The 72,089-nt window shown below is 40.8% G+C and overlaps 2 protein-coding genes across 5 annotated transcripts in view; one reads left to right on the top strand and one right to left on the bottom strand.

The window, feature by feature from the left end:
* The window catches only part of LOC137635975 (lysosomal dipeptide transporter MFSD1-like), a 52,946-nt gene extending 33,885 nt beyond the window's left edge, over positions 1–19,061 (bottom strand). For 2 of the 4 annotated variants that reach the window (XM_068368432.1, XM_068368433.1), the window contains exons 1-3: positions 11,378–11,478; positions 10,981–11,122; positions 8,222–8,327 (exon numbers count right to left, since the gene is read on the bottom strand). In XM_068368432.1, coding sequence (XP_068224533.1) covers positions 8,222–8,327; positions 10,981–11,122; positions 11,378–11,463 — 334 coding nt within the window. In that variant the 5' untranslated portion in view covers positions 11,464–11,478. Of the gene's footprint in view, positions 1–8,221; positions 8,328–10,980; positions 11,123–11,226; positions 11,246–11,377; positions 11,479–18,953 lie in introns of those variants that run through there. The other 2 variants (XM_068368434.1, XM_068368435.1) reach the window with 2 other exon arrangements.
* Positions 19,062–31,665: 12,604 nt separating this feature from the next.
* Positions 31,666–52,858, top strand: LOC137635973 (chromatin complexes subunit BAP18-like). Its single transcript, XM_068368430.1, has 4 exons — positions 31,666–31,785; positions 47,331–47,425; positions 51,861–51,962; positions 52,535–52,858. The coding sequence occupies exons 1-4, from the start codon at positions 31,768–31,770 to the stop codon at positions 52,785–52,787; spliced, it is 468 nt and encodes a 155-aa protein (XP_068224531.1). The 5' UTR covers positions 31,666–31,767; the 3' UTR covers positions 52,788–52,858.
* Positions 52,859–72,089: the final 19,231 nt, after the last annotated feature.

Here is a 72,089-nt window from a genome sequence, read left to right as displayed (position 1 = left end):
ACAGCAAAGAATAAACTTCATGCTTCCCAGTGGTACACCTAGACCCTCAGCATCAATCTATATTTGTTCATCTCTACTCTTCAACTCATATCCTGGCCCAACTCAAAGATGCCTTGATGTAATTAGGAAGTATTCTTTCGGTGTACCGCCACTTTCTGGCTCATTTCATTCACCATCTCCTCCAATACATCACTAAGCTTCATATTCAAATGAATCCCGAAACGACCTGAACTCCCGAGTAAGTTTATGTCTTTGGCTTGGTTAGCAACATGGCATTCTGGTACAGTACCTTCTTACATTGTGACATCTATGCTTTCTTCCAGCTAACGTAGATTTTAGTCTGTACCCAATGGATATCCTTATAAGAGCAGTCTCTAGCTATAACATATTTTGCTTTATAAATTCAAACTATTTTTATACTCTAATCTCTTCGCTCAATTCCCTCCAAGGTGTTGAGAACTTAGGTGTTGTGATACTAATTAACACAAATAATCAAATTCTTTTACTCTCATTTAGCACAGATGCATTAACCCTTTAACCCCCAGGCTATTTGGAAATTTCCAACCCTTAACCCCAAGGGGGTTATTTTTTTCCCAGCACATTTTGCAGTATATTCTTTTTAAATTGCTCTAACAGCCTTAATTTTTGTCATAGAGAGGTCAGGTTGATCTCATTCTCTTGGAAAATGCCTGAGTTTTTCCAAAAAATTATCAAAAATATGAAAAAAATTAATTTTTATAGCATTTTTTTGCAAGGACGTACCGGTACATCCATGGGGGTAAAGGGATGGCTTTTGTGAAACGTACCAGTACGTCCTTTGGGGGTAAAAGGGTTAAGCCTAATGCAGAACTCAAGATGAATGAGGATGGTTGAGAAATTTATGATGATCAGCCGAATTTAGAAAAATCCCTCGAATTCATGGTGATTTCTATTTCATCTTAGATAAATGCTCATTGAGTATACAATTGCAAACTAAAAAAGAAAGGAGTTCATTAAGTTGATGGTACATAGGGTATTTGAAAAACAGACTTTTAAATTCTATAGTCAATTTTTTTTTAACGAGGCAGATTTGCACCAACTCGCAGAGGTGCGCTTTTCACTCAGAAGAGTTTCATGATCGCCGATTGGTCGAAAGTATTCGGACAAAAATACTTCCGACCAATCCGCTATCAGGGAACTTTTCCGAGCTAAAAGGGCACCCCTGCGAGTCGGTGCAAATCTGCCACGCTAAAAAAATTGACTATAGTTGCTTCATGGCCATCTTTAAACAGAGTAAACGAGTACTCGTTGGAACTCACGAGTTGGATTTTGAAATGACAAATAAGAAACAAAAGACTAGCATTGCTTTTACGAACACTTAGATAAAAACCAACGACTAAAGTTCCCCGCTGTGTATAAAGCCGAGGAATCGCAGAAATTGTCCGCCTAATCATTGACATTCCTATCGACCTTCCCTTTTTATCCTTGTCCCAGATTTCCAAACCATAGATACAGATAAGCCAAAATCTGAAGTGCTAGATGACATCTTTCTTTTTAGCTTCGTCATTTCCATTTGCTACAAATATGTGTAATATGGCAAACTTGTTTATCTGAAGTGAGATAAGCAACCAATATCATTTGAGAGATAACTGCAAAGCTAAATAAAATCTCTTGAGCCCTTAAAGAGTTGCTTATTCAATAGGAGATAAGATTGTGTAACAATATGATAAGAGCAAATTGGGAATAAATCACATTATTAATGCATAGTGACTTGAAATTTTCAAAAAACTTTCTAATAAACGGACTTTTGAGCGAAGCGAAAAATATATTTTTGGGTGAGATAGCCATGATAGCCATGTCGTCCTGATGGACCCACCGGCCTTCACAGAATCCCTCCCAAAACTACTATATCTGTAGCACCATGCTCAATGCTACAAGGAATGTCCGCCATCTTGGATATGGCGCCGTCTTGATACTCAATAGTAGTATGGGAAATAGGGTAACCTTGATAACGGCTCCCCTTCCAAAATTGTCACTCTTCTCCCTCGAAGCGAAAACGCTATTCGGGGTGAAGATCGCTATGCGTCAAAACTTTTTGGTTTCCTTGGAAAATAAGAATGTATAGTTGACAAGATAAAAGTGATAAAATTAATAAAAAGTTTAGTTGGTTTTTAGTTACAGTAAATCAAGTATAGATCATTAAATTTATTTTCTCCCAATGAATACTTAAGGTAATAAGACCAATGAAGTGTTTAGTCATTAGTTTTTTAGTATTAGCTTTCAGTCTAAAAAGCTATTTCTAAAATAATAAAAAAAGCAATGAATGGCACCGAAAAAGGGCACCTTCAAATGATGGGGCCTCAATCATCCCATTCTGGAGGACCATGTACATGAAAAGCGATGGATGGCACCTTACTGGAGCCTAAATCCCCGCTCGCCGTCAACTAGCCTACCCCTGATAGTACAATAAAAAGAGCATGGTTTACCCAAGGACAACAACAGGTCCACATAAGATCAAACATTATGATATTCATCGTCATCATCTCCTCCGACGCCTATTGACGCAAAGGGCCTCGGTTAGATTTCGCCAGTTGTCTCTATTAGCTTTTAAATCATTACGTCTCCATTCATCACCTCCTACTTCATGTTTTATAGTCATCAGCCACGTAGGCCTGGCCCTTCCAACTCTTCTAGTGTCTTGTGAAGCCCAGTTAAACGTTACGATATTAGAGAAAACAAAATGTAGAAAATTAATTTCAAATTGTAGAAAAGAAACTGCTGATTGAAACAGTCAGAAGGTTCCACATTTCCACCATGCATTTGTGGGATGGAGAGGTTGCATAAAAGTTAATATAGTAGAGACAGCCAATCTCGGTGGAACAATAGCAAGAGATGGGAATGTTACAAAATACATACAAGTGCAGGAACCTTGATTAAAGCAATTTATATCCACAAATCTCATCCTTGATATCGCTGCATCGTCACGCATTATCTCTCTATCAGATTTTCCTGATGTGATGAGTCAAATTATTACATCAGGTACTCATCTTCTGGATCTTCCCACTTCAATATCTGACGCTTTTCTAAAGAGCTACTGTAGTCCCCTTTTGATTGCACGATCTATTTTCCAGCCTACGAACATGGCCGTCAACTATTGCCTCACTTTTAAATAATTTATCTTATAAAATATGTATATCAAGAAAATAAATACAAGTTATTTCCTCACTTTTAAATGATCTACCCTATAAAATATGTGTATCAAGAAATAAATACAATAGTTATTTCTTCACTTTTAAATAATCTGTCTTATAAAATGTGTGTATCAAGAAAATAAATAAAATTATTTCCTCACTTTTAAATAATCTATCTTATAAAATATGTATATCAAGAAAATAAATACAGTAGTTATTTCCTCACTTGTAAATAATCTACCTTATAAAATGTGTGTATCAAGAAAATAAATACAATTATTTCCTCACTTTTAAATAATCTATCTTATAAAATATGTGTATCAAGAAAATAAATACAATTATTTCCTCACTTAAATAATCTGCCTTATAAAATGTGTGTATCAAGAAAATAAATACAATCATTATTTGCTCACTTTTAAATAATCTATCCTATAGAATATGTGTATCAAGAAAATAAATACAATAATTATTTCCTCACTTTTAAATAATCTATTCTATAAAATATGTGTATCAAGAAAATAAATACAATAATTATTTCCTCACTTTTAAATAATCTATCTTATAAAATATGTGTATCAAGAAAATAAATACAATAGTTATTTCCTCACTTTTAAATAAACTATTCTATAAAATATGTATATCAAGAAAATAAATACAATAGTTAAGTCCTCACTTTTAAATAATCTATTCTATAAAATACTGTATGTGTATCAAGAAAATAAATACAATTATTTCCTCACTTTTAAATAATCTATCTTATAAAATATGTGTATCAAGAAAATAAATACAATTATTTCCTCACTTTTAAATAATCTATCCTATAGAATATGTGTATCAAGAAAATAAATACAATCATTATTTGCTCACTTTTAAATAATTTATCTTATAAAAGCATGAGGAAGGGCAGTGAATGGTGGAATGAAGGAGTGAAGGTAAAAGTGGAAGAGAAAAAGAGGGCTTTTGAAGAATGGCTGCAGAATAATAGTATAGAGAAGTATGAAAAATATAGAGAGAAAAATGTGGAAGTAAAGCGCAAGGTACGTGAGGCAAAGAGTGCAGCTGACCTGAGGTGGGGTCAGGGATTGGGTCAGTCATATGAAGAGAATAAGAAGAAGTTTTGGAAAGAAGTGAAGAGAGTAAGGAAGGCTGGCGGAAGAATTGAAGAGACAGTGAAAAATGGAAATGGAAGGTTGTTAAAAGGCGAGGAGGCAAGGAAAAGGTGGGCGGAATATTTTGAAAGTTTGCTGAATGTTGAGGATAATAGGGAGGCGGATATAATTGCTGTTCCAGGTGTTGAGGTGCCAGTGATGGGAGATGAGAATGAGAGAGAGATTACAATAGAGGAAGTGAGGAGAGCACTAGATGAAACGAGAGTAGGAAAAGCATCTGGTATGGATGGTGTGAAAGCTGAGATGTTGAAGGAAGGGGGTGTGACTGTAATTGAATGGTTGGTGAGATTGTTTAATATGTGTTTTGTGTTGTCAATGGTACCAGTAGATTGGGTTTGTGCATGTATTGTACCACTATATAAGGGTAAGGGAGATGTGCATGAGTGTTGTAATTCAAGAGGTATTAGTTTGTTGAGTGTAGTTGGAAAAGTGTATGGTAGAGTAATGATTAATAGGATTATGGATAAAACAGAGAATGCAATCTTGGAAGTACAGGGTGGTTTTAGAAGAGGTAGGGGTTGTATGAATCAGATTTTTACAATTAGGCAGATATGCGAGAAATATTTAGCAAAAGGTAAGGAGGTGTATGTTGCGTTTATGGATCTGGAGAAAGCATATGATAGAGTTGATAGGGAAGCAATGTGGAATGTGATGAGGTTATATGGAGTTGGTGGAAGGTTGTTACAAGCAGTGAAAAGTTTCTACAAAGGTAGTAAAGCATGTGTTAGAATAGGAAATGAAGTGAGTGATTGGTTTCCGGTGAGAGTGGGGCTGAGACAGGGATGTGTGATGTCGCCGTGGTTGTTTAACTTGTATGTTGATGGAGTGGCGAGAGAGGTGAATGCTCGAGTGCTTGGACGAGGATTAAAACTGGTAGGCGAGAATGACCATGAATGGGAGGTAAATCAGTTGTTGTTTGCAGATGATACTGTACTGGTAGCAAACACAGAAGAGAAGCTTGACCGACTAGTGACAGAATTTGGAAGGGTGTGTGAGAGAAGGAAGTTGAGAGTTAATGTGGGTAAGAGTAAGGTTATGAGATGTACGAGAAGGGAAGGTGGTGCAAGGTTGAATGTCATGTTGAATGGAGAGTTACTTGAGGAGGTGGATCAGTTTAAGTACTTGGGGTCTGTTGTTGCAGCAAATGGTGGAGTGGAAGCAGATGTACGTCAGAGAGTGAATGAAGGTTGCAAAGTGTTGGGGGCAGTTAAGGGAGTAGTAAAAAATAGAGGGTTGGGCATGAATGTAAAGAGAGTTCTATATGAGAAAGTGATTGTACCAACTGTGATGTATGGATCGGAGTTGTGGGGAATGAAAGTGACGGAGAGACAGAAATTGAATGTGTTTGAGATGAAGTGTCTAAGGAGTATGGCTGGTGTATCTCGAGTAGATAGGGTTAGGAACGAAGTGGTGAGGGAGAGAACGGGTGTAAGAAATGAGTTAGCGGCTAGAGTGGATATGAATGTGTTGAGGTGGTTTGGCCATGTTGAGAGAATGGAAAATGGTTGTCTGCTAAAGAAGGTGATGAATGCAAGAGTTGATGGGAGAAGTACAAGAGGAAGGCCAAGGTTTGGGTGGATGGATGGTGTGAAGAAAGCTCTGGGTGATAGGAGGATAGATGTGAGAGAGGCAAGAGAGCGTGCTAGAAATAGGAATGAATGGAGAACGATTGTGACGCAGTTCCAGTAGGCCCTGCTGCTTCCTCCGGTGCCTTAGATGACCGCGGAGGTAGCAGCAGTAGGGGACTCAGCATCATGAAGCTTCATCTGTGGTGGAAATGTGGGAGGTTGGGCTGTGGCACCCTAGCAGTACCAGCTGAACTTGGTTGAGTCCCTGGTTAGGCTGAAGGAACGTAGAGAGTAGAGGTCCCCTTTTTTGTTTTGTTTCATTGTTGGTGTCGGCTACCCCCCAAAATTGGGGGAAGTGCCTGGGTATATGTATGTATGCATGTATAAAATATGTGTATCAAGAAAATAAATACAATTATTTCCTCACTTTAAATCTATCCTATAAAATACAAGAAAATAAATACATAAATAAATAACCTGACATAAAAAAAGGAGAATATCTTCAAAATCTCATCCAATTACGCAACTTGCTTACAAAAAACGCATAAAAGCTATGTCATTATCAGCTAGATTGGGATTTGTTCTCAAGCAAACCCCAAAACAAGAAAAATTCTATACTTAAGCAATCAACAGATAACTTTATCTGATAAACACCATGTCATTCAAAGCCTTCGTATTATGTAAAATTCCTTATTTCGTAACAATGAGAAGTAATAAAACAGTACTGTATGTAGTTCTAAATTGTAAACAGTGTCTTTGGCGATTAAAAACCTAAAGGGTTTTATGTAGCCTGAACTCACTCATGATAAAAGCACAGTTTATGAAAAACTCAAAAAATGTCAGGAAATGACGACAAATGAAAACCTAGTTGGTGGTGTGATAAATGACGTAAAGCATAACTCATGCAGATGTGGAAGTCTTCCCTTTGCTTTCGATGACAAACAAAGGGTCACAATTCATGTCGCGTAATAATGCAAGAGTATTTATATGAGAAGAATACATTTAACCGTCAATTCTCACTTCTTAAACCGTAAGCTCTTTATCCCATCACAATCTTTTAACAAGTTTAATCTCCATTGCTTCTTAACCCTTTTACCCCCAGGCTATTTGGAACTTTCCAACCCTTAACCCCCAGGAGTTTTCTTTTTTTTAAGCACATTTTGCGGTAAATATTTTTTAAATTGCTCTAACAGCCTTAATTTTTGTCATAGAGAGGTCAGGTTAGTCTCATTCTTTTGGAAAATGTCTGAAGTTTCTCATAAAGTTATCAAAAATATGTAAAAAAAAAAAAAAAAAATGTAAATAGCAGTTTTTTGCAAGGACGTACCGGTACGTCCATGGGGGTAAAGGGACGAGTTTTGTGAAACGTACCAGTACGTCCATTGGGGGTAAAAGGGTTAACTACTTCACGTCATTTCTAAATCATCTCTACAAAATTCATGGGAACTTCAAGTCACTTCGAGCATTGCTAAGAAAAACAGCCAATACAATAATCAATATGCATCATAGCAAAGGATTTTAGGAGCAGGATTATGATAAAAAATTTTGTTATAATCTATCAATGAGTTATTTATTAATTTTTTGTTATTATACTAAAGACTTCAGAACCTATGATAAAAGATAAATAATATTAATGAAAACGGAACAACATATGGTATGAGCGACGGCATCGACCAGCAAAGACGACCATAGCACGTGTAATGATGATTTGACAGAATTACGAGATCCAGTGGTATAACAAACCAGAATGAAAAAATCTTTAATGAATACAATTAAGAAAATGAGACAGAAGGTTCATATTTTGAGACAATATATAAAAGAAAAAAGAAAAAGCAGTTGGTAAAAGTATAAGAAAACAAATTAAAAACCACAAGCATCCATTGATCATGTCTAGCCACCGTTAAATTGAGCAAGTTCTCATACACAGCGATTAGAAAAGTGCAGGCATGAGGGGAACTCAAATTGAACTTTTAAAAATAATGGCTTCAAAGAGGCTATACACACTGAGTTGCCAAAGAAGTTGGCCGGAAAAGACATCAAGACATCAGAATAAATGTATTTGCAATATAAGCTTGCAGCCTGTTCCTGCCCACCGCTGAAAAAATAACTGCCTGTAAGCCGTAACCTAATGCTAGGAAATAGTGCAACACTAAAGTACATAAATGCTATCCAGAAACACCCTGACTATCAGGAACTAAGAATAGAAATGTAAATTCTTAATACGGCAAAGTTAAAAGCCCAAAAATTACTCTGAGAGAATTAAATTGTACAAAACAGTGAAGGTAGAAGTAGAGCAATGCAATATATTACTTACCGAAGCCAAGTAAACACATGAAAATCAAGGAGCTAAATCTGTAGGTTGGCCGACGTGGATCGCAGACGGCAGCGCATCCTTCAAGCTCAACATCTCCCTCTGATGCCTAAACAATGATAAATATTAAGATCAATAAAAAGTAAATTAGGAAATTGAATGAAAAGTAAAATAGTCATTGAAAGGAATTAAAATATTCAAATTGACAAAGAAAATATTATTATCTATATATTAATACGATAGCGTTTGTTATTTATTTTGTGTGTCACGCTTTAAAGAAAACAGAAATAATTTCATGGTATACTCTTACAAATTTAGGATTTAAAGAAAACAGAAATAATTTCATGGTATACTCTTACAAATTCACATTAGACTTTGATTACTTAACCAAAGCACATCTTATTTAGTTTTCCCAATTTTGTCTTTAGCACCTGACTTTTTTTTTAGATATTAGACAAAAAATTGAGCTCTATCAATTTCCATAACCTAGATTATAAAATTAATCTCAGGACATTTTATTCAAACATGTATAAGTTAGGAACAAGATAATTAGTATTGAAAATATTTTGTGTAATTTACACGGGTTCCACTTGTTATTATTATTATCATTATAAGGTACAACCCTAGTTGGAATAGCAGGATTATATAAGCTCAAGGGCTTCAAGAAGGAAAATAGCCCAGTAAGGAAATAAGGATAAAGATAGATTAGAGGGCTTGAGTGTACCATTTCACAAGAGAACTCTAACCCAAAACATTGGAAGACCATGGTACAGAGGCTATGGGACTACCTATGACTAAAGGACAATGCTTTGATTTTGGAATTACCACCTAAAAAGAGCTGCTTACCATTGATAAAGTCTCCTTCTATCCTTACCAAGTGGAAAGCAGCTGATAAACAATCACAGTGCAGTAGTTAACCCCTTGACTGAAGAGGACATTTTTTATTATCTCAATGTTGTCAGCTGTATGTGGATAGGAGAATGCAGAAAGAGGATATGTAAAGAATAAGCAAAACTATTCAGTGTATGCGTAGGCAAAGAAAAAAAGACGTAATCAGATAGGAATCCAACGTACAGTAGCACTTTTAGCAATAACTCAGTAACTCCATTTTCCTTTCACACAGCTTGATGGTACACTCGGGCACACTTTTCTATCTTAATTTTCTTCCTCTGTTTTATTTAAGTTTTTATAGTCTATACATGGAAGATCTATTTTAATGTTACTTTTATTAATATATTCTATATTATTCATTATTTCTCTCATAGCTTATTTACTTATTTCCTTCCCTCACTCAGCTATTTTTTCTGTTGGAGCCCTTGGGCTTATAGCATCCTGCTTTTCCAACTAAGTTTGTAGCTTAGCAAGTAATAATAATAATAATAATAATAATAATAATAATAATAATAATAATAATAATAATAATAATAATAATAACTCTTAAAATTTTAATCATGCTTTTTAAATATTTCAAAGGAAAATTTGTAGTGTAATGAAGATATTTAAACCTACAATAAATAATCAATAAAATTTAAATATTATTCAAACTCATTCACCAGATAAACTTAAAAGTCCATCCTGAAGACTTTGCCAAATTCTTGAAAGACTAAGAAATACAATTTTGATCTAAACATTACTCGCTTGAATCTATGACCAAGTTGTGGAATGATCTTCCTAATCGGGTGGTTGAATCAGTAGAACTTCAAAAGTTCAAAGTTGGAGCAAATGCTTTTTTGTTGACCAGGCGGACATGAGTCTTTTTATAGTTTATTTATGACATATTTGTTTTTTATGTTGTTAATAGTTTATATATGACATGTCTGTTTTGACGTTGTTACTTATTTTAGAATGATTTATTGTTAATTTGTTCTCTTCATTTATTTATTTCCTTATTTCCTTTCCTCACTGGGCTATTTTTCCCTGTTGGAGCCCCTGGGCTTATAGCATCTTGCTTTTCCAACTAGGGTTGTAGCTTGGATAGTAATAATAATAATAATAATAAGGTTTAAGCAAAACAGGAATCCACATAAAGGTAAATTGTCTGAGTAACGATTCAAAATCAAATATAATTTGTAACACTAAGAGAGAAAACAACAAGTAAGGTACTGTATACTGTAGAACTAGAGCATGAACTATACAATGTAAACTATATTTGTATTATACAGCAGAAGTACAGTAATATACTTCACAATACAGTATTGTATGTTCAAAACCATTTTCTCATGTCTAACTAACCTAGCCATAAAAATATATAAGCAGATGAGGTTTCCAGTAATATTATTAATTTTTAAAACGCTACAGTATTAAATAATAACTATATAGTATTATTATCATTATTATTATTATTATTATTATCATTATTATTACAAGCCAAGCTATAACCCTAGTTGGAAAAGCAAGATGCTATAAGCCCTAGGGCTCCAAAAGAGAAAAAGAGCCCAGTGAGGAAAGGAAATAAGGAAATAAATAAATGAAGAGAAAAAATTAACAATAAATCATTCTAAAATAAGTAACAACGTCAAAACAGACATGTCATATATAAACTATTAACAACATCAAAAACAAATAGGTCATAAATAAACTATAAAAAGACTCATGTCCGCCTGGTCAACAAAAAAGCATTTGCTCCAACTTTGAACTTTTGAAGTTCTACTGATTCAACCACCCGATTAGGAAGATCATTCCACAGTACCAAGAGGAAAGTAGCCTTACTGTTCTTAAAAAAGCAAAACCTCTTTCATACGTACATGAACAACATTACTTACATGATCAACTTCTTCGAGATCCTCATGCTGTGTCGCGATGGTACCTTCAGCCATCCCTTGAGGTAGGCCTTCGCTGCTCACGGAGTCCCCATCGTGTTGAGACGAACACTCGACCATAGTGTTGCTATACCGATGACAATTACTGTAATGAATTGGAAAAGGTTTTATTCTCTTATCATTGAAACTATTCAATAATCAATTCCATCTGATAAACAAAAGATATAATAACAATGGTAAATGCATTACACTATCTGCTTTATAAACCGCAATAGGAAGGGACTGACGTAATATAGAAAACTTCTCGGCCAAGTTTAATGCAAATAGATATCTAGGAAAAATTATATAACTATCAAAAGTTTTGCAAAAAAGTTAGAAAAACACGCTACACTTGCGCAACCTGCTTAGTGTAGCCTGAATGAAGATTTCCCTTGTCCCGGGCTCATAGTATAAGCAATGGAGAAGATAAGAAATGTTTTCAAACATAAGAGCCCTTAATCATGATCATAAGATAATGATCCGATTCAATTTTCAGGTCTCCGGACAAACTTGTATACCATCACACAACAGTACAATCACTTTGATAACGGAGTTAGATAAGGGTTTCCTTGAGAATTTGATTAAATAAAGATAGTGTCATAAACATAGTGAGTTGGCAGACCTTCAGTTGTAATATTCTAAATAAAATTCCATATGAAAATAATTAAAAAAGACTATTAAAGGTTGAAATTCATAATAAAAGAGGAAAACTTAAATTGTTACAGTTCAACCATAATCCACTATACAATACACCACATTTGAAGGGCCCAGAGATAGGAACCCCTCCCCTCTCCTCCTCCTACGGGGAGCGTAGTATCCACAACCATAAATCTCCCAGCTACTGGTGAAACCAGGTTTACATAACCTTCAATTGTCAAGTTACAAATTACCTAGAATTACGTGACCTTCCGTGCTGAAATTTATACCTTGTTTTCAAAGTATTTTAACATAAGAATTCTAAATTACACAAATAATTAATACCACTTACATGGAGGTCTGCTAGAATTACATGACCCTCTGTTCTGCAATCTATTCCTTGTTTTCAAAGTATTATGACATCATAAGAAGTCTTAAATACGCAAATTAATAATACCACTTACATAGAGGTCTGCCTAAACACTATATACTGTACTGCATTCGTGAATCAATATCACAGTTTAAACAGAATTGAAGGTACAGTTATATTATCCAACATCCAGCACTGTGACATAACAATTATGATGTATATGGGAAAAGATATTCCAACAGTAGTCCTAGAAATAAATACTTGTGCATAATAAACTAGAGGGGCACTCAGTAGAGCGCAGACCTCCGCCGCGGCACCTTATTTCTCAACCTTTTGCTCAACTCTTACCTTCACCTTAACATGTATTAATTGCCATGGATTTTCATATACTCAAATATAAACCAAGTTTGAAGTCTCTGTGAAAACAATGTCCAAACTTATTATTATGTGAATTGGACATTTTGCTTGACATTTGACCTTGACCTTCCAAAATTAAATCATTTCCAGCTTTTTACATAAGTTAATCCCTGCAAGTTTCATTACTCTACGATTAAAATTGTGGCCATGAAGCTGTTCACAGACACACAAACAAGGGTAAAACATAACCTCCTTCCAACTTAGTTGGGAAAGGTAAAGAAACCAAACAAGAGGAAAGAAATAAAATTAAATTTGGAAGCAGCAATCCCCTCTAGAAATCAACACTTTTGGACATCAATGAAAAGTACTATATAGTATAAACTGCCCTTAGTTCTAAATTTATGAAGTAAATAAAGTCTAAAAATATGGACATTCAACATATTTCCAAACCTTATAGTTCTGCCCAATATGCGGCCTACTTAAAAACACGATCAACTGGAAATGTACAAATGAAAAATGCTCTATTTGATGACAAAAATAATCAAAGCCATGACCTTTTCAGAGGCAGAAAAGGAATGACATGTAACGAAGGTAAAGTGGAACCAAAATAAAGTCAGTTTCATCCTAGCTGGCAAACAGTCAAACCACAGTTTGGTAAAAAAAACTATATAAAAAAAGTTGTATACAAGTTTTTTCAGGGCTCGTTAAACTTTAACTTGTGTTTTTTTTTGTATATTTTTTTAATATATGGATAATTTTTCAAGGTAATACTCATCATCTACCTTTAATCTGTGTGTGCCCAAAGAACTAGGTAGATATTACGCAAACTAAGCGAGGTGTAAAGCAAAAATTAACATCATGTACCGCGGACAAAGACAATGTTTTGCTTCGTCATCGGTCAGCGGGAGGGGAGAATGCCTGAACGAACTGCCAATCAGCGACGAGCTTTCAAACCGGGGTTCGGCTCCATTTGCCAGTCAAGATGAAACTGGCTACTGTATAGTTTCAATTATCCATAAAACAGAAACCATCAAATATGGCAATACTGAACAAAATAAATCAAAGCTAGAAGACTCCATATATAAATAAAATTGAAAGTAAAAATCATAGGCCATATAGAGCAGTAGCCTACATTAAATGAAAATGTCTACAATGAAAATACAATTGATAATTGTAAATGATCTTCACCCATAAAAGGGCATGGCACAAATTGACAGTACTGTATCAGTGAACATGAGAAAATATAATGTTCTACAACTAGAGGGGCACTCAGTAGATCGCAGACCTCCGCCATGGCAGCTTATTTCTTGACCTTTTGCTCGACCTTGACTTTTGACCTTAACATGTATTAACTGGTGTGGATTTTTATACACTCAAATATAAACCATGTTTGAAGACTCTGTGACAACGATGTCCAACTTACGGCTGATTACGATAATTAGACATTTTGCTCGACCTTGACCTTTGACCTTGGCCTTCCAAAATTTCATGATTTCCAGCTTTTTAAATCATAGTTAATCCCTGTAAGTTTCATTAGTCTACGGTTAAAATTGTGGCCAGGAAGCTTACCACCATCAAATAAACGTATACACAAAAAACAAACACACAAAGAGGGGCAAAAGCATAACCTCCTTCCAACTTCGTTGGCGGAGGTAACGGTAAATTTTTAGTTTCAGCCAAATTTGGAAAAATGCAATAAAAATATATTTGTTGCATCAGAAATAGTGTGGTTTCAATGAATTTAACGTTTATTTTGACTGCAAACCAACCGATTTAGAGATTTACTATGTATACCCTAGTTCATCCCACCAATTATGGGGGACACCCTTTGGGAACCGGGGTTTTGGGTGGGGGAAGGGGGGGGGAGGGTTTTGGGGCATTGAATGATATTTGCAATAAATGAATAATTATTGTTCCAGCACCCCTCCCCCATACCCCTAACTAGGCCTACCGGGGGGAGGGGGGTAGGGCCCCCCAGCGACTCCCCCCCCCTTAAAGCCACAGTAATTTTCAGGGCACCACAGAACCTAACAAACCCACCTAACCTAACCTAGGGGCCCTGTACCCCTACCGGGGGGGCTTCGCCCCCCCTGCGACCCCCCCTTATGGCCAAAGTAATTTTCAGGGCACCACAGAACCTAACAAACCCACCTAACCTAACCTAGGGGCCCTGTACCCCTACCGGGGGGGGCTTCGCCCCCCCTGCGACCCCCCCTTAAGGCCACAGTAATTTTCAGGGCACCACAGAACCTAACAAACCCACCTAACCTAACCTAGGGGCCCTGTACCCCTACCGGGGGGGGGCTTCGCCCCCCCTGCGACCCCCCCTTATGGCCACAGTAATTTTCAAGGCACCACAGAACCTAACAAACCCACCTAACCTAACCTAGGGGCCCTGTACCCCTACCGGGGGGGGGCTTCGCCCCCCCTGCGACCCCCCCTTATGGCCACAGTAATTTTCAAGGCACCACAGAACCTAACAAACCCACCTAACCTAACCTAGGGGCCCTGTACCCCTACCGGGGGGGGCTTCGCCCCCCCTGCGACCCCCCCTTAAGGCCACAGTAATTTTCAGGGCACCACAGAACCTAACAAACCCACCTAACCTAACCTAGGGGCCCTGTACCCCTACCGGGGGGGGCTTCGCCCCCCCTGCGACCCCCCCTTTAACCAGGGGTAAATTTGAATATATATATTTTGTTAAATCACTTCTTACCTTAAACGGAAGATGACGATGAAGATGTGGAAGGTTGTGGTTGACCCTCTTCTGAATCATCAAGTACTGGAATACATTCAGATTTGGTACAATACCACACATGTCTATCCTCAGGAAAATGTAAAGGCGAATCACATTTACCACACTGGACACTTAAAGGTAATACGGAATGCTCCCTTAGAAAACGATTCACTACTTCAGGAGTTCCATTATAATTCCCATGAAATCGGCCGATCACATCAAAATAGGAATAACGACATATTTCACACAACCGTACCGGAGGATCCATGACAGTAAAATGACGTGTGATGAAAATATAGAAACCGGAACTTTTGAGAACCGAAAACAAACGACAATCACGGGTTTCTCCCATAATGAAATAGGGAAAAAAACAAAATAGTATCGTTTACAATGTTATATTGCACGAAAAACAGATCCTTGAAACAAGACTGAGAGACCAATGAATCGTCCAATAATAACCCTTGATAAGAACCCAGTAGTATTTTGATTGGAGGAGCGACATTAGTGGGAGGAGCAAATGCGCATTCAAGTAAATATTGTCACATTACGCAATGGGGCGGAGCCAAGTAAGATGAAAACAGACATACAAACGAACAAGAGCTACCTTGCGTGGCCATGGAAAGATATACACTAAACTTAGAAAAAGTCAAGACCTTCAATTCCTGAAATATTTTTTTTCTCTGTAAGTATGCATTAGCGACAATAATGTATTGAGAAGAAGTGTTTTGTTATCACGTGCTTTACTAGGAAAATATATTAATATAATACATTTCCCAATTTGGTTGAATCCAAAACTTTACCGAGGTAACCACTATTAACCCTCCCCCCAAACGAAAAAGAACAGCAGCCTTATAACAAACAACAAATAACATTCATGTGAACATGAACGGGAGAGGAGATAAGAGTTTCCTGTTGTTACCATCTTACGGCAAGGTAATTATAAAAAAAAAAAAAAAAGATACAGTATCCCAATTGTATGAAACCGGATACATGTACGGTATACTTCTCACCTGATCCACTCAAGAGAAAACCACATACAGTATATTATACACAAATATGATACATAATTACATTAAAAGAAATTATTGAAATTATAGCACATGTACAATGTCTCCTAGCCAGTCTTCCATTCTCGACCAATCTTATTTCTCTCGGCCAAATCAAACATCAAATATTTTTCAGTTACGTTTTAGATTATTTTCAAACTCAACCCACTTTCTGAAATGCCTTCAGCTACAGAATGCCTAACCTACCAAGTCTTTACTGTAGTTCTCATGCGACTAAATTTTCACTCGCGCTAAGAACTATCAAATCATTATCTAGCATATACTTAATTTCCTTACCTACTGGGATCAAACAATATGGACTTAATAATTATGAAGTTGATTGGTAGGGATTCCTAGGAGCTATTTTTACTAAGGACTGCACTTAAAATGTTAAAAGGTCGCCTACGAACAGAGAAAAACTATAATTATTATATACATAATCAGTGCAATAACTGCCGATGATTCAACAGGTAAATCTATTTGCCTCGCCACTTCCTCTATAGTTCACGACAGTGTAAGATTATGTTTACTACTGAAAGCTAACGAGATGTTGGCACGGCTCAAACAATGGATCCAAATATTGCGAGTGCCCGACGTTTCCTTTTCTTATTATGGATGGAGATTATGTCGCAAATTCTCTTTGACAATCATAACTTAAAGGACGAAAATCAAATGAATCTCATATCCACCCACAAAAGGGAGAAGTACCTAGACTACTCTTTGCTTGAATGCGCCATATTGTACCTTTCGCACAATCTTCGTAGGCTATAGACCTCTAACTGCCAGTTCAGGACCTCCCAAGCATAAGCTTAGAACTTTTGTAAGAAAAGCTAAAAGGGAATCCAGATTGACCGAATCCTAAAGCCTCGCTAATCAAATAGGTTACTTCCACTCGTCCTATGTTAGGTTAGGTTGGGCATTACCTTAAACACACTTGTTCTAAACCAGTACTATAGTCCATTTCTTTTAGCGAGTCATATTTGCACCGACTCGCAGCGGTGCCCTTTTAGCTCGGAAAAGTTTCCTGGTCGCTGATTGGTTAGCATTATCTTGTCCAACCAATCAGCGATCAGGAAACTTTTCCGAGCTAAAAGGGCACCGCTGCGAGTCGGTGCAAATATGACTCGCTAAAAGAAATGGACTATAGTAAACACCATAAACCTTACAATCGTCTGTTACCCAATCAAGGACTCTGTGTTTTTTCTCTTTTTATAGTTTAATTATGAAATATATGTTTTGATGTTTTAATGTTATTTAAATATTTTATTTCAATTGTTCATTATCTTTCAGATTGTTTATGACACTGTTTTTTCTCTTTTTATGGTTTATTTATGAAATATATGTTTTGATGTTACTGGTTTTAAATATTTTATTTTTATGGTTCATTATTTCTCAGATCGTTTATCTATTTCCTTATTTCCTTTCCTCACTTGGCTCTTTTTCCCTGTTGGAGCCCTAGGGCTTGTAGCATCTTATTTTGCTAACTAGGGTTGTAGCTTAGCTAATAATAATAATAATAATAATAATAATAATAATAATATGTCCCACCATGCATTGGATGTTATTAACACACTATGGAACACAGTTTGTATTATTATTATCACTAGCCAAGCTACAACATTAGTTGGAAAAGCAAGATGCTCTAAGCACAAGGGATCCAACAGGGAAAATAACCCAGTGAGGAAAGTTAATAAGGAAATAAACGATATAAGAAATAATGAACAAACAAAACAAAATATTTAAAAACCTTAACAATATTAAAACAAATATTTCATATATAAACCATAAAAGGACTTATGTCAGTCTGTTCACTGAATGATAAACATGTAAAATTATACCTCACCTTAAGACAAAGTTCATGGGTGTATTACAGGAGGTTTCAACTTCCCTTTTAATTACCATAATTACATTTACACCATTTTCATTTAATCATTCAATTGAATTAAGGATAAAATAATTGGGGTGTATGTATGATAGCGGCCACCTGTATGTATTATTATGGCTAACTTAGAATACGGCAGTGTAAGGGGGGGTTGCAGAAAGGTGTTAGCCCCCCCCCCCCCCCCCATTAGGTATGTAGGTAAGGACATTTCTTGTAAGTTAGGTTAGGGGGGAAAATTTAGGTTAATCGACGTCCATTTTTGATGAGCGCGTGAGGAACTGGCCGCTGATATACAAAATCTCCAAACAATTTCTAAATGCTTTATATACTCCAAGCATATTTGAACACTACTAACGCGGCAATCAATCTTCTTTTGTATACCTCAATCAAAATTCAACCAACGGTAAACCCTAACAGAATAGGCATCGTTCAGAAATACGGCGATGTTTAACGAGTGGGATCGCGGCATCCTACACCTAGTTTAGGGCCAACTTACGTAGGTAGGCGATACATGGGCCAAACCTACACCATTAAGGTCACAGCATCTTGAATTCGGTGTAAGGGGAGCACGAGCTTTGATAATTACAAATGACGGTGGCAAGGTAAATATTTACAGACATAGCCTACTGATTTTAAAAATAGGGAGGTAGCTTATGGAAAATACAAAGTGGTTTGCTAAGCAAACAACTAAAAACCTAAACCCTAACATATACACAAAGAATATTTGATTTTTAAGTTAATTGGGACTAAAATAATGTAAATATTCATCTAAAAACACGAGATACAAGTGCATAAGGCTAGGCTTGGCAGACCTTATTTTGGGATAACGAAGGCCAGGTCAATTTTAGAAAATAGCCTGAAACACTCAAAAACATAGGAATATTATATATTGAGATTGTATCTACTTACAGAGAGGATAACTGACCAGGAAGACGAGAGACTTGATAATGACCACAGTGAAAATTGAAACTCGGCTCACGCGACACTTATTATCAGCTGTTGCTGGTTGCGTTCAACTCATTAAAACCAGAACTGAAATACGCTTTGAAATTGCCATATTTTATGTATCTACTTTGGCGTTCATGATTAGTTATTGCTTGCAGAAGAGTTAATTGATTTTAATAAACTTTAATAAATTATCTATATGGTAAATGCGTAAATTATCTATATGTAGACTTTCTATTTGCCGTAAAGAACGCTAAAACTCCTTAACCGTAGCTGTTTTACAATCGCAAAATATTATATTTGAACGAGACTCGGGAGTATTGTCAAAGTCACATGGGAAAATTACCAGACAAACTCAATACTTTGCGTTTTTATCCTGATCAAATTATGATTTTTGTCAATTAAATATGAATATTTAATGAAATTCCCTTAAATTAAATCTACTTCACACATGCAAAATCAAAAATCAACATATTACAACTGAACAAGCCTGTCCCATGTCTGCCATATATTAAAATGGGGTCAGATATTACTGCAGTTATAGATATCAACATTATTAATTTGAAATTCAGATGAATAATAATTATACTCTCTCTCTCTCTCTCTCTCTCTCTCTCTCTCTCTCTCTCTCTCTCTCTCTCTCTCTCTCTCTCTCTCTCTCCAATCTTGTAATCATGTCTCGTATATATATATATATATATATATATATATATATATATATATATATATATATATATATATATATATATATATATATATATATATATATATATATATATATATATATATATATATATATATATATATATATATATATATATATATATATATCGTGTATTCTTTACACAGACACATATATGAACAATTATAAACCATATCAAAAGTCAAACCTATATAATCACAACACTCAGGAAATTAAGAAAACCTTTTATTACTTATTGAAATACGATAAATTATAGGTCCTTACATCAAACGGGAGGTTATTGTATAGGCTTGGGTATATATATATATATATATATATATATATATATATATATATATATATATATATATATATATATATATATATATATATATATATATATATATATATATAACTTTAAAATATTCGTAACTTTTCATAAAGACAATGAATTAGTGGTATATCGCAAGCAAAATATCTTACACGTTTTAGAAACCTATATCTGGCAGCTTCAAGATAAGTCATAAATAATCTTAAAACTTTTAGCAATGTTTTTTATATTGGTATACATAAATGCAGGTTTTATTGATCTTACATGTCTCATTATATTATTTTGCAACTTGAAAAAATTTGTATTCTTTTTTTTTTTTTTTTTTTTGAGCACTTGAAGTCATATTTGAATCGAGTGACATTTCCTATTTTACGAAATATATAACTTATCTGGACAATTAAATTGTCATTAATATTCATTTGAACGTCAATAAGACTTTATTTAGTTTTCTACCCAAGTACCACCAATTAAGTTTTATTCTAACGTATTTTTAGTAATTTATACAACGTATATTTTAAATTCGATAAATAACTCTATGTAGAATTCGAAAATACTTTCACTTTTCTTCTTGGTGTTTTATTAAATAAGGGCTTGAGTACCGTACACAGTATATTCTCTCATGCAAATAGGTCTAATTTTTCATATACTTAAAGGTTTTATCACAATACCGTTGGATCTTAAGTTGTATCAGAAGCTATTATAAGATCAAGTAAAATCAGGATGTCAAATTTGGTCCTATTCATCATTTCCAAAGGTCGTTTACGCCAGACTACACAAAATTATCAATAGAATATAACAGAATATATACCAATTGATTATCTGACAAGGTCAGGAATCACTGCAGTATTCTGAGATGTTTTTCATATATATGACATAATTCCGTTGGTCAAAATTGTTTTAATATTACCACTCTCTCAAATTTTGGAAACTTACGACTAGAAATAGACCTACAAGTGTTCATAATTTTCATAATCAAATCATATATGAAAAACTTTCAACTTCTACAAGTTCATATGATGACATCGTGTCAGTTATATATATATTTTTTTTTTACTTTTTTTATAATAATCCTGATAACACTATCAATGTTTACATGCACTGTCAAATCTCTTTAATCTTAGCTGTGTTTGGCCCAGTTCAATTCCAAATTTTCGTTTCTGTAAATATTGTAAATGAACAATTATATATTCTACTTTGTTTATCATAAAATATGGAAAATTAATAGCAAATTTTTAGTGTTTATAACCAAGGGAAGTGATACATTCTATTATATTAACGGTGGATAACATAATGATTTTTTATTCATTCAATAATATGCTGTTATAAGATAGTCAAATTTTGGCCATAAGATTTTCTCTGAGAGTTTCTCTGTTTTTAATGTTTTATCCTTTTCCTAAGAAGCATATATTTTATAGATAAGACTTTAAATTCTATCTATCACAGATTTTTATCTTTTGATTTATTCTTTATCTCTTTTATCTATTATATGATTATTTTTTTATATATTATATTTAATATATACCATATTTTCCCTCATTGACTAATGATAATAATATCAATTCAGTCAATGCAGACAGAACATATTAATCCTAAATTATTCTGATTATATGGAATATCAATAAGGATTTCATATTCTGAGTCACTTCATTGTTGAATACACAGCAAATCTCTCTCTCTCTCTCTCTCTCTCTCTCTCTCTCTCTCTCTCTCTCTCTCTCTCTCTCTCTCTCTCTTCTAGATAGAAATATGATACATTATTGTTTATCTTATCACTAAAAATAAGATCTAAAGTAGTTGAAAAGTTATTATTATCTAAATGATATGTTTCAAACAATTCATGAAACGTAATTGCATTAAGATTTTCCTATTCTCTATCTATAAAATGAAGTCCTCAGAGATACAAACTTTGGTTCATATTATGTAAAAAAAATCTAAGATTATACAACACTCCTCAATGAAATAATAATTAATTATTGTTCCTGATGGTCTATGTTATATACTATGAAAAATATTCTATGACTTATGAACGTCACCTGTGTGTGACACTGTGAACGTTGTAGAGCACACCCCTCGCTTGTAGCTCGTTTGTACATTGTTTACATGCCAAATACAAATGGAAATCGTTCCTATTTATGTACAAACGATCCGAGGGAGAAGCCATTGTTAAAAGACATTGTTGTAAGTGATGCAACGAGCTGAGTGATGATGTGGTGACTAGTGCCAGCCAAGGGTAATCTAAACTTGGCCATAACAAAAGTGAATGGACTTGAATCTAATGCAATCGGGAATTGTCAAGAATAGTGTTACTGTGTATTAAAGTTAAGTCTGTTACTAGATCTACCTGATTGTGTGTCCCTACACCACGATATGAACAAACCCGCAAACCTGTGGAGAACGTGAATACAGCAAAAGGGACTCAAAAGGTCAGTAGTATCCAAATGGTTTACAGTGATTAAAGTGATTCACTCTATCAGTAATTCCCTAGTAGGTAATTCACAGTGATAAGCAGCAAAATGGCCGCACAAAGCATTGGTTGCCCAGTGCCTGGATGCACCTATCGAACCGAGGCATCCACAGAGCCCATCATTACCGCAGCGCTCCTGAACGCACACACAACGACTCATGCCCAGGGCCCAGTAGCTCAATACCACCCGCCAAGCACCAAGGTTGAAAAACTTAAGCGCCCAACGATATCAGCGGCCGGCACGAGTGGGGAGTGGGACTATTTCCTAACTCGTTGGGGCGAATACCGCAAGGGAACCGGGCTCCAAGGGGATGATGTTGTGGTACAGCTCCTTGAATGTTGTGAGGAGAGCCTACGCAAGGACATCACCAGCGCCGCGGGGAGGAGCCTGGTAGGCGAACCGGAGGATGCAGTGCTTAGTGCGATAAAAGCCCTCGCGGTGCGCGGGGAGAACGCGATGGTGGCGCGGGCGGCTCTCTCAAACATGCGACAGGGCCGCGAGGAACCGATACGGGCATTTCACGCCCGCGTGAAGGCCCAAGCAAACACGTGCAAATACGTCAAGAAGTGCATATGTGGACTAAACGTAAACTTTGCGGACGACGTGATCAAAGATGTGCTTGCACGAGGTATCGCTGACCAGGAAATCTAGCTGGATCTACTTAGCGACCAGCGGCAGGAGATGTCGCTGGAGGAAACGATCAGGTTCATCGAAGCGAAAGAGTCTGGTAAGCAGTCTGCGTCCCGATTACTGGACACCCACAGTCATGGCGCAGAGGCTGTCACCAGCTCCTATCGCCGCATCAAGCGCCAAAACGCGGTAAACAGGGGTGATGCACGTCAGACGGATGCAAGTGACGGTGGCAGACAAGCTGTTTGCGGGTACTGTGGTGAGAAGGGCCATGGCAAGAATGCGCCCTGGCGAATCAGGAAGACTGAGTGCCCGGCTTACAGTAGAAAGTGCCGCAAATGTAATCGCGATAACCACATAGAGCGAATGTGCCGGAGTAAATTGGCGGCTGAATCTGCCAACACAGACGCATGCGACGAACAGACGGCAGCATTCGTAGAGTTGTGTGCCATGTCAGATATCCGAACTATCGACGGTGAACAGTTGCTGGCACTAGATCACCACCTGTATGACAACATGTGCGACAGATGGCTCAGGCGGAACTCCCAACCGCAGCCGTTCATAAACCTCCGACTCAGCATCCATGCAGGGGATTACCTCGCCCTGGGATTCAGACCGGTCAAGCGCGCAAGACCCGCAACACTCCCTGCCATGGCCGACACCGGTTGCCAGAGTTGTCTAGTCGGGGTTAACGTTATCGAGCAGATGGGCCTGACGACCGCGGACCTGCTCCCGGTCTCGATGAGAATGAAGGCTGCGAATAAACAAGATATCCGTATCTTAGGGGCAGCCATCGTCCGATTCTGCGGAACACACGCCGGAGATCCGCAAACCGAATCTCGGCAAATAGTGTATGTCACGGATTCGACCGACAGAGTGTTCTTGTCACGCAGCGCCTGCGTCGATCTTGGCATAATCTCCAAAGATTTCCCCACACTGGGTGAGAAGTCGTGCAGTGCGGCAACCACAGACAATTGTACACCGCAAAATGATACATGTGACAATGGCGTGACATCTCAATGCAATTGTCCTCGGCGCACGGCGCCCCCACCTAAACCTACGTCTATCCCCATGCCGGCCACAGAAGGTAACAGGGAGGCCATTCAACAATACCTGAAGGAACTTTACGCCTCCAGCACATTCAACACGTGCGTCCACCAGCCCCTCCCCATGATGGCGGGCCCACCGATGCGCTTGATGGTTGACTCAGATGCTAAGCCCGTTGCCCATCACACACCCATTCCAGTAGCGTTACACTGGCAAGAAACCGTGAAAGCAGGTCTGGACCAAGACGTCAAAATGGGAGTTATCGAGCCAGTGCCTGTAGGAGAGCCGGTGACATGGTGCCACAGAATGGTAGTCTGCGCCAAGAAGACGGGGAAGCCTAGAAGGACGGTAGACCTTCAGGCTCTCAATGCTCATGCCACTCGTGAAACACACCACACCCAATCGCCCTTTCATCAGGCCCGTTGTGTCCCACCGGGGAAACTAAAAACAGTGTTCGATGCCTGGAATGGATACCACAGTGTACCACTGCACAAGGAGGACCGCCACATGACCACCTTTATCACACCCTGGGGCAGATATCGATACTGTGTCGCCCCACAAGGCTATGCCGCGTCAGGCGATGGCTACTCAAGGCGATATGATGAGATAGTATCCGACGTCCGTGACATGACGAAATGCGTTGATGACACATTACTGTGGGCCGACACTATTGAGGAAAGCTTCTACCAGGCAGTCACTTGGCTCGACGTCTGCGGGAGAAACGGCATCACCCTCAATCCCGACAAATTTTTGTTTGGCTGTCGCGAGGTAGAATTCGCCGGCTTCACCATCTCAATGGACAGCGTGCGCCCTTGTGCGAAATACCTGCAGGCAATATCAGACTTCCCACGCCCGAAGAACATTACCGACGCTCGATCTTGGTTTGGCCTAGTAAACCAAGTGTCTTATGCTTTCAGTATGGCTGAGCGCATGCTCCCATTCCGCGAGCTACTGAAACCCGACAAGGCATTTACATGGACCGACGATCTTGAAAGCGCATTCCAAGCATCTAAAGAGGCCATTGTAGATGAAATTACCAACGGGGTGCGCATCTTCGACAAAACCAAGCCGACATGCCTTGCGACCGATTGGTCTAAAGAAGGCATCGGGTTCTGGCTATTCCAAAAACATTGCCAATGCCCAACAGACAAGCCATTCTGCTGCCGCGAAGGTTGGAAGGTGACCCTAGTCGGGAGTCGTTTCACGCACCCAGCCGAATCCAGGTATGCCGCGATAGAGGGGGAAGCCCTGGCGGTAGCCGATGCCCTTGACAAATCACGCTACTTTGTCCTCGGCTGCTCAAACCTGGTCATTGCGGTAGATCACAAGCCACTATTAAAGGTGTTGGGGAACCGATCCCTGGATGACATCCCGAATCCCCGACTGCGCAACCTAAAGGAAAAGACACTGCGCTACCGCTTCCGCATCGTATACGTGCCAGGGATGCGCAACAAAGCAGCTGATGCCATTTCACGTCATCCGAGAGGCGACACCAACCCAGAAAAACTGTATCTCCCTGACGACAATGCATCAGTCTGCGACCACTCCATACCGTCGGTCCACCACGATATCCTTGCCGGCATACGCATGAGGGACTGTGACACATGCACGATTGAAGAGCCTGCATACCTCACAGCCCTAGATTCCCTTCCAGCGGTCACCTGGGACCGTGTACGGGAATCTACAGCAAGCGATCCCGCCCTTCACGCGCTCACAGAGCTCATCGAACATGGGTTCCCGACATCAAAAGATGACATGCCACAACACCTCCGTGCGTACTACCACCTACGGAACGAGCTCATCACCTTCGATGGTGTCGCATTGTTCAAAGATCGTGTTATCATCCCGACGTGCTTGCGCCAGGGTGTCCTTTCCGCATTACATTCGGCACATCAGGGTGTTTCCATGATGACTGCTCGTGCAGAGGCATCAGTGTACTGGCCAGGCATTACCGCAGACATACAGGCGACTAGAGATAACTGTGAGGATTGCCACCGCATGGCCCCCTCCCAACCATCCGCCCCCCCTACCCCACCCGTCTTGCCTGTTTACCCATTCCAGTCAATGTGTGCCGACTACTTCACTCACAAGGGCGCCCACTACCTGGTAATTGTGGACCGATACTCGAACTGGCCACTTATATCAAAGTCTACCAGTGGTGCCAAAGGACTAATTGACAACCTGCGCCGTACATTCGTCACGTACGGAATTCCTGAGGAACTTGCCAGCGATGGTGGGCCAGAATTCACGGCAACCGAAACACGGGGGTTCTTGAGAGACTGGGGTGTCCACCACCGACTGTCATCAGTAGCATTTCCTCACAGCAATTGCCGAGCGGAAATCGGAGTGAAAACGATGAAGCGCCTGATTACTAACAACACGGGGACAAATGGAGACCTAGACACAGATGCCGTTCAGAAAGCAGTCCTCCAGTACAGGAACACTCCAGACCCAGTCACAAGAATCTCCCCAGCCATGTGCGTCTTCGGTCACCCGATCCGCGATCTCATCCCTATCCTTCCTGGGAAGTACAACCCCCACACCACATGGCGCGAAACCCTGACATCCAGGGAAGAAGCCCTACGCAAGCGCCATGTCCGCATGATGGACACTTGGTCACAACACACTCGCCGTCTGCCACCCCTACGGGTTGGTGACCATGTTCGCATTCAGAATCAAACTGGCCCACATCCCACCAAATGGGACAGGACCGGGACAGTCGTCGAGGTAAGGCAGTACGACCAGTACGTGGTAAAGGTTGATGGCTCGGGCCGAGTATCGCTGCGCAATCGGAAATTCCTGAGAAAGTTCACACCGGTTACGACCCCGACAGAGCCGCAAAATATAACCTATGGTGGCATACCCCTTCAACCACCCGCAAGCGCGGCCCCGACCAAGCCGAAGGAGACTAACCGACACGTATCAACACCGCCGGACCCGCCTGCTGACCAACCACAACTGCTGGCTGACCGACATTACCCAACATCAGTCGATCAACCTCCCCCACTCACGCCTGTAAAGCCGGCCAACCACACTCGCCAGCTTATACACACAACGCTGAACGACCAAACTCCACTGCCCCCACCAGCAACACCAAGTCGTGTCAGACCTTCAACGCCAGCCGCTCCACCCCAACTAGCAAATCCCATCCCACCAATTGGTCTCGCCGTAGGCCGGCCATCCAGGTCTGTCAAAACGCCCAAATGGCATGAAGACTATGATTTTTCATCTCATGATTAACATGTCTATATCCAATGTCGTAGAATGCTCGATCGACCTGATATTATATCAGACATTGCATTACTTTCATCAGTGTAATTATTGCTTTGTGTAACTTGACTAGTTTGAAGAATGTTTGATGAACCTGTTATTAGACTAGATGTCATATTACCATCCTCATTACATTCATTTATCAGTATAATTTACAGAACTATCAGGCTGTTCAGTGAAGATTTTCCATTTTAAACTCAATGACCCAGTTAATTACTGTTCAAACTTAATCAGTCTCTTCCTAGCCGATCAAGACTTGGGAGGAGATAGAGAACCATGACTTATGAACGTCACCTGTGTGTGACACTGTGAACGTTGTAGAGCACACCCCTCGCTTGTAGCTCGTTTGTACATTGTTTACATGCCAAATACAAATGGAAATCGTTCCTATTTAGTTTTTAATGTTTTATCCTTTTCCTAAGAAGCATATATTTTATAGATAAGACTTTAAATTCTATCTATCACAGATTTTTATCTTTTGATTTATTCTTTATCTCTTTTATCTATTATATGATTATTTTCTTATATATTAGATTTAATATATACCATATTTTCCCTCATTGACTAATGATAATAATATCAATTCAGTCAATGCAGACAGAACATATTAATCCTAAATTATTCTGATTATATGGAATATCAATAAGGATTTCATATTCTGAGTCACTTCATTGTTGAATACACAGCAAATCTCTCTCTCTCTCTCTCTCTCTCTCTCTCTCTCTCTCTCTCTCTCTCTCTCTCTCTTCTAGATAGAAATATGATACATTATTGTTTATCTTATCACTAAAAATAAGATCTAAAGTAGTTGAAAAGTTATTATTATCTAAATGATATGTTTCAAACAATTCATGAAACGTAATTGCATTAAGATTTTCCTATTCTCTATCTATAAAATGAAGTCCTCAGAGATACAAACTTTGGTTCATATTATGTAAAAAAAATCTAAGATTATACAACACTCCTCAATGAAATAATAATTAATTATTGTTCCTGATGGTCTATGTTATATACTATGAAAAATATTCTCTGTTTTTCCGGTCCTATACAGCAGGGGAACCATTTTCTCTACAGAACTTCCACTGTCGTTTTATCTTTTTCGTTCAGAGTATTCAACATTTCATATCACGTATTACACATTTACTGTTAAATCGTCTCTGTCAAAGGACTCTCAGAATAAGAAAGTCTTTAGTATTGAAAGTCTTAATATCTTCAATCATTCGGATGTCTCGTGGGAGCTTATTGTATAGTCTCGGGGCCGCATCTTTAAGGGCTCTAGACTCCTAGAGCCAACAGTAGACATATATCTAGGTTCCAATAGTTTGAAACCATCTGTAACTATTCCCGTATCAACACAGTTTGCTTTAGAAATTTATTTCATTATATTTTAAAGTTATTATATTTTATCTTTTACTATTTTTGGTTGAGAGCAACTTTTCAGAACAAAAGGGTAAACTGTTCAACCTTTTTAACCTATTATTTTTTTTCGGTACATGGGTTCCTGATTCCTAATTGCTCACCCCGCAAAATAAGTTTGCGGGCACCTCTATCGCCTTATAGATAGGTACAAAGCTTCTAAGGTTATTCTTATTATTATAATTAAGCCTATTTTACCCGTACCATACATAAATTAATAATGAGATTCTCAATCTTTACTTTTTATCCCATTCTACCTTGAAATCAGATAGGATAACACCTTGGGAGATAGTGGGTGCACTCGAAGTCATTCAAACTACATTTTTTTCTTTTTTCAAATTAAAATGATTTAACGATGTCCTAGTTATTGCTACTACCGTATATCAAAATAACTCTTTTATTAACTCTTATATTTTATTTATTCCTTATTTCCTTTCCTCACTGGATTGTTTTCCTTGCGAAAACAAATACAAATGTTCTATAAATATTCGTTTCTGATTTTGTTAACCCGTTGATACCATTCCCGGATCACCCATCTTCAGGTTAAAGTCCCATTTGCAAATGAACTTTGTTGCTAACATGTAATTAACATCTAAATTCGTCGCATTATTTCTATTAATAGTTTTAATATGAGAGAGAGAGAGAGAGAGAGAGAGAGAGAGAGAGAGAGAGAGAGAGAGAGAGAGAGAGAGAGAGAGAGAGAGAGAGAGAGAGAGAGAGATTCTTCTTTTTTTATCAGATTTTACATCGTGGGCCTGCTATCCTATGACAATCTAGGTTAACCTATATCCAAAGGAATCACAATGTGAAAAAAAAATTAAACTTGTTTTAATACCACATAAAGGTACTTTACTGTAAAAATAAGGCTGATCCAGAGTCCTGCTGATAAAAACTTAATGTAGGCCTAGTACAAAAAAAAAATTAAGACAACTCTAAACTATTCTATAAAACTTTTAAGTGATGAGATCATGTGGTCCTGAGAGTTATATCTGAGGAACTTAGAAAAGAAAAAAATCACACAATAGAAATAAATTACATATATCACTCAATGTCACACTGGGCCACCCAACCCTGGACTGTAGGCCTACAAAACACATGGTGCTTGGTATAAGGGGAAAAGGGTGATTTGGTAAACTAAGACTCCAATCCTATGACAATCTAGGTCGACCTGTATCCAAATGGGATCACAATACGAAAAAAATAAGGAAAAAGGGTGTAAACTTGTTCTACTTCTACATAAAATGACTTTACTACAAAAATAAGGTTCGTAGAGTCCTACTGATACAAAATGAAAAAAAGAAAAACTTCTCTTCTGTGTAGTGGTTTGTACGTTTCATGGCTGTCACCACTATCTACAAGGACATGAATTGCTTTCCTATTTCTCACGAATCGCAGGATACCACCGTTGAGATACTACCGTTAGAGAGTTATGGGGTCTTTTGACTGGCCAGACAGTACTACATTGGATCCTTCTCTTTGGTTAAGGTTCATTTCCCTTTGCCTATATACACACCGAATAGTCTGGACTAATCTTTATATATACTCCTCTGTCCCCATACACCTCACTAGCAAACAATTCTTCTTTGCTCAAGGGATTAACTACTGCACTGTAATTGTTCAGTGGCCACATTCCTCTTGGTAAGGGTAGGAGAGACTCTTTAGCTATGGCAAGCAGCTCTTCTAGGAGAAGGATACTCCAAAACCAAACCATTTTTCCCTAGTCTTGGGTGGTGCCATAGCCTCTGTACCATGGCCTTCCATTCATGGGTTAGTGTTTTCTTGCTTGAGGGTACACTCAGGCACACTATTCTATCTAATTTCTCTTCCTCCTGCTTTGCTAAAGTTTTTATAGTTTATATAGGAAATATTTATCATAATATTACTCTTAAGATTTTCCATTTTTCCTTTCCTCACTGAGCTGCTTTCCCTGTTGGAGCCACTGGGCTTATAGCATCCTGCTTTTCTAACTAAGGTTGTAGCTTAGCAAATAATAATAATAATAATAATAATAATAATAATGAAACTAAAAACTTTGTCCATGTCATTCATGTAACAAACATTATTGCATTGACTCTCACTTTCTGTTTTCATTAATTGTAATGTAAAACATGACATGTGCCATATGTATACCCTAATACTGTACCAGATTTGTATAACATGTAGAAAGAGGATGTAGGTATCCCTAAGCCTACACTGCCGGCATATTCATTAACAAAATTTAACATTAAATGTTGCCACTCAGCCATTTATGTGGACACCACGTGACCACAGTCGAAGAAATCTAGAAAACCAAAATAGTACTCCAAAATATGGCACTTGTGTACCAATCTAGGGTTAAATATGCTTCATATTTATTGCCTTTGTTATACTATGACAGATTTATTGATATTTATTGTATAATTTCAAGTGAGATAGACTTTTATGGAAATGAATTGTCTTTGGTATAGACATATTTTAAATTGGTTGCCATTGTCCTGGCATGAGTAGTGCAGCAGACATTGTTTTGGTTATCGACTACTTTCTCCTATACAAACATTACCACTTCGGATCAGTGTTGCCAGATGGGTTAGTGTAAAAATCCCTAAAACTCTTGATAAAAAATCCCCAAAACCATCCAGAAATCCCCATTTCCAGAAATATATTTTCTTCTAATACAGAAATTACTCACTGTACTTCATGTAATTGTAAATAAACTAATTGCAACAATATAGAGGTTTACTCATCTTTGTTTCTTCTTCATAGATATATGTACAGAATATCGTTACTAGTCATCCAAAATCCCAAAATCTAAGGATAAATTCCTAAATGTAGGGATAAGTCCCCATATCTGGGCTAATCTGGCAACCCTGCTTCGGATTATATTTATCAACTGACGCCGATTTCGTATTTGAACGTGACGTGATTTTTTAAATTTTAAGAATTTATATATGTTTAACCATGAATTCTGCTAGTAAGGTAAGCTTGTGTGTGTTAATTGGTTAAAATTTATCCATTTTAGAATAGGCTAGCTTGTTTGGCTAGGCTTAGCATAGGCTTAGTTATAGCGTGGGTTGAGAATAGCCCATGAAAATGTAACCTCTTTGGTATTACGTCTTAAATCAGGCAATTTTATTACATCTTTTCCCATTTTATCACATCTTTTCCTATGTCTAATTTGTCTAAGACAGTATTTTAGGCTAATCTGGTAATCAGCAGGCTACTAGGCTACGATTTGCTATCATGTTAAACGGCATGGTCTCACTGGTTTAAAGGTTTAAAGGCTACTCATGAATGGCAGAGGCAAGGGACAGCAATATTACCGTATCAAGCAGGAAAATGCCCTAGAGACTGACCATATATACATATAATCAGTGCCCAAGCCCCCTCTTCACCCAATGTAGGACCAAGGAGGTCCAGGCAATGGCCACCAGGCCAGGGTATGCAATTTTGTTAAAGGTGCGGGTTTCAGTTCCAGTCTCACCAGAATGGCAGCCGGGCAAGTCTACCCCCCCCCCCACACTGTGGTGCTCAACCGCAGCACTGGCCAGTGTGACGGTCTGAACGATCTCCCGGTCTCAGAATTCTCCTTGACATTGTATAATGGTTCTTTTCCGCCATTAGCTCACTTCGTATAATGGTTCTTTTCCACCATTAGCTCACTTAGTATAATGGTTCTTTTCCGCCATTAGCTCACTTCGTATAATGGTTCTTTTCCGCCATTAGCTCGCTTCGCTTGCATGAAAATATAACATCAAGCTCGTATGTACTGGCAAGCGGTAATGTTGAGCTGCGCACGCTAAAATTACAGGAAAATAAAACAACCTCATATGCACTGGCAAACGGTAATGTTCGCACATGCGCAGATTATCAAGGAGAATTCTGAGACCGGGGGATCATTCAGACCGTCACACCGGACCAGTAAATAGTTTAATCCATGGGGGTCGGAGGGGAACGTTATCCCCCCCATTAGGTATGTAGTTAAGGACACTGCTTGTAGATTAGGTTAGGGGGGAAAATTTAGGTTAGTTAATGTCCATTTTGGAGCCTTTGTATATCAACGGCCAGTTCCTCACATTCATTGAAAATGGGCATCAACTAACCTAAACTTTCCCCCCTAACCTAACCTACAAGCCGTGTCCTTACCTACTTACCTAACGGGGGGGCTAACGCCCCCTTGAGACCCCCCTTATTTTAAGTTAGACATAATAATACATACAGATGGCCGCTATCATACATACACCCCAAATCATTTCTTTTTGCAAGTGTCTTAGGTATGCTGTTTGCATAGAAAACGAGAATCCTTCCTATCCGTGTCCGTTGTCACCCATATTTTTTTTGGGATGTGTGTGTATGAAAGCAGTCACCTGTGTATGATAACGACTAGCTAAGACTATGGTAGTGTAGGGGGGTGGCAGGGGCCGTTAGCACCCTCCCTCCCGAAAATAGGGCTTGTAGAAAAGGTTGGGGGGAAGTTAATATAAGTTGGTGTCCATTTATTATGCACGTGTGAGGAAGTGGCTGCTGATATACAAATACAAAGCCTCCTTTTTTTGTATCTACAAGAGTGTTTGTTAACGAACCAGTGCTAATTATTCAGTTATTGGTCATCGCTCAACCGGGGCTCGCTGCGGTGCAATTGAATATTGCATTATTGCTCCTATGCTCGGGCAAGTGGTGTGTGTTGCGCATTAGCCGAGGTGTTGAGTATTTTAGGGGACAAAACATCGGTGACCCAACCACCTACACACTACCCTGGCGCATTACAAAGCACTGGATTTTAGCGAACTATTTGTTTTTATTATAGCATGGTTCTTTATATGTTCATACACTGGAAATTATGTAGTTTTTTTAGATCTCTTCAAACCCACTGTTTTGAATCCCATAACCTATAGTCAGCAGCTACTAATAACCTAGATGTAAACACAAGGTTGCGACTTGTCTTAGGGTAAGCTAAGGACGTGAATCTGTAAAGGGGGTTGCAGTGTGGCATAGCCTCCGGTAGGTAAGGATAAGAGTTGTTGATTAGGTTAGTTTAGGAACTTTAGGTTAAAGTGCAACCTTGTGTTTGGTTCGCTTTTAAATATATTTTTTCAGTTGTAAGTACTAGAATTTTAAAATGTCTGTAATTTTGAAATTATAGTTTTAAATATTTAACTTAGCCGGTGAATATATAATAGCTGCAACTCTGTTGCTCGACAGACACATACAGTAAAAACTCGCCAGCGATCGCTATACAGGTTGCGGGTGTGCCCACCAGCGCCAACTGTCGGCCAGATACCACTCTCGATGTAAACAAAGACTCAATTTCTTCTCTGTCGACGTGTCGACAAGACGTACTTTACTCGCTGTTGAACCTAGAGTTTTTCCCATCATATTTGGTGAAATACTTTAATTTGGTTTGAGCTTTCGCAGTACAGGTGTTTTTTCTTCAAATAAATCCTTGAACTCTTTTTTGGATCGGATTAATTGTTGATGACTTAGATCGTTTTTTGGAATTTTCCCTTGACTAATTCAAAATGGCTGACCCTTCACAAGTTCCCAAGTTCAGAAAATGTAATGCTAGGGACTGTCATAGGCGTCTTCCGAAGGCTTCTCTCGACCCTCACACTGTTTGTTCCAATTGTCGGGGTAAAACCTGTCAATTGGAAGATCGGTGTGAGGAATGCGTGGGCCTTTCGGAATTCGATTTTATCGAATTTGAGAAATATACACGCAGACTAGAGAGAGATAGGGTAAGGAGAAGTTCTTCTAGGTCGGTAGATTTTTCCTCTCCACATGCCCCTGAACCTAATCCTTCCCCTGTAGTGGTTGTTCCTAACCGCCCTCCTAGCTCTCAGGAACCGTCGATGGCAGACATGATGCGTGCTATTCATGCCTTGGGGGAGAGAGTTGAGTCTTTAGCAAGTGACCGAAATCAACTCATGGCGGACGTTAAGGAACTCAAGTGCCAAAGTGCCACGAAGGATAGTGTCAAAGTGCCTAGTGTTACGCAAAGTGTTGTGAACAGTGTTGCGCTCGAGGGTTCGTCTGTTCGTGCCTGTTGTCCTCCTAGTCCGGGACCTCTTGCAAGCTCCCAAGCCCAGGGGAGAGGCAATGTCGTACGACTCATGGGTTCGAGAGGCCTTGATCAGCGAACAGACGTTCCCTCTATGGTATCAGGCGTATCTCTCCAAGATCGCCCCTACCAACGTAAGACGAGAGAGCCCATTTTTACCTCGTCGTCCGAAGGTGTTTCTCGTAAGAAACCTTGGACCAAGGTCTCCAGACCTTTAAAGCGTAAGTCGGTCCCTTCAGGACAAGTCCAACGTCCCGGTTGTAGCCACTGGGACAGTTCGGACCCGTTGCCGTCATCTGATGACTGCTCGCCGCCTAAGAGAGGCAAAGTTGTGCCGTCTCAGTCGCTCACCCCGTCTGTTACCGCACCTGCTTCCGTAGACCCTAAATGGGTGTTACTGCAGGACATGCGGTCCAAGCTTGCGTCCTTGATGGAGGACTACAATGCGGAGAAGGTTGCCGCTGAACCTACTGGCCAACAACCATCCAAGCGGTCTGTTGTGCGTCCTGTTGACGTTGAGGTAGCTTTCTCGCGTCAACCAGTTGGGGTAGTACCTCCACCGATGCGACCCAGTGTGGATTTCCAGCCGCACGTTGACGTTAGGCAACGCACGGATGTGGTTGGTGACGTTCAGGACGTTCATCAACCATCAGAGGTGACTTGTTTTGACGCGGTGCGTCAACCTCCGCAACCCGGTATGGTGTTGACTGCACAACCCAGACGGTCTAAACAGTCTCGGGTGGACGCTGTGCGTCCTCGCGCACCTGTGGTTGTTGACAGTTCCCAGACTGTTCAGCAGTTCCATGACGCTGCGTCCGGCTCCGTCACGTATGCACCAGTGCGACCGGACTCGGCGAGTCAAACGTTGCCCACACCTTTGCCATTTTCTCATCAGTTATCGGATGAGGAACTGTCAGATGAGGACGTTGCTGAACCACATCCTGAGGATCAACCTTCAGAACTTGATGAGCCTAAAGCAGTTCAACCATCCTTGGACTTTAGAAAAGTCATGGCTGTGTTTAAGGAGTTGTTCCCTGACCACTTTATTTCTGTGGCTCCTCGTTCGCCGCCGTCAGAGTTTGTCTTAGGCGTTCCTACTACCATGCCTGCCTTTACTAAACTCGTTCTCTCTCGCTCATCCAAGAGAGCTTTACGGCTGTTAGGCGATTGGTTAGAGACCAAGAGGAATTTAGGGAAGACAGCATTTGCCTTCCCCCCATCTAAACTCTCGTCTAGATCGAGCGTCTGGTATGCCACGGGAGAAGTTCTCGGCTTGGGAGTTCCTGCCTCTGCCCAGGGCGACTTCTCAAGTCTTGTAGACTCTCCCCGCCGCCTTGCCATGAGACGCTCGAAGATTTGTTGGTCACCCTCGGACCTGGACCACCTTCTTAAAGGTATATTTAGGGCGTTCGAAGTCTTTAACTTCCTAGACTGGTGTTTAGGAGCCCTGAGTAGGAAAATCTCTTCTGCTGATAAGGATGTTTCCTTACTCATTATATCCTGCATGGACAAGGCCGTCCGTGATGGGTCCAACGAACTTGCCGCTTCATTCACGTCCGGAGTCCTGAAGAAACGAGAGTCTCTATGTTCTTTCCTGTCTGCTGGAGTGACGCCATGCCAAAGATCTGAGCTACTCTTTGCGCCCTTGTCCAAGTGCCTGTTTCCTGAAGTCTTGGTTAAGGAAATTGCCTTGTCTTTAGTGCAGAAGGACACCCACGATCTAGTTGCGTCCTCGGCTCGCAAAGCTCCCCCTTTGCCGGCATTGTCTGCTAGACCTAGGATGGACACTCCAGCGTCTCGGTTTATCCCGCCCTTTCGTGGCAGAGCCTCCAGCAGGGGAGGTGCTCGTGCCGAAGGGAAGAGAGGGAAGAGAAAAGGATCCAAGTCCTCTAAGGGCAGAGTCTGACTGCCCGCAACTTCAGACAGCAGTAGGTGCCAGACTCAAGAACTTCTGGCAAGCCTGGGAGAAGAGAGGCGCAGATCAACAATCTGTGAGGTTGCTCAGAGAGGGGTACAAAATCCCTTTTGTACGCAAACCCCCTCTAGCGACATCCCCCATCGATCTCTCTCCCAGGTACAGAGAGGAAGAAAAGAGACAAGCCCTGAAACTGGAAGTGTCTCTTTTGCTAGAGAAGGGAGCGGTGGTCAAAGTCTCGGACCTTCAATCACCGGGGTTTTACAACCGTCTCTTCCTAGTATCAAAGAAGACAGGAGGTTGGAGACCGGTGCTAGACGTCAGTGCTCTGAATGTCTTTGTCACAAAGACGAAGTTTACCATGGAGACCACAAAGTCAGTCCTAGCAGCGGTCAGAAAGGAAGACTGGATGGTCTCTCTAGACCTAAGGGACGCCTACTTCCACATCCCCATTCACCCAGACTCCCAACCCTTTCTGAGATTCGTCTTCGAAGATGTGGTGTACCAGTTTCGGGCCCTGTGCTTTGGCCTAAGCACAGCTCCTCTCGTGTTTACGAGGCTTATGAGGAATGTGGCAAAATTCCTCCACTTATCGGACATCCGAGCCTCCCTTTATTTGGACGACTGGCTTCTCAGAGCCTCTTCCAGTCGTCGCTGTCTGAAGGATCTCAATTGGACTCTAAATCTGACCAAGGAATTGGGACTCCTAGTCAATTTGGAAAAGTCACAGCTGGTCCCATCCCAAACTATTCTGTATTTAGGGATGGAGATTCACAGTCAAGTGTTTCGGGCTTTTCCGTCGGCCCCCAGAATAGATCAAGTCCTGCTCTCCATCCAGAAGATGCTGAAGAAAGAACGCTGCTCAGTCAGGCTGTGGATGAGTCTGGTAGGGACGCTGTCATCCCTGGAGCAATATGTCTCGCTAGGAAGGCTACACCTCCGTCCTCTTCAATTCCATCTGGCTTTTCACTGGAAAAAGGACAAGACGCTAGAGGCGGTCTCGATCCCGATTTCCGAAAAGATAAAGTCTTGTCTGACTTGGTGGAAGGACAATATCAACCTACGAGAGGGTCTTCCCCTGGCAGTTCAGATACCTAACCACGTTCTCTTCTCGGACGCATCGGACTTGGGCTGGGGCGCGACGCTGGACGGTTGGGAATGCTCAGGTCTGTGGAACTCGAGTCAGAGGAGCATGCATATCAACAGCAAGGAGCTTTTGGCGGTTCATCTGGCCTTGATAAGCTTCGAGAATCTCCTTCGAGGCAAAGTGGTGGAAGTAAACTCGGACAACACCACGGCCTTGGCGTACATTTCCAAACAGGGAGGTACCCACTCACTGACGTTGTACGAGATCGCAAGGGACCTGCTCATCTGGTCAAAAGATCGAGGCATCTCCCTAGTAACGAGGTTCATCCAGGGCGACTTGAACGCCCTAGCAGATTGTCTCAGTCGGAAAGGTCAAGTAATTCCAACCGAATGGACCCTCCACAAGGATGTGTGCAAGAGACTTTGGGCGACTTGGGGTCAACCCACCATAGATCTCTTTGCAACCTCGCTGACCAAGAGGCTTCCAATCTATTGCTCTCCAGTCCCGGACCCAGCAGCAATACATATAGATGCCTTCCTCCTAGATTGGTCACATCTGGATCTTTACGCATTCCCACCATTCAAGATTGTCAACAAGGTACTGCAGAAATTCGCCTCTCACGAAGGGACAAGGTTGACGTTAGTTGCTCCCCTCTGGCCCGCGAGAGAATGGTTCACCGAGGTACTTCGATGGTTAGTAGACGTTCCCAGAAGTCTTCCTCTAAGAGTAGACCTTCTACGTCAGCCACACGTAAAGAAGGTACACCAAAGCCTCCACGCTCTTCGTCTGACTGCCTTCAGACTATCGAAAGACTCTCGAGAGCTAGAGGCTTTTCGAAGGAGGCAGCCAGTGCGATTGCTAGAGCAAGGAGAGCGTCTACCATTAGAGTCTACCAATCGAAGTGGGAAGTCTTCCGAGACTGGTGCAAGTCAGTTTCCGTATCCTCGACCAGTACCTCTGTAGCCCAAATAGCTGATTTTCTCTTATACCTGAGAAAAGGACGATCCCTTTCAGCTCCCACTATCAAGGGCTACAGAAGCATGTTGGCCTCGGTCTTCCGGCATAGAGGCTTAGATCTTTCCAACAATAAAGATCTGCAAGACCTCCTTAAGTCTTTCGAGACCACTAAGGAGCGTCGTTTGGCTACTCCTGGGTGGAATTTAGACGTGGTCCTAAGATTCCTCATGTCAGACAGGTTTGAGCCTTTACAGTCAGCCTCCCTGAAAGATCTCACTCTTAAGACTCTTTTCCTGGTATGCTTAGCCTCGGCTAAAAGAGTCAGTGAGCTTCATGCCTTCAGCAAGAACATCGGGTTTTCGTCAGAAAAAGCTACTTGTTCTCTGCAACTTGGTTTCCTAGCCAAAAATAAGCTACCTTCTCGTCCTTGGCCTAAATCTTTCGATATTCCTAGCTTATCGGAGATCGTAGGCAATGAACTAGAAAGAGTCTTATGCCCTGTTAGAGCTCTTAAGTTCTACTTAGCTCGTACTAAACCTTTACGAGGCCAATCTGAAGCGTTATGGTGTTCGGTTAAGAAACCATCCTTGCCTTATGTCAAAGAATGCTTTGTCATATTTTATCAGATTGTTAATACGAGAAGCTCATTCACACTTGAGTGAGGAAGACCGATCTTTGCTTAAGGTTAAGACGCACGAGGTTAGAGCTGTAGCAACTTCCGTGGCCTTTAAGCAAAATAGATCTCTGCAAAGTATCATGGACGCAACCTATTGGAGAAGCAAGTCAGTGTTCGCGTCATTTTACTTGAAAGATGTCCAGTCTCTTTACGAGAACTGCTACACACTGGGACCATTCGTAGCAGCGAGTGCAGTAGTGGGTGAGGGCTCAACCACTACAATTCCCTAATTCCATATCCTTTTAATCTGTCTCTTGAAATGTTTTAATGTTGTTTTTATGGGTTGTCCGGAAGGCTAAGAAGCCTTTCGCATCCTGGTTGATTTGGCGGGTGGTCAAAGTCATTTCTTGAGAGCGCCCAGATTAGGGGTTTGATGAGGTCCTGTTGTATGGGTTGCAGCCCTTGATACTTCAGCTCCTGGGAGTCTGTCAGCATCCTAAGAGGATCGCTGGGCTCCGTAAGGAAGACGTACTTACAAGGCAGAGTAATCGTCTAAGTCGACTTCCTTACCAGGTACCTATTTATTTTGGTTTTGTTATATTGATAACTGTCAAAATGAAATAAAAAACTCTTAGCTTATACGATGTAAACATTTTTAACTCTGGTCTCTACCCACCTCCTTGGGTGTGAATCAGCTATTATATATTCACCGGCTAAGTTAAATATTTAAAAATGATATTTTAATTATAAAATAAATTTTTGAATATACTTACCCGGTGAATATATAAATTAAACGACCCTCCCTTCCTCCCCAATAGAGACGCAGTGGGATGAGAAGAAATTGAGTCTTTGTTTACATCGAGAGTGGTATCTGGCCGACAGTTGGCGCTGGTGGGCACACCCGCAACCTGTATAGCGATCGCTGGCGAGTTTTTACTGTATGTGTCTGTCGAGCAACAGAGTTGCAGCTATTATATATTCACCGGGTAAGTATATTCAAAAATTTATTTTATAATTAAAATATCATATTTTTGTCAAATGTTTTCATCAGAATTGTTCTGAGTATGCTTAGATTTACCATGAACACATTATTTTCAATATTAAACTTAGCCGGTGATTATATAAGCTGCAGCTCTGCTGCTCGACAGAAAACTCTACGTTCAAAATCCGCCAGCGATTGCTAAGCAGGTAGGGGGTGTACATCAACAGCGCCATCTGTCGTGCAGGTACTCAGTACTCAATGTAAACACAGAACTCAATTTTCTCTCTGTCGGGCTACCGGCAAGACCTACTAATTCGCTGTTGCTAACTGGATTTGTTTTCACAAGTATTTGGTGAAGTACACTATTCTAGTTTTGAGCTTTCGCTATGCAGGTGTTTTATCTTCATCTCAAAACTTGAACTCGTTTTGGATAGATTTAATTATGGTGACAAAGAGAGTATGGACTTTCTTTCACTTTTAAATGGCCGACCCTTCCCTTAGACGGAAGTGTGTTTAGGTTTTTAGTAATTATCTTATCACGTTATAGATCTATATTTTTTATACCTCTCCGCCTTTATTAGGCCTCTTCGATTAACTTTCCATTCATTATAAACATATAAAAAGAAATTTTAATGTTTTGTTTATATGCGACCTTTCCTGATAGTAGGCGGTCCTAACTTGGAACCGAAGTTAATCAACGTTGAGCCCTTTATATCGTAATTAGCTTTTAAAGAATTTAAAACTTTTTAATTGTAATATTTTATGAAAGAATTTCTTTGATAGTCTTCGTACTGTTTTCAAAGATGAACTAACGTTTAGTTTTTATGCTACGCAGTTGTTGACGTTCAGGACGTTCAACATGCGCTCTATCGTTACGATAGAGAGAGAGTGTATCACGGTTTCACTTTGCAGTAAGAGTAAATCGATTTTAACGTTTTGTTCATTCTTTCTTAACTTAAATGTTTTAAATTCTAATTTAAAGGAACTTTTTATTTGAAAAACCTTTCAGTTTTTTCCTTTAGTCAAATAACATGTTTTTTTTGACGAAATATAATTGGGCTCTTCTCTTAGGTGCGAAATCAAGAGAGAAAGAGAGAGAGAGAGATAGAGACGGAGGGAGAGAGAGGAGAGAAAACGTTCCGTTCAAGCGGGTAACGTTGTTCTCGTGTTACTCTCGTCCCTAGTCTCTGTACGGGGAGGAAGGATAAAACGTTTTTAGGTTTTTATTCTCGTCCCCAGGCTATGTGCGGTGAGAGATTGAAAACGTAGTTTATATGAACTAGTGTTTAGTCTCTTTCCCAGCCACTGAATTTTTTATCTTAATATATGTTTTCTGTTTTTTGCTGGTATTAATGAGATGCATTATACGACTGATTTCGCAATTACTACCTTTTTATGAAGGGTAGAATTGCGTGTTTCAGGCAGAAATCAGTAAAAGTTTCGATTTCAGTGAAATAAGTGCAAAACACAAAATCGAAGTGATAAAGTGATATGCGCAAAGTGTTACAGTGTTGCGTCCGAGGGTTCGTCTGTTCGTGCCTGTCGTTCACCTAGTCCGGGACCTCTTGCAAGCTCCCAAGCCCAGGGGAGAAGTAATGTCGAACGACTTATGGGTTCGAGAGGCCCTGATCAACGAACAGACGTTTCCCTCTGTGGTTTCGGGCGTATCTACCCAAGATCGCCCCACCCACACAAAGACGAGAGAGCCCATTTATTCCTCGTCTGCGGAAGAGGTTTCTCGTAAGAAACCATGGACCAAGGTCTCGCGGCTTATTAAGCGCAAGTCGGTCCCTTCCGCGCAAGTCCAACGGCCCAGTTGTAGCCACTGGGTCAGTTCAGACTCGCTGCAGTCTTCCGAGACTGCTCACCTCCTAAGAGAGGCAAAGCGGTACCGCATCAGGCAGTCACACCGTCTGTTGCTGCACCTGCTCTTGTAGACCCTAAGTGGTCTTTGCTGCAGACCATGCAGCCTCAGTTAACGTCATTGATGCAGGACTTTCGTGCGGAGAAGGTTGACACTGCACCAACCTCTAGCCTACAACCAACCACGGTTGTGCGTCCTGTGGACGCTGAGGCGACCTTCTGCCGCACTCCAGCTGAGAGAGTCCCGCCACCCATGCGTTCCAGGGTACCCTGCCAGCCGCATGTTGACGTTCAGCGATGCACGGAACCTTCCGTTGACGTTCGCGAGGTACAACAACAGTCTAAGTTGTTTTGTTTTGACGCGGTGCGTCAACCTCCGCATTCTAGAGTTGTTTTGACTGCTCAGTCTAGACAGTCAAAGCAGTCTCGAGTGAACGCTGTACGTCCTCACGCACCTGTTGTGGTTGACAGTTCAGTTGTTGACAGTTCACAGACTGTCAAGCAGTTACATGACGTTGCGTTCTGGTCCGCTGCTAATGCACCAGTGAGAGACTCAGCTTTTATCGGACAAGGTTCCTGTAGATGAGGAAGTTGCTGTTCTCCCTCCTACTGATATTCCCTTGAGGACTCTGTCAGATGGAGAGGAGCCTTAAGCTGCTTAGCCTCCTATGGACTTTAATTAAATCATGATGATTTTTTTTAAGGATCTTTGTCCGGATCTTGTAACTGCTGCTCCTCGTTCGCCTTAACGTCAGAACTTACACTAGGCCTAGCTACTTCGAAGCCGTTGTTTTTAAGCTAGTGCTCTCTCGCTCTCCTAGAGAGCGGTACGTTGGCTAGGCGACTGGTTTTTTCACCAGGAGGAGTTTGGGGATACAGCCTTTGATTTCCCTTCTTTTAAACTGGTTTATAGAGCGAGAGTCTGATATGACACGAGAGAAGTTCTCGACTTGGGAGTTCATGCCTCTGCCCAGATAGACTTCTCAATTCTGGTAGACTCTCCCTGGCGCCTAGCCAGGAGACGCTCCAAGTTGTTTACAGGTCAACTTCTCAGATTTTGTCGAGCCTTTGAAGTTTTGCTGTACTATTATGTCACGCATAACAAGGCTTTCAGGGATGGTAAACGGTTCCGCCTCAGTCGCTAACCCCGTCTGTTGCCACACCCGTAGACCCTAAATGGGCTTTGCTGCAAGACATGCAGTCCAAGCTTGCGTCCTTGATAGAGGACTTAAATGCGGAGAAGAACCTTCTGGCCGACAACCTTCCAACCGGTCGGTTCATCAGGCAGTCACACCGTCTGTTGCCGCACCTGCTCCTATAGACCCTAAGTGGTCTTTGCTGCAAGACATGCAGTCCAAGCTTGCGTCCTTGATAGAGGACTTAAATGCGGAGAAGAACCTTCTGGCCAACAACCTTCCAACCGGTCGGTTGTGCGCCCTGTTGACGCTGAGGTAACCTACTCGCGTCTGCCAGTTGAGGTGGTTCCTCCACCGATGCGACCCAGTGTGGGTTGCCAGCCGCACGTTGACGTTAAGCGACGCTCGGAGGTGGTTGTTGACGTTCAGGACGTTCAACAACCAGCAGAGGTGACTTGTTGTGACGCAGTGCGTCAACCTCAGCAACCCGGTAGGGTGTTGACTGCACAACCCAGACGGTCTAGACAGTTTCGGGTTGACGCTGTGCTTCCTCGCGCACCCATGGTTGTTGACAGTTCACAGACTGTGCAGCAGTTCCATGATATTGCGTCCGGCTCCGTCACGCATCCACCAGTGCGACCGGATTCAGCGAGTCAGACGTTGCCCACTCCGTTGCCGTTTCCTCATCAGTTTCGGATGAGGAACCATCTGATGAGGACGTTGCTGAACAAGACGATCAGCCCCCAGCCCTGCTATCCATCCAGAAGATGCTGAAGAAGGAACGCTGCTCAGTCAGGCTGTGGATGAGTCTGGGAGGGACGCTGTCATCCGTGGATCAATATGTGTCACTAGGAAGACTACACCTCCGTCCTCTTCTATACCATCTAGCTTTTCACTGGAAAAAGGACAAGACGCTAGAAGCGGTCTCGATCCCGGTTTCCGAAAAGATAAAGTCTTGTCTGACTTGGTGAAAGGACTATATCAACCTAAGAGAGGGTCTTCCCCTGATTGTTCAGACTCCCAACCACGTTCTCTTCTCGGACGCATCGGACGTAGGCTGGGGTGCGACATTAGACGGTCGGGAATGCTCGGGAATATGGAACTCGAGTCAAAGGACAATGCATTTCAACTGCAAGGAGCTACTGGCAGTACGTCTGGCCTGGAAAAGCTTCAGGTCTCTCCTTCAAGGCAAAGTGGTGGAGGTGAACTCGGACAACACCACGGCTTTGGCGTACATCTCCAAGCAAGGAGGGACCTACTCTCTGACGTTGTAGGAGATCGCAAGGGACCTCCTCACCTGGTCAAGAGGTCTAGACATATCACTAGTAACGAGGTTCATCCAAGGCAACTTGAATGTCATGGCAGATTGTCTCAGTCGGAAGGGACAAATAATTCCAACAGAATGGACCCTCCACAAGGATGTATGCAAGAGACTTTGGGCCACCTGGGGCCAGCCAACCATAGATCTCTTCGCAACCTCGATGACCAAGAGGCTCCCAATATTTTGCTCACCAATCCTGGACCCAGCAGTAGTTCATATAGATGCCTTTCTCCTAGATTGGTCACATCTAGATCTATATGCATTCCCTCCGTTCAAGATTGTCTACAAGGTACTGCAGAAGTTCGCCTCTCACGAAGGGACAAGGTTGACGCTAGTTGCTTCCCTCTGGCCCGCGAGAGAATGGTTCACCGAGGTACTTCGATGACTAGTAGACGTTCCCAGAACACTTCCCCTAAGGGTGGACCTTCTACGTCAGCCACACGTAAAGAAGGTACACCAAGGCCTCCACGCTCTTCGTCTGACTGCCTTCAGACTATCGAAAGACTCTCGAGAGCTAGAGGCTTTTCGAAGGAGGCAGCCAGAGCGATTGCTAGAGCAAGGAGAACATCCACCCTTAGAGTCTACCAATCGAAGTGGGAAATCTTCCGAAACTGGTGCAAGTCAGTATCCGTATCCTCGACCAGTACCTCTGTAACTCAAATAGCTGACTTCCTCTTATATCTGAGGAAAGAACGATCTCTTTCAGCTCCCACTATCAAGGGTTACAGAAGCATGTTGGCATCAGTCTTCCGTCACAGAGGCTTAGATCTTTTCAACAATAAAGATCTACAGGACCTCCTTAAGTCTTTTGAGACCACGAAGGAGCGTCGTTGGGTTACACCTGGTTGGAATTTAGACGTGGTACCAAGATTCCTTATGTCAGACAGGTTCGAACCGCTACAATCAGCCTCCCTGAAAGATCTCACCTTAAAGACTCTTTTCCTGGTATGCTTAGCCACAGCTAAAAGAGTCAGTGAGATTCATGCCTTCAGCAAGAACATCGGATTCTCATCCGAAACGGCTACATGTTCTACAACTTGGTTTTCTAGCCAAAAACGAGCTGCCTTCTCGGCCTTGGCCAATATCGTTCGATATTCCAAACTTATCGTATGGTTGGAAATGAACTAGAAAGAGTCTTATGCCCTGTAAGAGCTCTTAAGTTCTATTTAAAACGAACTAAACCTTTACGAGGCCCGTCTGAAGCTTTATGGTGTTCAGTTAAGAAACCATCTTTGCCTATGTCAAAGAATGCTTTATCCTTTTTTATCAGACTGTTAATACGAGAAGCTCATTCCCATCTGAATGAGGAAGACCAAGCTTTGCTGAAGGTAAGGACACACGAAGTTAGAGCTGTCGCAACTTCCGTAGCCTTTAAACAAAATAGATCTCTGCAAAGTATAATCGACGCAACCTATTGGAAAAGCAAGTCAGTGTAATTCCATAACCTTTTTAATCTTTCTCTTGAAATGTTTTATTATTGTTTTTGGGTTGTCCGGAAGGCTAAGAAGCCTTTCGCATCCTACTTGATTTGGCGGGTGGTCAAAGTCATTTCTTGAGAAGCGCCTAGATTAGAGGTTTTGATGAGGTCCTGTTGTATGGGTTGCAACCCTTGATACTTCAGCTCCTAGGGGTCGCTCAGCATCCTAAGAGGATCGCGAGGCTCCGTAAGGAAGACGTACTTAAAAAGGCAGAGTAATTGTTCAAGTCGACTTCCTTACCAGGTACTTATTTATTTTATGTTTGTTATTTTGAATAACTGCTAAAATGAAATAAAAAATCCTTAGCTCATAATAATGTAAACAATTATTGCTGGTCTCTACCCACCCCCCTGGGTGTGAATCAGCTTATATAATCACCGGCTAAGTTTAATATTGAAAAATGTTATTTTTATAATAAAATAAATTTTTGAATATACTTACCCGGTGATTATATATTAAAGGACCCTCCCTTCCTCCCCAATAGAGACCCAGTGGACCGAGGAGAAAATTGAGTTCTGTGTTTACATTGAGTACTGAGTACCTGCACGACAGATGGCGCTGTTGATGTACACCCCCTACCTGCTTAGCGATCGCTGGCGGATTTTGAACGTAGAGTTTTCTGTCGAGCAGCAGAGCTGCAGCTTATATAATCACCGGGTAAGTATATTCAAAAATTTATTTTATTATAAAAATAACATTTTTCTTCTTTAGGGATATTGTATTATACTATGATTTTACAAAATACTTACCAGTAAACTATTGCTGTCAGTCTAGCCTAAGGTGCTGTGTCCTTAATCATGATGGCTTTCCTCCTTCCTACTTGAACTTACTTAGGAATCTGTGATCTTACTCATTGAACTTCTTGATATTTGAAGGGTGCACTGGTAAAGTTATACTATGTTTTTGTGTCGCCTAGCCACCTTTATATTTAAAAATCCTGGGAAAATCCCAGCTAGAAACCAAGTTTTTTTTTTTGCAAAGAGGAAACCCAAAACAAACTTACTACACTAATCTGAAATGACAGCTATACATTAATCACACAGTATTTTGTATGTGCTATTATTAATAATTATGCAAAATTATAATATGTTTTTTATTTCTGTTGAACTAGGTTGGTGAAATCTTCTTAGCTGCAGGCACGGCTTTCAACAAATTAGCCGAATTAACCATGCAGCTTCATCCAACAGCAGAGCAGTCACCTGCTGGGTAAGTGCCTGTCTATAACATAAAAGCAGTTGGTAATACTGATCGTGTAAAATACGATACTGTACAGTAATCTCACTCTTGAAGGGTAACATTTTGCTTTGGCATTGTACAGTATTTGCACGAGAGTCTTTAATCTATAACCACTTATTTCTCTCATAATTTCTTGAACATGCTTTGATATATATAAGTAAGGTTTAACAAAGGCTGCATGTGTTCAACATCTCGCTGTAGTTTAGGGTCAATATCTCTTATATTTAGACATTAAATTTTATATGATCTTTTTATAGTAGTACAGTACTATAAGTCCACTTAGTCCTTCCATCCATATACCAAGGCACTTCCCCCAATTTTGGGGGGTAGCCGACACCAACAATGAAACAAAACAAAAACAAAAAGGGGACCTCTACTCTCTATGTTCCTTCAGCCTAATCAGGGACTCAACCGAGTTCAGCTGGTACTGCTAGAGTGCCACAGCCCAACCTCCCACATTTCCATCACAGATGAAGCTTCATAATGCTGACTCCCCTACTGCTGCTACCTCCGCGGTCATCTAAGGCACCGGAGGAAGCAGCAGGGCCTACTGGAATTGCGTCACAATCGCTCGCCATTCATTCCTATTTCTAGCACGCTCTCTTGCCTCTCTCACATCTATCCTCCTATCACCCAGAGCTTTCTTCACACCATCCCTCCACCCAAACCTTGGCCTTCCTCTTGTACTTCTCCCATCAACTCTTGCATTCATCACCTTCTTTAGCAGACAACCATTTTCCATTCTCTCAACATGGCCAAACCACCTCAACACATTCATATCCACTCTAGCCGCTAACTCATTTCTTACACCCGTTCTCTCCTCTCCCTATCTACTCGAGATACACCAGCCATACTCCTTAGACACTTCATCTCAAACACATTTAATTTCTGTCTCTCCATCACTTTCATTCCCCACAACTCCGATCCATACATCACAGTTGTTACAATCACTTTCTCATATAGAACTCTCTTTACATTCATGCCCAACCCTCTATTTTTTACTACTCCCTTAACTGCCCCCAACACTTTGCAACCTTCATTCACTCTTTGACGTACATCTGCTTCCACTCCACCATTTGCTGCAACAATAGACCCCAAGTACTTAAACTGATCCACCTCCTCAAGTAACTCTCCATTCAACATGACATTCAACCTTGCACCACCTTCCCTTCTCGTACATGTCATAACCTTACTCTTACCCACATTAACTCTCAACTTCCTTCTCTCACACACCTTTCCAAATTCTGTCACTAGTCGGTCAAGCTTCTCTTTTGTGTCTGCTACCAGTACAGTATCATCCGCAAACAACAACTGATTTACCTCCCATTCATGGTCATTCTTGCCTACCAGTTTTAATCCTCGTCCAAGCACTCGAGCATTCACCTCTCTCACCACTCCATCAACATACAAGTTAAACAACCACGGCGACATCACACATCCCTGTCTCAGCCCCACTCTCACCGGAAACCAATCACTCACTTCATTTCCTATTCTAACACATGCTTTACTACCTTTGTAGAAACTTTTCACTGCTTGCAACAACCTTCCACCAACTCCATATAACCTCATCACATTCCTCATTGCTTCCCTATCAACTCTATCATATGCTTTCTCCAGATCCATAAACGCAACATACACCTCCTTACCTTTTGCTGAATATTTCTCGCATATCTGCCTAACTGTAAAAATCTGATTCATACAACCCTTACCTCTTCTAAAACCACCCTGTACTTCCAAGATTGCATTCTCTGTTTTATCCTTAATCCTATTAATCAATACTCTACCATACACTTTTCCAACTACCCTCAACAAACCAATACCTCTTGAATTACAACACTCATGCACATCTCCCTTACCCTTATATAGTGGTACAATACATGCACAAACCCAATCTACTGGTACCATTGACAATACAAAACACATATTAAACAATCTCACCAACCATTCAAATACAGTCACACCCCCTTCCTTCAACATCTCAGCTTTCACACCATCCATACCAGATGCTTTTCCTACTCTCGTTTCATCTAGTGCTCTCCTCACTTCATCTATTGTAATCTCTCTCTCATTCTCATCTCCCATCACTGGCACCTCAACACCTGGAACAGCAATTATATCTGCCTCCCTATTATCCTCAACATTCAGCAAACTTTCAAAATATTCCGCCCTCCTTTTCCTTGCCTCCTCTCCTTTTAACAACCTTCCATTTCCATCTTTCACTGTCTCTTCAATTCTTGCGCCAGCCTTCCTTACTCTCTTCACTTCTTTCCAAAACTTCTTCTTATTCTCTTCATATGACTGACCCAATCCCTGACCCCACCTCAGGTCAGCTGCCCTCTTTGCCTCACGTACCTTGCGCTTTACTTCCACATTTTTCTCTCTATATTTTTCATACTTCTCTATACTATTACTCTGCAGCCATTCTTCAAAAGCCCTCTTTTTCTCTTCCACTTTTACCTTCACTCCTTCATTCCACCATTCACTGCCCTTCCTCATGCTGCCTCCAACAACCTTCTTGCCACATACATCACTTGCAATCCCAACAAAAATTTTCTTTTACTAACTTCCACTCCTCCTCTAAATTACCAGTTTCTCTTACTCTCACCTCGTCATATGCCATTTTCAACCTTTCCTGATATTTACTTTTTACCCCTGGTTTTATTAGCTCTTCAATCCTCACTACCTCCCTTTTACATCCACCTACTCTATTCCCCCACTCTTTTGCTACAACTAATTTTCCTTCCACCAAAAAATGATCAGACATACCGTTAGCCATACCCCTAAACACGTGCACGTCTTTCAATCTTCCAAACATTCTTTTAGTTATCAACACATAATCCATTAATGCCCTTTTTATTATTCCATTTGCCACTCTTACCCATGTATACTTATTTTTATCTTTCTTTTTAAAGCTAGCACTTATTACCATCTCTTGTTCAACACACATGTCTACCAGTCTCTCACCACTCTCATTTTCACCTGGTACGCCATACTTCCACTTAGTACCACTTGAATATTACTGAAGGTCCCTACCTTACAAACATCCGACAAATAAACTTTGGAGATACAACCACAAATCCACTGGAAAATAACAAAGATACTATTTCATATGAAACCCATTATTTATTAACCTATGTAGAAGGAAATCTTAGGCATGGGATTCAGACTAGGCTTACCCTAGGCCAAAATGTAAAATAATTTGACTCACAAACATTTTGACTTACAAACAACCCCTTGCAACCTATTAAGTTGTAAGCGGAGTACCTTCTGTAGTATATTTGGAAACTTTGCAAGACTCCAAAGCATGAACCAAAGAGATTATTAATGTCCAAAGTAAATAGGCTTGCCATACAATCTGTAAATCATTCTCTCTTATTGTTATTTCAATGTTGTTTCCTGTTATTTACCAGGTTTGGTGTCCTAATCTTGTTAATGGCTAGAATCTATGTCGATATTTAATACTCGGGTATCCTGAAAATAGAAACCAGCCATGAATAAAATCTTATTGAAGGATTACCTTGATAGGGTTAGGAACGAAGTGGTGAGGGTGAGAACGGGTGTAAGAAATAAGTTAGCAGCTAGAGTGGATATGAATGTGTTGAGGTGGTTTGGCCATGTTGAGAGAATGGAAAATGGCTGTCTGCTAAAGAAGGTGATGAATGCAAGAGTTGATGGGAGAAGTACAGAGGAAGGCCAAGGTTTGGGTGGATGGATGGAGTGAAGGAAGCTCCTGGTGATAGGAGGATAGATGTGAGAGAGGCAAGAGAGCGTGATAGAAATAGGAATGAATGGCGAGCGATTGTGACGCAGTTCCGGTAGGCCCTGCTGCTTCCTCCGGTCGCCTTAGATGACCGCGGAGGTAGTAACTGTAGGGGTTCAGCCAAACTTGATTGAGTCCCTAGTCAGGCTGGGAGGAACGTAGAGAAGAGAGGTCCCCTTGTTTGTTTCATTTGTTTGATGTCAGCTACCCCCCAAAATTGGGGGAAGTGCCTTGGTATATGGATGGACCTTGAAATACCTTATAGTGAGAAAGGTACAGTATTATAGTTCTTATAGATTTCATATAGCTATTCTTTGGAGTAGTATTAAGTGGGGCTTACACGGTCGAGCGGTTCATTGAACCCGGTTGCCGGACCCGCATGTCAAACTGTTCGAAGAAGCGGAGACAGTCACAAATGCATAACGTTCGTTTGTGGAGAATGAAGCCCCGCCCACAAAAGTCAGGCTAGAAGAGACTCTCTTCGAACTGTTCGACAAACGTGTTAGACAACCAAATACCTTGTTCACACATTCGAACATCACTTCAAACTCTTGTCCGTCGAACCACGTTCGATGAATTGTTCGACCGTGCAAAGCCGCCTCTAGTTTGGGGTAAAGAGAAGTTAACAGATTTTCTTTTCTTCAGCACCAAATGGACTGACGAAGAGATAGAAATGCTGCGTTCGTCTGTGAGAAGATTTGGTGATGATCTTAATGTCATCAGCCAAAGGATAAAATCCCGTACGGTGTAAGTTCATTGTCCCTAACAGTTGAAACCTAGTTGACGTGATTTCTTTGATTATTAAAAGTTATCTTTAGTCATTTAAATATGAAGAGGATCTTTGTTATTATATGTCTGATTGTTGCTATTCTTTATTCCTCTTGGCAATGACTAACTTTCTCACAGACGTTTGCAGTCATTGGCTCTTGTTTTAATTAAATGTGTATGTCTCCGGGTAACTGTATTAACTTGATTCGTTTAGGTATATTAACTCAATACTTTTGGATATGTTTTGATGATTTTAGAAAAAATTGTTATATCTGTTAATAGGTTTTTTATCTCTTTGGTCAAGTTGTATAATTAATTAAGTTTCAGTATGTACTTCCAAAAGTTGAGGTATATTGTAACATTTTCAAACTATCAGTACGTTAGTAGTATTGAGACTTATTGGTTTGTGTAGGATCATGGCTAGTCTTTTATCTCTTTGGTTTAGTCGTATATTAGTTTCATTATGTACTTCCAAAAGTTTAGGGTTATTGTAACAGTTTCAAACTAGCTGTACGTTAGTAAACTTAGCGAGCTTTACTCTCTCTTCCCAGTACGCAGATTCGAACGGCATTAAAAAAGAAGGCCTTTGAAGATGCAGGAATTCCTCCCCAGACAGCCGCTGCTTTGCAGGCTCAGCAAAGTGCTGCGTCGACACCTGGAGGGAGCGGCAGCTCCACTAGTATGATCGGCGGACGAGACGTTACGCTAAACATGCTTAATGCTACCGAGTCGGAAGTGGATGTCGAGGGAATGAGCGGAGTCGGTATGGATTTTGAAGGGGCAAATGAAGTTGTCACGTCTTAGGAGTCATATTTCATACTAGATCAGACATATTATATAGTATATTTTACTAATAAAATGAATTTTTATCATAATTTATTGTGTGATTTTCTAAAGTATATTGACGATAACCTAGAATATGTGCCATAATGTAATTATCCTCTATGAAGTTGTATATATATTCTTAATTGTTATCCTTTATATATATTAGTCTTTAATAACCAAAAGTTGTCTAACAATTCTTGTAAACTTATTGTTTCTGTTTAAAGTACACCACCATACTTAGAAAGCAGATATATCTATGAAACTCCTAATGTTCATGTCGCTTTATCCTTAAAAAGTTACTACTGCGTCAACGTCAGTCTTTAAAAAATAGCCTGTTTTCCCTCACTGCTTATTGCCAAGTGTCACTGTTTGGCAAGAAGCGTGGTCCAGTCTTCAGTTGTTTACGATGAGCTCATTATGGTCTGATGCGCCGTCGACGCTCTTCTTTTTCAGATCGAGGTGTGGTTGAGTACAGCGTTAGGTTAGTTTTGTCTTCTTTTGTTGTTGAAATACAATTGTGCTTTGTTCTAATAGGTTATTGCTAGTGGGAAAGATTCTCACTCCAGTTGTGTCACATGTCGGGAACAAACTTGTGATGCAAGCAATAGATGTTCAGGATTGCTTGATGTACCAAACAATTTAATGGAAAATTATGTCAAGCTTTTGTCTAAACAGGTGTGTTTGAATTCAAAATGTAAAAGTGAAGTAGATTTCAAATCAGGGGAGAGTCCAGAAAAGACTAGACTATAGTCCATTCTTTTTAGTGAGGAAGATTTGCATCGACTCGCAGGGGTGCCATTTTTGTTCGGAAGAGTCTCCTGATCGCTGATTGGTTGGACAGGATAATTCTAACCAATCAGATAGCAAGAAACTTTTCCGAGCTAAAAGGGCACCACTGCGAGTCCATGCGAATGCGCCTCATTAAAAAAAATTCAGTTTAGTGGAATTGGATAGTGGGGAGAATGTTACTATTTATGATAACTCGGACCTTCGGAAGTTAGCAGTGATGGGAAAGCTCAGTTTTCATGCTTTATGGGAAAATTATCTGTGTTTTTGCAATCTGAAAAGGATATTATTTCTTGTGGAAGTAGCAGTTCTTCTTGAATATCCTACTTTACTGCAAACCCTAAGCTAACTCCTGCTGGTTTGCCTAGTGGTTCTAGCGTACTAATTTGTTAAGGTTCTAACACTACACTGCACAATTTAGTGCCTCCTCTCAACCCTCAAATTATCTCTGCTCAAGATAGTTCTATTGCGTGACCCTCCCTTTACCGGGATTCATATTTATACAGACTCCTGGATTCCGAGATAGAAGAACAGGTTCTCATATCCCTCATGATGATGCAGGTGCTAGTGAGGAACCGTTTTGTCCCCTCATTAATATGGCTTACCTTATAATGCCTTTAGCACCAGGCTCACAGGTTTTAAATAAACAGTTAACATCTGCTGAGGCTAATAAACTGTTGTATCATGATATGGCTTGTTGCCAAATGGTTTATAATGTAGGATCAGCCTCCTAACAGTTTTAATAGGCCTGATAGTAGTATTAATATTGGGCCTAGTGTTACTAAACAGGTAAACTTATCAATGAATCTTCAACCAATATTTTCCATAGGCACAAGAGAAGATTTGGGTGTGTAATCTTAGTTTTCAGGAGTGATTTTTGGTAAAGGGGATTGTAGGAGTGTCAACGGTAAAAGGTGCCTTCATTATCCATTTTTCACTGGGACTGGCACTCATAAACCTGACGTGTTTTTGAAGGCACTACGGGATCGATGGACACGTTGACTAACTGACATAGCAGATGAACAAACCATCCATTACTTTCAATTGTCTGACTGACACTGTTCAACTGATCGGATCCTTCACCAATTATTATTATTATTATTATTACTATCCAAGCTACAACCCTAGTTGGAAAAGCAAGATGCTATAAGCCCAGGGGCTCCAACAGGGAAAAATAGCCCAGTGAGGAAAGGAAATAAGGAAATAAATAAATGAAGAGAACAAATTAAAAATAAATCATTCTAAAATAAGAAACAACGTCAAAACAGACATGTCATATAATAAACTATCAACAACATCAAAAACAAATATGTCATAAATAAACTATAAAAAGACTATGTCCGCCTGGTCAACAAAAAAGCATTTGCTCCAACTTTGAACTTTTGAAGTTCTACTGATTCAACCACCCGATTAGGAAGATCATTCCACAACTTGGTCACAGCTGGAATAAAACTTCTAGAGTACTGCGTAGTATTGAGCCTCGTGATGGAGAAGGCCTGGCTATTAGAATTAACTGCCTGCCTAGTATTACGAACAGGATAGAATTGTCCAGGGAGATCTGAATGTAAAGGATGGTCAGAGTTGTGAAAAATCTTATGCAACATACATAATGAACTAATTGAACGACGGTGCCAGAGATTAATATCTAGATCAGGAATAAGAAATTTAATAGACCGTAAGTTTCTGTCCAACAAATTAAGATGAGAATCAGCAGCTGAACACCAGACAGGAGAACAATACTCAAAACAAGGTAGAATGAAAGAATTAAAACACTTCTTCAGAATAGATTGATCACCGAAAATCTTGAAAGACTTTCTCAATAAGCCTATTTTTTGTGAAATTGAAGAAGACACAGACCTTATATGTTTCTCAAAAGTAAATTTACTGTCGAGAATCACACCTAAAATTTTGAAAGAGTCATACATATTTAAAGAAACATTATCAATACTGAGATCCGGATGTTGAGGAACCACCGTCCTTGACCTACTTACAATCATACTTTGAGTTTTGTTAGGATTCAACTTCATACCCCATAATTTGCACCATGCACTAATTCTAGCTAAATCTCTATTAAGGGATTCACCAACCCTAGATCTACATTCAGGGGATGGAATTGATGCAAAGAGAGTAGCATCATCTGCATATGCAACAAGCTTGTTTTCTAGGCCAAACCACATGTCATGTGTATATAGTATGAAAAGTAATGGGCCAAGAACACTACCCTGTGGAACACCGGATATCACATTCCTATAATCACTATGGTGCCCATCAACAACAACTCTTTGAGATCTATTACTTAAAAAATCAATAATAATGCTAAGAAACGACCCACCCACTCCCAACTGTTTCAGTTTGAAAACAAGGGCCTCATGATTAACACGGTCAAAAGCAGCACTAAAATCAAGGCCAATCATACGAACTTCCCGACCACAATCAAGGGATTTCTGTACAGCATTGGAGATTGTAAGAAGGGCATCACATGCTCCAAGGCCTTTACGAAAACCAAATTGCAAACTAGGGAAGAGATGATTACCTTCAGCAAACCTATTAAGACGTTTTGCCAGAAGACGTTCAAAAACTTTAGATAATATGGGAGTTATGGAAATTGGGCGGTAATCAGTGGGATTTGAGCTACCACAAACACATTTACATAGAGGAGTAACATTACCAATTCTCCAACTAGTGCTAAAAGCTCCTCTTCTTGCTAACTTGCGCAAAATAACAGATAACTTTGGAGCTAAGAAATCTGCTGTCTTTATAAAAAACAAAGGAAAAATACCATTTGGGTCTACACCTCCATAAGCATCAAGGTCCATCAACAGAGCTTTAATCTCACGAGATCGAAAAGCTAAACTAGTTAGTTTAGCCTCAGGAAAACAGGAATGAGGAAGTTCAAGTTTTTCATTACTCTGTTTACTGTCAAAAACATCAGCCAAAAGGGTTGCCTTTTCCTTTGGACAGTGAGTGACTGAGCCATCTGGTTTAAGTAAAGGAGGAACTGTTGCATCTACACCAAAGAGTGCAGATTTAAGGGTAGACCACCATTTATGTTCCTGAGTTGTACCAGAAAGGGTTTCTTTTATGGTTAAATTGTACTCCTTTTCAGTTGAGGCATAAACTCTCTGAGCAAAAGCTCGAAGCTGAGTATAGTTGTTCCAGGTCAAATCTGATCTGTTACCCTTCCAAAGTTGATAGGCCTCCTGCTTCTCCAAAAAAGCACGTCTACAATCATCATTGAACCACGGTTTGTCCTTCACTCGGTACCTTAGCACACGAGAAGGGATACGCCTATCAATTATGTTGACTAAATTCTCATTCAAAGGGACAACAGGATCTACACTATTATATAATTGTGACCAATTCAAGAACAAAAGATCATGTAAAATCCCATTCCAGTCTGCTTGGGATTTCATATAAATTTTACAAGAATATGATATATCAGGGACAGGCTGCTCAGTCTTCACTAATAATGAAATCAAGGCATGATCAGATGTCCCGACTGGAGAACCAACCTTACCAGTTATAACGCCAGGGGAGTCAGTGTATACAAGGTCCAAGCAATTACCAGACCTGTGAGTAGCTTCATTTATGATTTGCTCACAGCCTGATTCAGAGGCAAAGTCTAAAGCTCTTAAGCCATGGCGATCGGTAGGAGAGATAGAACTTAACCACTCCCTATGGTGAGCATTAAAATCACCAACAAAGACAAAAGAAGCCTTTCTATCATCTTCTTGTATCTTAGCCATAATGGTAAGAAGACAATCGAAGATAGAATCATCCATGTCTGGATTCCGGTAGATCGAACATAAATAAAAGTTGTTATGCCTGCCACAAACTTTTATTACCTGAATCTCATGACATCCACATTGATAGCAGGACTTATGAGAAGCAGGGTACTCGGTCCTAATATACACCGCCATTCCCCTGGCCCTAGGGATGGCATCACGTTTCAACATTATTGGCTTCTTAAAACCAGTTATAAGGAGCTCAGATGAGTGCCTCATATTAGAAACCAAAGTTTCTGAGCACAAAAGAATATCATACTGTCTGGACGCAACTGTAAGGTCTTGGATATTTGCATGAAGACCACGAATATTGCAATACAGAAGACGACATTGACGAAATCTAGGACGTACTGGTCCCGGATTTCGCTCAATGTCTCCAGACAGCATAAGAATTAATAGAAATAAAAAAGAGACAGCATACTTAAAAACTAGATTAACAAGAATTATAACAAAAACAATACGTACAGAATTATAAACAAAGTGATTGATGATACCCATAGACTATAGTAAAAAGTCGGAAAAACTGGTCAACATGGAGGAGCCGATACACCATGCAAGGCTAAATACCCTCCAGGATAGCCACTTCTACTGAAGGGAGGACAGTAAGGATGGTTTTGAGAAGAAAAATAATCAGAAAAAGGAAAAGACAACCTCTTGATAAACCACCAGGCATCCATGGCCCTTCTATTAAGCCTGCCCAACACACCATTTCAAAAAAACAAGAGGAAGAAAAAAAAAATAAGATAGAATAGTGTGCCTGAGTGTACCCTCAAGCAAGAGAACTCCAACCCAAGACAGTGGAAGACCATGGTACAGAGGCTATGGCACTACCCAAGACTAGAGAACAGTGGTTTAATTTTGGAGTGTCCTTCTCCTAGAAGAGCTGCTTACCACAGCTAAAGAGTCTCTTCTACCCTTACCAAGAGGAAAGTACACTGAACAAATTGCAGTACAGTAATTAACCCCTTGGGTGAAGATGTGTTAAGTATCTCATTGTTGTCAAATGTATGAGGAAAGACGAGAATATGTAAAGAATAGGCCAAACTATTCTGTGTAAGTGTAGGCAAAGAAAAAATAAGCCGTGACTAGAGAGAGGGATCCAATGCATTACTGTCTGGCCAGTCAAAGGATCCAATACCTCTCTAGTGGTAGTATCTCAACGGGCGGCTGGTGCCCTGGCCAACCTACTACCTACAAGATGGTGATGATAATAATGATTGGGAGGATATCAAGACAGGTGATGATCCCCCTTCAAGTCTTTGATGAAATATTCCCAAAGAAAATTCCTCAGATTAGTTTTAAGCAGTCCTACTCATCAATATCTTTACATTCTTCTGTATTACTACCAACGACTTATAAATAAATCACATTTTTCCAAGCTTTTTACAGGTGAGATGAAATAAATTATGTCGGATTGCAAGGAAACCATCCAATGGTAGATTACGTAACATGACATTGCTACAGTGCAGATTAATTTCCTGGAGTCCCTGGGGAAAGTTTAACAGTTAAATGCTTGAATTGCGAGTCTGGCAATTGATGAAATGCTGGCTGTAGGTAAGTGCAGGGGAATTTTGGTGGAAATCTTTTCTTTTTTCAGATTCAGTGGTAGGCATTCTTTCAGCTCTCATGGAAGAAAAGTTTACTGGTCACACAGAATTTGATACTGTATGATATTTGACTTATTAAGATGTTTAATTAGAACAACTGCAGATAGTACATGAGAGTACAAATTTTTTAGTGAAGAGCAGGGAACAGTTGTGTTGTGAGGTTCGGATATTTTTTTTAGATGGGCAAAAGAATTCTTTCATTACACGTCCTATTTTGGGTCCCATTTTAGTCTAGTGGGATTACTAGGGTTGCGGAGCAGGTACCTATAAGAGCTCGGAATGGCAACCTTGATGTAATTCTCTTCTCAGGTCTATTATTCATATCTATTGTTCTGGCCCTCCGGCTTCTCTAGAGAAGATTTGCAAGTTGTTAGTAGGCCTCCTGGACTTCTCGCTACTGTATTCTAAAAGATCACAGTGCCTGTCCCTGGAAGGGGGAAGGCTAGCCCAATTTTATCGGGTTTGGGAAAGCCTTCATACAGAGCCGTAGGTTCTCTCGGTGGTTATAGATGGTTATCATATTCCACTGTACTCTAATCCCCCATTCCGGCACCCATATACCTCAAAGACACTGTCAAATCTTACACATACATACATATACCAAAGGCACTTCCCCCAATTTTGGGGGGTAGCCGACATCAACAAATGAAACAAAACAAAAAAAGGGGACCTCTACTCTACGTTCCTCCAGCCTAACCAGGGACTCAATCTTATCTTTTGAAATTAAGAAATTTCAAGCTTCTTGAGAAGCAAGTGATAGAGGAGGTCTCCTATACCTCTCCAGGTTCTAACAATAGGTTGTTTTTGGTACCCAAGATAGGGGCTTGAAGATCAGTGATAGATTTTTCGTTTCCAAACAAGTTTACAATTCTTATAAAATTTTCAATGGAGATTCCTCTTACAGTTCTATGACCAATCAAGGAACGATATTGAATGTTTATGATAGACCTGATGGAGGCCTATTTCCACATTCCAATTCATCCTCAGTCAAGATGTTTCCTCCGGTTTATGGATTTCCACATTCCAATTCATCCTCAGTCAAGATGTTTCCTCCGGTTTATGGATTTCCACATTCCAATTCATCCTCAGTCAAGATGTTTCCTCCGGTTTATGGATTTCCACATTCCAATTCATCCTCAGTCAAGATGTTTCCTCCGGTTTATGGACAGGACGAATGTTTATTAATTCACGTGCCCGTGTTTGGGATTATGGACAGCTCCTCAGCTATTTACAAGGATGATGACCCCCTGAGGCCAAGTAGTTATTCCTGCCCAGTGAAGGGTTCTTTTATAATCAAATACTGGTTTTTCCTAATCTCATCGCTCGGAGAGATTTGCATACAACAGGTGTGTGTACTCTATTTGTTTAGACTTCTGGGAGTCGTGGTCAATTGGAAGAAGTCCCAACCAACTCTGACATGATTCTATATTTGGGAATGATCATAGTTGCTTTTCCTTTTTGGGCTTCTCCATCAGAAAAGATGATTCAGGTCTTCCTACTGATGTTGAAGAGTTTCAAACAGATGAAGACGATGTTGGTCCTTATGTGGATGAGGCTACTAGGGACCATGGCCAATCTCAAGATATTTGTTTATCTGTTTTGGTTGAGAATGAGAGCTTTTCACATACACCTCAACTGTGATTTCTACGGGGTATCTGATCCAATTTGACTTGCATTCCATCGCTTCAGAATCACCTTGAACTTGTAGCATGGTGGTAAAACCCTCTTTGTTTATCTTAAGGGGTGTCATTGAAGTTCGGGATCCTCAACCTTTACTTATGAATGCATCTCAGGAAGGGTGGGTAGCTATTATGAATTTTCTTCACCTACCAAGGATATGGAAAAGGGAATCTTAACTGCACATAAATTACCTGGCACTTTTAGTAGTTTCCAAGGCTCTTCAAGCTCAGAAGTCGCTAGTGATAGGAAGTGCTTGGTGGTGTTTACAAGACAGCACAGCAGCGCTGGTTTACATTGGGAATTGTTGCAGAGTCAGAGCCATTGTTCCGTATAAGTGGAAGAACAACTTTCTTGAATGGCGCTGCAAGAGATCCTCCTCTTACCTCAGTTTATTCCAAGGAGGTTTAAGTATTTTTGTAGATAAGTTGAGAGAGAGAAAAAAAAAGGAAAGTACATCAAAATGAGTGTTCTCTACACCCAATAATGTGTCTGGAAATTTGAAGTTGGTGGAAAACATGATGTAGACATGTTTGCAACCTTACTCGACAAGAAGTTGGACATGCCTTGATCACCTGTGTAGGATCCACTGGCGTGAAAAGTGGATGCTGTGTTTACATGTAGGACTGGTCAAGCCTGGATCGATATGGATTCTCAATAATTTGGGAGGTAATAAACAAATCCAGTGTTGTGGAACTGCAGGATGCCTTGAGGAGATGATTTATGGATATTTGTTCTATATTATCAGATTACCTGCAAAGATTGTTTGTAAGAACCAATTTACTCGGAGTACCTGTCTTTTGATGTCTCACAGACATCAGTAGTTCTAGCAGTACCAGCCGAACTCGGTTGAGTCCCTTGTCAGGCTGGGAGGAACGTAGAGAGGAGAGGTCCCCTTTTTTGTTTCGTTTGTTTGATGTCGGCTACCCCTCAAAATTGGGGGAAGGGCCTTGGTATATGTATGTATGTACCTGTCTTTTAAATCACGCATGCAAGGCCCAACATGCTTCAGCTAACCGCATGAAGACTGTTCACTATATCTTGATAGAAAAAGGATTTTCTTGGCCTTTACTCTATTTCAGCTTCCAAGAGACTGTCTACCATTCTGTGTTAAAGAGTGTAGCATGGTTATTTTGATTGGTGCAAATCTATGAAATCCTTGGTGACTAGTTTTGACAATATTATTAAGGTTGTGTCCTTTTGTATAAGAAGTTATAGTAAGAGTTATAGGTCCGTGCTTTATATTGTTCTTAAACATCTTGGACTGGACTTATCTTCTTTGGGTATCATTGTTGATGTTTTCAGATCTCTTACTATTGTTGAAAAACCTTCAGTTAGCATGTCAGTTCATCGTAATTTTGATGTGGTTGTAGATTATTTGATTAGTCCACTATTGTAGCCTCTGGAAGGCTCTGCTTTTAAGGATCCTACCCAAAAACTTTATATCTGTTGGCTTTGGCTTTGGCCAAACGTATTAGTTAACCCTTTTACCCCCAGGCTATTTGGAAATTTCCAACCCTTAACCCCCATGGGGTTATTTTTTTTCAAGCACATTTTGCCGTATATTTTTTTTTAAATTGCTCTAACAGCCTTAATTTTTGTCATAGAGAGGTCAGGTTGGTCTCATTCTCTTGGAAAATGCCTGAAGTTTCTCAAAAAATTAGCAAAAATAGGCAAAAAAAATTTAAATAGCAGTATTTTGCAAGGACGTACCGGTACGTCCATGGGGGTAAAGGGATGAGTTTTGTGAAACGTACCAGTACGTCCTTTGGGGGTAAAAGGGTCAATTACAGGCTCTCCCCAACGGTGTTGGCCTTGTGTTAGATGAGTTGATATGGTCTTTCTTGAGCAGCTTTAGGCCCAAGGGTGATTACTAAGCAAAGGGTGTCCCTTGTTCTTTTCCACCCTCTTTAGAGAGGAGAGTGGATAGGGCTTTGAAGGATAGGTTTCTTAACCCTTTTACCCCCAAAGGACGTACTGGTACGTTTCACAAAAGCCATCCCTTTACCCCCATGGACGTACCGGTACGTCCTTGCAAAAAAATGCTTTAAAATTTTTTTTTTTTCATATTTTTGATAATTTTTTGAGAAACTTCAGGCATTTTCCAAGAGAATGAGACCAACCTGACCTTTCTATGACAAATATTAAGGCTGTTAGAGCAATTTAAAAAAAATATACTGCAAAATGTGCTGGGAAAAAAATAACCCCCTGGGGGTTAAGGGTTGGAAACTAACAAATAGCCTGGGGTTAAAAGGGTTAATCCTATTAGGGCTGCAAAGGTTTATTTTGAAAAAGCAGATAGAATTAGGAAGACGGTTCATAATTTATTTTGTTGGGTCAGGGTACCAGGGTGTGCTCTTTCTAAGAATGTTATGTTTCCTTATTAAGGCTTTAATAACTGATACTCACTTTGAATTGGATCCCAGACAAGCAAGCTACTTGAAAGTTCGGGTTCATGATATTAGGAGTGCTGCTACTGCTCTTGATTTCTGTAAGAATGTCTTTATTGTTATTATTATCATTATTATCATTATTACTTGCTAAGCTACAACCCTAGTTGGAAAAGCGGGATGCTATAAGCCCAGGGGCTCCAACAGGGAAAATAGCCAAGAGAGGAAAGGAAATAAGATAAGGAATTAACAATTAAAATTGAATATTTAAAAAACAGTAACAACATTAAAATGATATTTCTTATATAAAAAAAACTTTGACAAAATAAGAGTAAGAGAAATAAGATAGGGCCCCCGAGTGTATCCTCAAGCAAAAGTTGTGACAGCACCGTAGTTGTGTAGAAAATCAGATTTTGCCTAGCACCATTTAAAGGAACTCAGGTTCATTTATAAAAGTTGCTGGGCCAGGTGATGTGGTAATGTAATTTTGTAATTAAGCTTAGGGTAATTGGTATTGATTTAGGTACTTTTTAAGTTATATCTTCATGACAAAAATTAGGCTTTATCACTCTGGAATAGAGTCCTTAGTTGAGATGCAAGATTTTCTCTCTAGATTTTGTCGGCTCACTAAATTGCAACGGAACATTTTCCCTCTTCCTACTAAGCATGGAATGCAACCATATGGACCTCAAGGGAACCTTATAGAAACTGATTGAATTTTAACTATAAAATTGATTATTTCTATGCTCACCTGTGGTCAAAAAGTTATTTCTGGGCTCAACCTGTGTCACTCCGTGAAATGCTCCTTAAAGCACCATTTCAAATGTATAAATACTGCTAAATATACCAGACAAAAAAGTTGCATGGAATGCTAGGAATATATCCAGCTCGCTCACCCCTAAAGGGTGTTGGTATTAAAACTGGGGCGAGTGATACCACTACCAGAGATCCCTTTCCAATTAGACTTCTCCCTCAAAATTCCCCGTTACTACGAGGTGTCGTTCACTACAGCTACTGACCCCCCCACCACCACCACTACCTAACCTTCTCCCATCATTCCTTGTTAGCACCCGTGAACGTTCGGACGTGTTTTTCATAGCTCTGTGTTATTTTGTGTTTATGAAGATGTCAAACATTTTAAAGAGACCACACTTCTTGCCAGACGACACCATCTCTGCGGCAATAGTATACTGTACTAATGGTGTTGGCAATTGGGAGAAAGGGAAAACGAGAAATTTGTTAAGGAAAGACATTCATGCAAGGGTACCTTTTTGAGGATGAAGCCTTAAAAGTAATAATTTTTTATTGAAATTACATTGCTTTGTTGAGTATGATATTCAACAATCAAATCCAATGGAGTTTTTAAGCCTAAAAGCTTGAAACTCTGTAACATGTCACAAAGGCAAACAGTTATGGAACTAAGAAATGCATTCGCTTTACAAGCTATCGCAATCCTCCCTAAGGAGATTTCTAGTAAAAAATACCATAGTACTATCAACAAATTTAAAGCACCAGTGAAGACCTCGGTTGCTTATCTGTTATTTTATGAGTGTGTTCACATTTCATCCCTTATTAGCAACCTTTAATGCTGATATCCTTAACAGTTTTTATCAAGTTGGCTGAGTTTTCAGGCAGAGAGAGACTAATACCTCTTGACTTTATAATGTTGGATAGTATTGAGTGGGATGCTCGGCTTGCCCTTGCTGGTCTGTGCTGGTGGTCTTCGATGGGATGTGGAGGTAAACGAGACTTTACCCCTTATTTCCTTAAATGTTTTCGTTCTCTTTACTCATTCCATTGATTTCCTATACCCTTTCATATTTATATTCTTAATGCCTACACACTCATGAGATTTGTTAATCTGGTATCACTTTTAGTCTGGCTGGTTAACACCTCCTCTCTAAAGTGCATCTGATGGGACATGCCCACAGTCTTAAGGCCACTACACACGATCAATTTTTTCATCAATTAATTGATATCAATTTATTGACGACAATGAAATTGAGGAAATCACTGTGCCTACACACGGTCAATGATTTTACTTCAATTTTCATTTTGATTCATAACTTCGAGATGAAAGCATCTGTGGCTCTAGGAATAGTGCTTGCTCTGGACACTCCAAAGCGATCAATTTTATTGAAGACCCATCAATAAATATCTAAGGATCTTTGATCTCTCAGTGAATTGATTCAATGAAATTGTTTCAATTGAATTGATATCAATGTCCCCTACACACGGTCAATTTCTCCATCAATTCATTGACGTCAATAAATTTATATCAATTAATTGACGAAAAAATTGATCGTGTGTAGGGGCCTTGAGGGATGTATCTGGTTGCACGGTTCACCATGAAATTTTGTGACTTGAGCTTTGAAAGAAATGTTGCCTCAGTGTAGCACTTTAGAAACATTGGTGACAAAGATCTCGATAATTATTACCGAGTAGCAATGTACTGTATTGAAAGATGAAATGAACTATAGTGGAAGGCTTCTTTGTCACTATAACTTTAGTACGATTAGCATCGATACAAAATTAATTTATTGGGAGTAAAATACTGTAGGCCTAAATGTCTTAGGACTAATTGTTATATAAGGAAGTGATATTGTGAGAGGTGTATGTTAATTTGCCTTATCATGTACTCATCGGGAAACTTTCCTCATATGTCTTGTAAGGTTCATTGCAATATCTTATGAAACAAGCCAATTCTATTTTCCTTAACAATGCTTTAGTTTTCAAAGAACTTTTTCAATATGGTTAGCAGTTATGAATATGAAGAATCCTTCACTTCAGGTGTTTGTAATTTTCAATTACTTAAAAATGTATTAGAGACATAAAAATCTTTTTGACCATCATATTATTATTATTATTATTATTATTATAATTATTATTATTATTATAATGACTAGCCAAGCTACAACCCTAGTTGGAAAAGCAACATGCTATAAGCGCAAGGGCTTCAAAAGGGAAAAATAGCCCAGTGAGGAAAGGAAATAAGGAAATAAATAAATGATGAGAACAAATTAACAATAAATCATGCTAAAAACAGTAACGTCAAAACATATTTCAAAATAAATTATTAACAACGTCAAAACAGACATGTCATATATAAACTATAAAAAGACTCATGTCAGCCTGGTCAAAATAAAAACATTTGCTGCAACTTTGAAGTGTTAGTTCCACAAATTATGTGAAGATGAAATAAGTGTTGCAAAAGGTTTATGCTCATATAGGCAATAAGGAAAATGAAGATATGGATAAAGCAGCTAGATACTTGATCAAATAGCTGTACGGTATATCTATTATCTGAGACTCTTTATCACTAGGGTTTATCATAGAACTTTGAATGCCATTGGTAACGATGGATTATTATCACCTAGTCCAATTGGCCTCGTATTGACACGTGAATATAGTCAATTCTTTTTAGTTAGGCAGATTTACACCGACTCGCAAGGGTGCCCTTTTAGCTTGGAAAAGTTTCCTGATCACTGATTGGTTGGACAAGATAATTCTAACCAATCAGAGAGCAGGAAACTTTTCCAAGCTAAAAGGGCACCGCTGCGAGTCAGTGCAAATGCTCCTCATTAAAAAAAAATTGAGTATAGTTACAGATGGTTTTAAATTATTGGAACCTAGATGTATGTCTATTGTAGGCTCTGGAGCCTTTAAATATGCAGTCCCAAGACTATACAATAAGCTCCCACTAGACAATCGAAAGACTGAAGATATTAAGGCTTTCAAGAAGAAACTGAAAAATTTCTTGTTGTTCAAATGCTTTGATTGTGTGGATTTGACAAAAAAACGAGCAATGTTTGGTGTGAATTGTTGAATGCTTTTGAACGGACACAATAAAATGAATGTCGAGGTCCTGTAGAGAGTTGGGTTCTCCTGCTTTATAGGACCAAAAAAGCAGCCTGTAAAGTACATACATACATATACCAAGGCACTTCCCCCAATTTTGGAGGGTAGCCGACATCAACAAATAAAACAAAACAAAAAGGGGACCTCTACTCTCTACGTTCCTCCCAGCCTGACAAGGGACTCAACCGAGTTCAGCTGGTACTGCTAGGGTGCCACAGCCCACCCTCCCACATTATCCACCACAGATGAAGCTTCATAATGCTGAATCCCCTACTGCTGCTACCTCCGCGGTCATCTAAGGCACCGGAGGAAGCAGCAGTTTTTCTTTTTAGCCTCATACTTTATCTTCCTGTGTACCATCTTGCTGGTTAGCATTTTAGAAATATTTCATCATAGTGCAATGTCAGGATATTTCCATATTGTACCTATGTGCTGTATGCCCATCCTAGTCTCATGCCAGTCTGTCTGACCCCAAATTCATAAATCCATATTCAATGATTTTAAAACTACAATAGCGTTACTCCTCTTTATATAAAATGTTTACCGTATGAATTTATGAAGTTTCATCTATTCAGAGTTACAAACAAATCCAATTGAAAATTATAAAGATAAGGTAAGGAAATACTTTGATTAAACAGTATTATGTCATTTAATACAATAAGCAAAACAATTTTAATAACCTGTCATCTATTTCATATGAAACCCAATTTTTTGGGCTCAGGCCATGTCGTGCTGATGGAAGGGTTCCTATAAGTAGCCTTCTAAGGGATATTTGCTCCAAGTATCCCTTAGAAGGCCATGTCGTGCTGATGGAAGGGTTCCTATAGGTAGCCTTCTAAGGGATATTTGCTACAGTGATACTCCCAGAGAGTTAAAACCAAAGGTCGCCAGGATTCCAACTCCTGGCTCGAGCATCCAATAAAGGATATCGTATAATATCAGGGGACGTATTCTAGATACGACACATGGCAATCTTCACCCTGAGTAGATTTAACGCTTCGATGAAAGGGGGAAGAGTGGCAAAAAGGAAGGGGTGCCGTTCTAGGTACCCGGTGGATCTCCTTTGAAGGCTACCTATAGGAACCCTTCCATCAGGACGACATGGCCCTCTCACCCAAAAATAGATTTTTCAATATTAATCTTACCCGATGATCATGTAGCTGTCAACTCCGTTGCCCGACAGAAATCTACGGTCGGGATACGCCAGCGATCGCTATACAGGTGGGGGTGTACTCACCAGCGCCATCTGTGGTCAGGTACTCAAGTACTTCTTGTCAACAAGACCTCAATTTTTCCTCTGTCGTGCCACCGGCAAGACCTACATGGATACGCTGTTGATTTTGGAGTCTTTTGTTCACGATTTGGTGAAGTATTTGCTCTGAAATTTAGCCTTCGCTGTACAGGAAGCTTTATCCTTAGCTTAGCAAGCTTTTGGTATTAATTTGATTCATTGGTTAACGATCTTTGCTTTACTTTGGAATTCCCCCTGACTACTTCTAAAATTCAAGATGTCTGACCATTCCCAAGTTCCTAAATACAGGCGATGTAGTGTTAGGACTTGTAATAGGTGTCTTCCGAAGGCCTCTGTTGATCCTCACACCGTATGTTCCAATTGTAGGGGAAAATCCTGTCAATTGGAAGATCGATGTGGGGAATGTGCTGGGCTTTCGGAATTCGATTTTAATGAATTCCTCAGATATACTCGTAGGTTAGAGAAGGAGAGAGATAGGAGGAGTTCTTCTCGCTCTGTGGATTTTTCCTCTCCCCATGCCCCTCAACCTTTTCCTTCCCCTGTGGTGGTGACTCCCGAACCTGCTACGAGTGCTCAGCCTGCAATGGCTGATATGTTGCGTGCCATTCAGGCTCTCGGTGATAAAGTGGAGTCGTTAGTTAGTGACCGCAATCAGCTCTTGGCAGATGTCAAGGAGCTGAAAGCGAAGAGTGCAGTGGGAAGTGTTAGTGCTAGTGCTGTGCATAGTGTCAGTGTCAGTGTTGCGCATGAGGATACATCTGTGCGTGCCAGTCGTCCTCCCAGTCCGGGACCTCTTGCAAGCTCCCAAGCCCAGGGGAGAAGCAATGTCGAAGGACCAAAGGGTTCGGCAGGCCTTGATCGGCGCACGGATGTATCCTCAGTGGTTGCGGACGCATCTGCTAAGGATCGTCCCTTCCACTCCCAGACGAATGAGCCCTTACATTCCTCGTCTGTGGAAGAGGTTTCCAGGAGGAAACGGTGGACCAGGGTCTCACGACCGCTCAAACGTAAGGTCCCTTCCGAGCTAGTCCAACGGCCCAGGTGTAGCCACTGGGTCAGTTCGGACTCGCCACAGTCATCTGATGACTGCACACCTCCCAAGAGAGGTAGAGTGGTCCCTCAACAGGCCTCTGCTTCGTCTGTTGTTGCTCCAACCACAGTAGACCCTAAGTGGTCCATGCTGCAGACTATGCAGTCTCAGCTTGCGGCTTTTATGCAGGAGTATCATGCAGAGAAGGTTAACACCTCTCCTGTTATTCTACAACCCGCAGAGGTTGTGCGCTCTGCAGATACTGCGGCTGCCTGCTCCCACTCCCTACCTGTGAGAGCTCCTCCACCGATGCGCAGTCCTCACTGCCAGACGCATGTTCTTGCTGCACCATCTGCTAACATGCGTGAGCTGCCGCATCAGGAGTTGCCGGGTTCCAGCACTATGCGGCATTCTCCTCAGCCCATGCAGCATGCTCTGCAGACCTTACAGCATGCTCCGCATACCATGCAGCATGAGCCGCATACCATGCAGCATGAGCCTCATACCATGCAGCATGAGCCGCATCCCATGCAGCATGAGCCGCATACCATGCAGCATGAGCCGCATGCCTTACAGCATGCTCTGCATACCACACCGCATGCTCCTCAGCCCACCGCAGACCCTCCCACACACCGACCCTCTGCTTTTGTTGTTGCCAGCTCACAGTCTGTCCAGCAGAGGCATGATGATGGATCCGCAGGTACGCATGCACCCGTTCTGCAGGATTCAGCCGTTCAACTTGCTGCTCTGCCTTTGCCACTTACTGCTCAACTGTCGGATGAGGAGGTTTCAGAGGATGAAGCTGCTCATCTGGATGATCCTCACTCTGATGTTGAAGGACGCAAGTCTTCACCACCCTCCTTAGACTTCCGCAAAGTCCTTGCTTTGTTCAGAGAATTGTACCCTGAACACTTTGTGTCTGCAACCCCTCGTTCTCCTCCCTCCGAGTTTGCTCTGGGCATGCAGTCTACAGCTCCTGCCTTCACCAAGCTTGTTCTCGCCAGATCATCAAGGAGAGCTTTGAGGGTTATGGGGGATTGGTTGCATTCCAAGAAGCAACTGGGAAGGACCTCTTTTGTGTTTCCTCCTCCCAAGCTGGCTTCTAAGTCGAGCGTCTGGTATGCCACGGGAGAGGAACCTGGCTTGGGGGTTCCTGCCTCTGCCCAGGCCGACTTCTCAAGTCTGGTTGACTCTCCCCGCAGGTTGGCTATGAGACGTTCGAAGATCTGCTGGTCCTTTTCAGATCTTGATCATTTGATGAAGGGAGTCTTTCGTGCCTTCGAGATATTCAACTTCCTCGATTGGTGTTTGGGAGCCTTAAGCAGGAAGACTTCCCCTTCTGACAAGGACTCGGCCATGCTGATCATGTCCAGCATGGACAAGGCAATACGGGATGGGTCTGGCGAGCTTGCGGCTTCTTATGTATCAGGGGTCCTCAAGAAGAGAGAACATCTGTGCTCCTTCTTATCTGCTGGTATCACCCCTTGCCAGAAGTCAGAGTTGCTGTTTGCTCCTCTCTCCAAGTGTCTGTTTCCGGAGGAGTTAATTAAGGGGATGGCTGCCTCTCTTATCCAGAAGGATACGCATGACCTCATGGCTTCTTCTGCACGTAAGGCTAAAACCTTACCTTCCGTGCCTAGACCCGTCCGCCCCTTAGCAGTTGATACACCTGCTTCTAGGTTCATCCCGCCCTTTCGTGGCAGAACCTCCAGCAGAGGAGGTACCCGTGCAGACAGTCACCGTGGCAAGTCCAAGAAGGGTTCCAAGTCCGCAAGAGGCAAGTTTTGACTGCCTTCCTCTCCAGACAGCTGTAGGAGCCAGACTCAAGACCTTCTGGCAAGCTTGGGAGAGCAGAGGTGCAGACGCTCAGTCTGTGAAGTGGCTGAAGGAGGGATACAGAATTCCGTTCTGCCTCAATCCCCCTCTAACTACATCTCCCATCAACCTCTCTCCCAACTACAAGGAGAAGGACAAGAGGCTAGCGTTGCAACAAGAGGTGTCGCTCTTGCTACAGAAGGAGGCAGTGGTCATAGTCCGGGACCATCAATCCCCGGGCTTTTACAACCGTCTCTTCCTGGTAGCCAAGAAGACAGGAGGTTGGAGACCGGTGCTGGACGTCAGTGCGCTCAATGCTTATGTCACCAAGCAGACGTTCACGATGGAGACGACGAAGTCGGTCCTAGCAGCGGTCAGGCAGGAGGACTGGATGGTCTCGTTAGACCTGAAAGACGCATACTTTCACGTCCCCATCCATCCAGACTCCCAACCTTTCCTGAGATTCGTCTTTGGAAAGGTTGTGTACCAGTTCCAAGCCCTGTGCTTTGGCCTAAGCACGGCACCTCTTGTGTTTACGCGACTGATGAGGAATATTGCGAAATTCCTTCACTTGGCAGACATCAGAGCCTCCCTCTATTTAGACGACTGGCTTTTAAGAGCTCCCACAAGTCGTCGCTGTCTGGAGAATCTCAGATGGACTATGGATCTGACCAAGGAACTGGGCCTCCTGGTCAATTTAGAGAAGTCTCAGCTCGTCCCATCCCAGACCATTGTTTACCTGGGTATGGAGATTCAGAGTCGAGCTTTTCGGGCTTTTCCGTCGGCCCCAAGGATCAACCAAGCCCTAGAGTGCATCCTGAGCATGCTAAGAAGGAACCGATGCTCAGTAAGGCAGTGGATGAGTCTAACAGGGACACTTTCATCGCTGGCCCTGTTCATCGAGTTAGGGAGACTCCACCTCCGCCCCCTTCAGTATCATCTGGCTGCTCACTGGATCAAGGACATGACGCTAGAGACAGTCTCAATTCCTGTTTCCAAAGAGATGAGGTCTACTCTAACGTGGTGGAAGAACAGCATTCTTCTCAAGGAAGGTCTTTCGTTGGCTGTTCAGACCCCCGAC

The sequence above is a fragment of the Palaemon carinicauda genome, unplaced genomic scaffold (genome assembly GCF_036898095.1).
Source record: "Palaemon carinicauda isolate YSFRI2023 unplaced genomic scaffold, ASM3689809v2 scaffold206, whole genome shotgun sequence".
NCBI lineage: Eukaryota > Metazoa > Arthropoda > Malacostraca > Decapoda > Palaemonidae > Palaemon > Palaemon carinicauda.
This window is presented reverse-complemented; position numbering and strand designations above follow the sequence as displayed.

Excerpts from the sequence above, each read along its gene's own strand:
- LOC137635973 (XM_068368430.1), top strand. Across the intron at positions 47,426-51,860 it reads GCAGAGCAGTCACCTGCTGG|CACCAAATGGACTGACGAAG; the intron begins GTAAGTGCCTGT and ends TCTTTTCTTCAG. Across the intron at positions 51,963-52,534 it reads AGGATAAAATCCCGTACGGT|TACGCAGATTCGAACGGCAT; the intron begins GTAAGTTCATTG and ends CTCTCTTCCCAG.